Below are 72089 nucleotides of genomic sequence, written 5' to 3'. Positions count from 1 at the left end.
CCTACACTCATCATGCATTCTGTCGCATCCATTTCCCCACGCGACACTGCTGCACGCGCTCATTATGCTGCGCGCGTTTCGCTTCCCTTCACCAAATTTTAGGATCTTGCGCTGCCATACCTTCCTTTTATTCTACTCTGTCCCTGCCCCTTACCACTTCAGAGCAATGGGAGGCTACGGTGCTCAGCTCCGACCCACAAGTGCAAGGGTGTGTGATCCGGCTGGCCGAAGTCACCGACAGGGCCCACGGGCTCCGAGCCGTCGACTACGGGGCTGCAGTGCCTCGGTTCTCCCAGCCGCCTCTACTTTTTATTCATCATCATCAACAGTCTATTTAGGTCCACTGCCGGACAAAGGCACCTTCCGTTGACCTCCACCCGCTCCTGCTCTGCGCTGCCCGAGCCCATTCTTCATCTCCTAATGTTCTCATTTTAGTCTCTCTATCGAGTTAATGGCCTCCCTTTTCTTCTAGTCCCGTCTCTCTGTATATTTCTGTTACCCTCGCTCAGGTCTCTCCTCAAATCCACACAATAATCTTTCGCCTTTTCCCTCGGGGCCCACCTGTTAGGTCGTCCCACAACATGAAAATCCTAAGTCCACATCTTCTTCTTAATTTGAACTACTATATCTTGCACTCGAGTTTGCTCCCTGATCAAGGGTGCTCGTTTTCTGTCCCTGCTAGTTATACCCGTCAAAATTCGTTCCATGGCTGATTGCGCCGACCTTTCAAAGGCGCCAAGTTCCTGCTCCGTAGATCATCACCGGTAGAATGCATTAATTGAATACTTTTATTTTTAGGGGTAGCTTACTTTTCATTATTTGTAAGTGCTTGCTGAGTGCGCGCCAACCAATTTCTATTCTGCACCGGATTTCTTCCTTGGGCTTTTGACCACCACCACCAGTACCACTACCCGTATCAGGACACGGCGTGGTGTACTCCAGTATCCAGGCTACTGCTGCTGGTACTTCCGAAACGAGGATGTCTGGAGGCAGTGTCTGGCTCGTCACCGAATTGGTGTTTGTGGAACGGTGTTGCTGAGTGGTCTGAAACATTTTTTTTAAATCCTCTTCAAAAGTGTGTCGGTAAAGTATGCAACGATAACCATTAGTTCAAGATGTAGAAGTCAAGGAGGCTTCCTTTACTAATAAAGATGCAGGACCGGGTACTACAGAAAAAAACGAAAAGAAAGCAGCAAGAAAAGATGGATTGACGAAAAAATTTTGCAAGTAGAAAAAACCTAGGGAGTCAGGAGAACATAAACGTGGCCATTTATGATCAAAATATTTTTAGAAATCGCTATGAACATCGACAGAACTCAGAAGCACCCCGTCCAATCTGGTGAGAACCACACGCGGAGCACACCGTATTGCTGATACAAAGGAGGAAATGATTTGTATGTCAATACATTTAAAACGATTGTCCGGTATGTACAGTGCTGCAAAAATTCGATGTTGGCGTTCTGGTTTGTTTGAGAGCTGCCTTATGTCAACAAACTCTCCCACAATTATTCCGACAACCATCGCAACTGGCACAGTGGAGCATGTAAAAAAGCGGTCGCATATCTACTCCTTTCATTGCAAATGTCGACGAAAAGCGACAGCTGACTGTTGTCTTTGCAAAGTAAATACTTCCCTTCCCTTTCCCCTCACCTATCATGCTGTTCCGCTTCCGTCTCGTTTCTCCGAAGATAAAACGCGAGAGGTATGTTGAAGTCAATATGAAATGACTGCGTTACACTGCTCCAAGTCGGGTGTCTCCATGGCAGCGCTGTCGTACGGTGGAGACCAGAGTGGATTGAGGCCCCCACTACAGAGTTTATAGAACCACGTTGCCCTACTCCACGAGCGTTCTAAACGGACCATGGATCCCATCTAATAGAACTTTTGGTTGCGATTGCCGTTTGATTCCTTAAATGCCGCCAGTAGGTGGCGCGGGCAACAGTAGGCGCTGGATTTCTGACGTTGAAGTAGTATTTCATTTGCTATGGCAAAAACCAAGCATCCATGAACTTATTAATAAAGTAACACTGCAAATGTCACTTATGTATTGATTTGCTACGTTTTATTGGCGTAATGTCTTGTTATTGTTGAACAATCTTGACAAGTATGAACATTAACACCGGACTAGACGTTTAGATTAGGCTGAGAGCATATAAGACTATTGAGCAGTTTCTTTTTCACTTTGGCCGGGTGGCTGAATCGAGTCGCAGGTAGACAGACAGGCAGACAGACAGAGACATTCAGACAGAACGATTGATAGATTCAAAACTTTATTGGAGGAAAGGGGAGGCCTGCAGGCTGTGCATTAGAGAAGGGGAAGTGAAGGGAGGGGGGATAGCAAAGGTCTTCGTCGCAAAATTGAATGTCCCATCTTTGAGCACTCATTTGGGGTCCGTGATGTAAATAAGGCTCTTCTTAGGATGGTAGTCAGTCACCCCCAGGTACACTGATCTCGCAAGCCCACTCTGTATAAGATAATTGCCTAGTGCTTGCAGAAATCGATGTCTGATTTGGAGGGTGTAGAGTGTCCATGTCTAGAGGGACGTGACGGAACAAGTTCTATCTTTGGAGCACGAAATGGTGCACACCCACGTGATGTGGTGAAGGTCAGGCGATACGTTTGTTGGCAATAAGGGCAATGCAGGGGTGGGTGCCCACTCAGATGGCACCATTTCCACGTTATAGACGGCGTCTAGGCACTGTTGGCGATGCTTTTTTTAGTGAATATCTCGGCCACCCTAGGTATTTGATGGCTGTGTGGAAGATGTTATTTTGGAGTTTGACGTAATAGGGTAATCTTGTGTTGAACACACTTAGCATACAGTTCCAGGTGTGGGTTCATGCAAGGCACGACGGCAGAAGGGGAGGGAGGTAACGAAGCGTTATCCCTGGCAGCATCGTGGGCTACTTGGTTCCCCGACCGGAAATCCGTGTGACTTGGTGTCCACGCCAGGCATATAGTTATCCCATTTCGCGAAAGGTGTTGAAGGGAGAGCGTAATGATGTTGGTTGTAGGGTGGTCCGCATACGGTTTTCGGAGTTCTTGCATGAAGTCATGGGAATCGGTCAATATGCGTGTCATTTGAGGTGTATTCGCAGAGTACGTTAAATGGTCCAGTACGGCCACTACGCCTCGTAGTTCCGCTTCCCGGATGAGCAGGGGTTCATCTCGAGCACTGCCGAGCCATCCAGGTGTGGTGTCATGATTAAGGGGGCAATCCCCCCGTAGGAATAAAGATGACGTGTCATAGCGGAACTAAAGGCCGACGAAGATGAAGACGAAGAAAGAGAATGCAATTTTCCCGCGAAGTGGGCGGACGAATGACGAGGTGACGCGATGGAGGCACGTGGAGTAATAACTAATGTGGTGGTGACCCGTGCGGCGGACACGGGCACAGCGAATGCAAGAGTGCCGCGACGGCCGGGCAAAGGCTATTTAATCCCGGGGCACAGGCCGGGAGAGGGGGAGATCAGAAGAACGCCACAGCAGGAAGGTCAGGTGGCACGAGTCCGGGGAACGAGCCGGGAGTACGAGGCCACGCCATCGACCAGAGACACGTCAACCTGGGCCGGAGTGGACCGACGTGACATCGGCTCCTACTTCCGCGTCGTACCACCAACCTGTGCTTTGGTGACCCCAGCGGCGGCGGTCGGGCGCCTGCGTACGGCGAGCACGGACCGTCAACTAACGCCTTGGCGGTCCCCATGCGGCTACGTTCCCGGAGCTCCCCGGTGCTACCTGCTTCCACGGCGACGGCCCCGATGCCAGGGGTTGCTTCCTGCTACGAGGGCAAACCACGAGGGGTAGCTGAAAACGGGTCCACTGGGTGACTACCACGCACAACTACGTCGGTACCACCAGCACCGGCACCGCGGCAGTGGACAACTACAACTACCAGCGTGTCACGGCCACGCTACGGGTACGACACGTCAGCGCCGGAGACAGCGGTAGGCCCGTCCGCTAGGGAATTGGTATTATATGACCATGGTTGTTAAGATCGTTAACATGGACGTGGTATAGACTGAAACTAGGACGGGTTGCGTTATTAGGGACTTCATTGCAGTGACTTTTGGTTTGGTTTGGTGGCTTTTCTGGGTTGTTGTTAGGGATTAGTATTTAGGAATTTCTTTGGTTGAGTTCTCTGTTTGCTTTGTGTTTATTTTGCTTAGGGGTTGTATTTGTGGATAATAAATGTGTGCTGTGGTAAAAGTGCTAACGATTCTCCCGTGTCCATTCTTCTGAGCTGGTCGACACGTGCCACAAAACGTGACATGTGGTGCCTTTGGCAATCTCCATACTACACCGATGCGTCCGTCTTTAATACTGGCGTCAGTGTCGATGTCAATTTCCCCAGAGCGTTTGCTCATCTGGAGTCGTCATTGAGCGTGTTGTCAGGCTTGGGGGTGCCTTCTGGGTATGTTGGTCTTCCGATGCATTACGACCTGAGTCGTGCGTTCCCAGGGCGGTGGGGGTACCTCGGGCAACGTGGCAGTATCGAGTTATGAGGAAGGCCTTGTGCTGTGAGTTCGCGTCTCGCAGCGTTCTGGGCGATGGTTGCTTCGATTAGTGCGGCCAGTGTTGGCAGAGCCGCGCAATCTTCTAGCGCCGCTATACGGGTGTGTCGAGGCAGGCCAGTTACTGTGCGGTGAACCTCTCGATACACAATGTTGAGATGTTTCATTTTGGTGGAGGTGAGATCGTACACCGGAGCCTCATAGCATATTCGGCCCACTGACACTGCCCATGCCAGCGTATGTGTTGCCAATTCAGATGCAACCCCTATTTATTCGACATACGCGACACTAAGCGTAGCATCGGTTTCCTGCTTGACAGCAGGTGATTTATCCATTGTTTGGCGAAGTCGCTGATAGCTAGCCGCAATCCAAGAAGCCTGATCCTACCGGTTTCCGATGCAATAGGATTGTACGACATGTATATCAGCAGGTGGAACTGGGGAGGTGACCTCTTGCTAACATGGACAATGAGAAATTGTTTTGTGTGGCGCTAAGGCGAGCCCCAGAGAGGGCAAAGTGTCCCTAAGGCTGTGGACAGCCTTACGGACAATGAAATAGGCCTGAAGTTGACGAGCTTGGATAAGTCTTTATTGGGCTTTGGTATGGGGGTTACTAGAGTGCGTTTGAGATCCGAAGGGACGTCTCCTCGTTCCCATTGTGCATTGGCGAGTTCTGAAACACAATCTTGGGCCACCTCATCTAGGTTGCGCAGATTTTTCCACGTGATGCCATCGTCTCCTAGAGCCGCTTAGACCAGCCCCGACAAAGAGCAGCCTGCAATTCTCGCAATGTAAACGGGGCGTCCAGTTCCTGGCGCATCCTCGGCACTAAGATAGATGACAGTGCGGATAGGGGCGTACGTGAAGCAAAAGGGAAGAACGTCTTTGTGATGTCTTTCTCTACCCGATCCGGTGGGTCTGTGAGAATAAGGGTATCGAAGAGCCGGTTGTTGCTTTTGAGTTTTCCCGAAAAGTTGGGGTGAATTCCCCATAGTTTGGCTGGGCCGCGCTCCTGGCTAAGCTGAGAGCAGAAGCTGTGCCACTGCTCATTAAAAAGAGTCTGTTCATAGGCCCGTATAATTTTGTAGTGTTGTCGTACCTTAACAAAATCTCTCTGCCTTTTTACGTTGCGAATGTGGCGTTTTGTAACACTGGCCGCCTTTCGCCATAGTTTGGCTGAATGTTTTCCCGGGGCAGGTGAGCTGTCGTTACATTCGACTTCTTCCCTGGCTGCAGTGCTGCCTCTTGCAATGTAGAAACGAATTCCTCCATTGTAGTGGTGCGGCTGACTTGTACGCTCTGCCGGAAACACTTCCAGTCTTTATTTTGCGTGTTCGTTAATTTCGAATAAAGCTTTCCTGTCAGTTGTATTTGAATGGGAAAATTGTCGCTGCCCCAAGTAGTATCGTACACGTTCCAACAGCGGACAACCCCACATAAAGCATAAGTGAGGTCCGGGGTGGAGTCATTTTAGGAGCTATGTAAGTCCAGACATGCACGAACTGCAATATTTTCGCGAGTGATGCATTGGGTTGGTTATGCTTTGATTGTGGCGACCGGCTACGCCGGGTTGTGTTATCTGTGTTATCCGTGAGCCAAGTGAAATCCCATGTTCCATTCGTTATTTTTATGCCGCACGTTTTGTCTCTTTTGATAGAGAAAGCGCTTCGAACTGACGTTAACAGCCTAGAATAAGCTTCTTTGTTCTACAGTGTTCTGGATAAAATTTAGGGTTCGAGAAACACTCGCTCTCAAAGATAAATGCCCGCAGAGTATACGCCGCGGCATTCGACTCGCCGACGTTCGCCTACGCATGTTACTTTGTTGACTGCTGCTTCCCACCAGTGTACTTTTTGAGTTGTTGGGGGAGCACAAGCTCGCTCCAATAAACTTGACTTTCCTTCAAGACGACTGTGTCGTTATTGGCCTCGTGCCAATGTCAACGACCAAACACTGATTTATTGCGCGGCGCCTAAATTCGAAATTCGAGAGCACGTCAAATTTTAGCAAAAATGACTAACCGAATCAAGCGCGCGGGGCCCGGGGCACGCGTTTATGTCTACGTCTTCGTGCTAGCCGGCTGACCAGGAAACACGGCACGTATCCATCACTTGGAGATTGTACCAAGTGCAATAACCGGTACACACCTTAAACGACGGTTTGCCCAGCTTAACACACAACCCACGCGACATTACAAAATCGCAGCGTAATCAGACGCTGCAACGCAGGGGCTAGTGGGTGGCCAAGGTTGCTGGTGTTTACCCCGAACGGCATGCACCTCAGGAGCTCTAGCACGGCCGCTTTGGTAAAGCGGCACAGCGATAGGAGATCGCCTCGCTGACGCGGTCGAAGGGATTCAGCCGGTCCCTCATGCGTTGACATTTCACGTTCATGTGGTCGGGAAAACCCTCTATACCTTCATGAAATGCCTCGTGCACGCTGAAAACATGCTCCGCAAATCATGCACAAGGGGCGAGTGAACAGAGCGAACTCTAACCATGAGGAGCGTAGAAAGCGATGTTCAAAGTAGTCCTGGAGAGCTGTTTCAAGGTTGCACAGACGATGCCTTGGAGTGGCTCTTCCAAACCGTCGAGGGGCTCCTCCGTTCAAGTAGACCGCAGAGTGGAGGTTAGTTTACGAAATTGAAGTTAGTTTAGGAAGCCAAAAAGCGCTTTAAAGTGTGTGCTCGACGGTAGGCTCGAGTGGAGGAGGTTTTCAGTGTAGGGGGGTAAGTGTTGCGTTAGCAATGACATTTTTGCTTCTCTTGCTATCTTGTGTCGAGAGTTGTTGTCATCAAATCGAAACAACTTTTTTTATTACCTGTTTATCAGCGGTTCCTTTACCGAACACGCACAAGTTCACTCGCAACGCCACCATCTTTATTTTTACTTTTTTCTACCACACTGTCATTTCAATTTAAGTAGAGGACAAAGGAGTACCGCGAACTGAACTTTCCACGCCTTTTCTCAGAGGAAGCTACAACGTCACGTGGACTCCACAAAAATACCTACCCCCGTCCCACCCACGTCCAACTGATCTTCCCAACCCAACAAACTTCCCTCTGGGTTTACTGTCCCCAGCGTATACCCCATAGTTTAGTAAACCCATCCTTTTAGTAGCGGAGCGCTTCCCTGGCAAGCCCACGCCCTTATAACCAGCTGAGCCTGATGACCCGAGCAAGAACAGCCAGACAAAGTGAAGAAATCCCGGACAAGGGGTGTCTTTCACGGAGCAAGGTACTTAACATCAGCCTCTGCTTGACGAATGAGACATTTTTTTTCTCCCTCCCTCGTCACAGCAGTCATTAGCATTATAATGTAAAAAAAGGCAGAATGTGCACACAAGAACTACAAAGTAAGCCGCTCACTTCGCTCGCTTCTTGTATAGCCGAGGCACGCTGAACGCGTCACCATACCGGCCCCGCGTTCGCGCATAAATTGTCGAGCGCGGGCGGAGAAATACAAGTAGATTTTTTTCTTCAAAAGAAGGAATGAAAAACAAACTTATTTCGCGACACCATTCCAAGACCGGCGAAAAATGTTGCGACTACCTCGATAATGCACAAATAAAGGGAAGTCGGAAAAACGGGGGGAAGGCATTCCCATTATAACATCCGCGGAGCTTTTTTGTTCCAGGTGAGGCCATTTTTAGGAACGACATAATTGTATTAGGACGATGTTTCTGCTGTATCGGGTTCGGAGGGAGGTCTTTCCTCTGATCAAAGCTTAGCGAAAATACAGCACTGCTTTTTGATTACTTGAAAGTGTTGATTGACGCGTTTGCATCTGCGAAACAATTTGCCAGAGTTTGAATTTTTAAGGAACTGGTGCTGACTGGCTGCTAAGTGCTTTATTACGGCAAGCAAGGCAGGATTTATGTGAATAAATGTCTAAATAGTGCGTATTTCGGTGTGAGTGTAAAAGGGCATATAAACAAATTACACCATCTTCCCCTGGGGAACCCTGATGAGGATGCGAAGCAACAGGGTGGTTCCGTGTGGTTCCATTGTGTTGCCGTTATGTTGAGTTATCAGGTGTTTAGTAGCGCCAGAGGGAATTCCGCGTCCGGTTCCACACCGGTGGCAAAGGCAAGCAAGTACTGTTGTGTGACGGTGGATAGGCGGTGGTTCTAGAGGCGCCCAGAACCACCGCCTCACCGAGAAGCATGTTCTTGTGGATATTGTCGTCTCTGTGGTAGAATCGGTTGTCTCCGTAAGCGTTGGTGAGGTAAACGTTGTTGACGTTGGTGCACCGACTGAAAGCAACGCACACGCCCTCCTCTTCGCAGCTTTGTCGTCTTCTCCTTGTTTTTATTCAGCGATTCCTCTACGGGAAGATGACGACGGTGGTTGAACGCGAAGCTATGTCGTGGTGGAACAGCAACGTACACGCCCTCCTCTTGGCAGCTTTGTCTTCTTCTCCTTCTTTTTCTTCAGCGGTTTTCCTACAAGATGACGACGGTGGTTGAATGCGAAGCTATGTCGTGATGAATTAGCAACGGACACGCCCTCCTCTTCGCAGCTTTGTCTTCTTCTCCTTCTTCTTCAGCGATTCCCCAACGGGAAGATGACGACGGTAGTTGAACGCGAAGCTATGTCGTGATGAATTATTGTTTTTGTTGTTGCGCCTTTAGATATGACACATTCCCAATCAGGGGATTGGCCAATCAACACAGGATAGTTAAAATGAATGGAATTCTTATCTAATCACGAGACGCTTAGGAAAGATAATTGAAACTGGTTGGAAACAGTTTGTAAAGAAAAACCTTAAAAATCAAAGCGAGGGTAACCAATCGCAATCATAAAGAGAATCGTTTTGAATGATCAATGTAGCGCAGGAAGCAACGTACACGCCCTCCTCTTGACAGCTTTGTCTTCGCCTCTTTGTTCTTCACCAGCGATTCCCCTAAGGAAAGATGACGACGCTGGTTGAACGCTAGGCTATGTCGTGATGAATTAACAACGTGCACGCCCTCCCCTTCGCAGTTTTGTGTTCTTCTCCTTCTTCTTCTGCAGCGATTCCCCCACGGGAAGATGACGACGGCGGTTGAACGCGAAGCTACGTCTTGACGGATTAGCAACGTACACGCCCTTCTCTACACAGCTTTGTTTTCTTCTCTTTCTTCTTCTTCAGCGATTCCCCTAAGGGACGAGGACGATGCTGGTTGAACGCTAGGCTATGTCGTGATGGATTAGCAACATACACGCCCTCCGCTTCGCAGATTTGTCTTCTTCTCCTCCATCTTCTTCAGCAATTCCTCTACGGGGAGATAACGACGGTGGTTGAACGCGAAGCTATGTCGTGATGAATTAGCAACGTACACGCCCTCCTCTTCGCAGCTTTGTCTTCTCCTCCTTCTTCTTCAGCGGTTCTTCTACGGGAAGATGACGACGATGGTTGAACGCGAAGCTGGGGATTTTTTGGTTGGCCAGTCCCTAGGGGCATACTGCCACAATCGTCATCAGAGGCGCTGCGGACGGGGCACAGACAAGTGACCTCCCCCCGAGCAAGAGATGCTCTGCATCTAAAACTATGTGGCACGGGGAACTTTCTTGTAGTTGGTAGGCAGATACACTGAAGCCATGCGATGACGCAGTAGAAGAGAAATAACAGAAGAAAGCCGCCGTAATATCATTATTGTGCGGGTGTTTACGCCACGTGTGGGCAGAGGTCTTGGCTAGGTCAGTATCGAAAAATGGTAAGTGGCTAAAAAATACCACAACAATAGCAACATCAAGAACCACAACCATACATTTGGGTCGAAACCACAGATTCCGTAATTCTCATGCAGTGCGTATCATGTTGAATCGTTTTTCTCGTGCTTTCCGGATGCCTGGGTGATTATGACCGGGTCTGTGCGGTGTAATCAACAGAACGCAGTTGTTGGCGTTTTCGATTAGCGCGTCTTTGTGGTCTGTGTTTGTCTTGTTTGGCGTAGTTGGCTACAGTACAAGGCAGAATCTCTTCCTTCAATTTATTCCTGGCCTCTTTTCAATCGCTTTTTTTAACGCATTACTCGAGACTTTTTATTTGTTTTGATATTGTTTTATTTTGCGACGCTGGAAATAGCGCGAGGAAGAGTCTTCCTTATCATTTATTTGCGTTCCGCGTTTACGCAATCTCCACTGTTTTCCAACCCGGGTTTTCTTTACCTTAAAAACAAATTCGGACGTTATTATGTCAATAGAAGTACGCGCTAAGTCTTGCTTCTGCACTTACGTTGGAATTTCAGTATGTCCAACAGCCTGTGCTCTCAGCAATGTATGTGTAGCTGTATGAAATGGTTGCCCAGGGGAAGTATAGGAATTGCCTGTAGATCTTTTGCCTTCGGGTTAACTATCACGGAGGGAACATGCCGGGTGCTGGTGGTTTCCCGGATTCCAAAAAGCCTTACAGAACCAGAAGCGCTTGTGAATATATTTGGTACAAACCCCCAAGCAAAAACAGCAATGAAGGCGACAACAACAAAAACAGCGACGTTAAATTTATCACGGAAACACAGAGAAACAGCGAAAACACAGTAAGCAATCACCCAGAACACTAACCCTTATATGCACATGGGAAGAATTTCTCAACATTGCATGAAGTGTTATCAGTTTCCTTTGTGATGGGTTATAAACATGGCACTGGCCTACTCGTTTCCTCTTTTGTAGCTGTGAAGCATCTGGCAAGTTTTACGGCTCCAAATGCATACGCGTACTATTTTTATGGTTACAAACTAATGAAAGCGAAAGAAGCGCTCCCATGTTCGTCAAATAAGCGGTTACCAGTTTACTAAAGCACATCCTTAAAAATAAAAATGACTTCTCTCGTATGTGTTCTACACATCTTAAGAGGTGTGAAGAGGCGATGTAACTTTGGATATACACAGCGACACAAGGGGAGGGGGTCGCAGGCAAATAAAAATATCCGAAAAAGCGTTTAGATAACAAGAAAACAGTATTCAATACGGTTTTTTACTGTCGTGACGTAAAAGGTATCCGTTGGCAAGAGCAGAATAAAAGTGTGAGATTCGCTATGAAAACATTTAAATTGCCTTAGAAGATGTACCGCGAGTTACTTGGTCTAAGATGGGCCATAGTTAGCTACCAGCTCTGACAGCCTCTTCAAGGGACCCTGCAATACTTTCGATAAACGATTGCCCTCTTTCGTATGCGTCAGGAAAAACTGTGAAATCTATAGTTATTGCCAGCACGCAGTGACACTGCATGATTTGCTCGTCGTGGCAGATGCCCTTTCTATTTCTGCTTTGCTTTTGCGGCTTCCTTTTTAAAGTGGCTATCGAATGCGTTCAATGCTGCAACTGAAGGAAAGCTGGCCTATAGCCGCTACATTGCTGTAATCCCGTAATTAGAGCGGTAAAATAACGCAAAGAATACGACAGAGAGAAAATATTTTGAGCAAGTTGCTTAGTCATCAGATGGGCATAGAATCGTGACTATTGGCTTAGGTAGTTTGCGACACCCTAATCTAAGTACTTTATGTGTTTATTCAACACGTTCCATTCAATATATAGAGACAGTCAAGACATGTGTGGCAGAGGCCCTTTAGAGCTGACGCGAAGGCGTGAAAAACCGGAGATCGTTCTTTAAAAGCTATTTATCATGCCTTTTCTCTAGCTCGACGTTAAAACACCTGCTATTATCAGCAAGAAAAGTTCAGCATGCTGATGAGAATACAAGCCAGACACTTGTTTGGAGTTTGTATGCGCTTAAGGCCGCGCCGCGCAGCAGTATCGTGAACAAATTTCGTAGACAACAAGTCCTTGGAATCCGGCTGGCTGCGTCTGATTTCTAGGCCATTAAAGTAATAAATTCACCTCGCTTCGAGTGCAGGGGATTTCCCTATTTACAGGAGAATACAGAGCACGCGCCAGAAATGTGTAAACAATTGCCAGGTCACACATAATCAGAGTGGGCCCGTATTAAATTTGTTGCACAGTGATTGAGTTTAGGACAAACAGCTTCAGAAAATTGGGCAATTTTCCCACAGTAATGAAGTATACGCAGCTCAAAGATCACGGACTAACCTGAAGTCCTTCGAAAAGAAGTTAAGATATTATTATTGCGTAATTTGTTGCCCCGATAATAGCCGCGCTTTAGATATGTGCCTCGTTATTGGTTTATGCCTTTATACTCATAAACACAGCCTCATTGTGCGATTATCTCTTCAGGGCACGCACTAAAAGTACCCGTGGCGCTTGTACAGTGGGTTTTTTTGATGATGCCGTGTGTCTTATTCGTCGCTGTGCCGTGCCTCCTATCCACAGAACAGCCGAGTGCGATCGACGAAAACCTCCCTCACGCAAGCCGAGGTTTACCGCGGTTAAACTGCTCGTTTTAGCCACATACATGTGAACTTTTGGGCCGTCGCAGCCCCGATGACTTCCCACTTGGAACTTTTCGCAGCCCAGCAAGAAGAAAATAAATGCAGGAGCTTCTGGAGGTTAAGTGGCACTACGGCGCAAAATCGAAGACCGTTGATTCCTTCGACGATAAAGCCGCACCCTGACACCCCTAGTTAACCCGACGAGTTAAGCCGACGACGGCCACACGGCACAACGCGTACTTGGCGTGACCAAGACTAACATAAAGAGGCGACGACAACAACGCGGAGCGACCACCTATCAGAAGGCACAGGTCGTGATGCAACGCCCCGGGGCACACGAAGTTCGAAGAAGGTTACGTTCGACGCAGAGCAGCCCGTCGACGGAGTTTAGTTAGTCGCACTTATGCGGGCTCCATGGGCGCCGCCATATTCTGAGGCGGGCGCGCGCAGCGATGTCTGGCGTCTGCTTGGTGGGATATTCCATCTTGGAGTGCTTCAAGGTCTCCCCGAACGTGTTTTGCCTGTATGTACGTGCCTAGCTTGCCCATTCTATTGCGCTATTCCGGCTGCAGAAGCATTCGTTATGAAGTCGATGGTTGGACGGCATACCGTCTGCTCAGGTAGCATTCTACAAAACAAGAAACACAGGTCACTGACCAAGTCAAAAACAGATTGACGTTTCGGGAGCGCTACGGCTGCCTTGTTCACAATGAAAACGGCCACTGGAAGAAGCCGAATTATATAGCCCCCAGTAATCTTTTAAGAGATTTGGCGTAGTCAGCATTCATGCAGCCGTCCATCCTGTTGATTGTGTGCGGAGTTGTCTCAATAATCAAGGACTCCAGATTCAGGTGTGCAGATATGTTGCGTTCCGTCGTCAGTATCTTGGAATGTTCCCAGTTTATCGCATGTTGAGTATTCGCCACGTGTTCCGCAATGGCGTTGGAGACCACGTTTTTCTTTCGCACGTCGTGCTGGTGTTGCTTTATGCGCTTGCAAAAATTACCGGATTCGCCTGTGTATACTGCTGGGCATTCGGCGGCAGCGATCCGATAAACAACACCAGGAAATTTGCAACGCGGAAGCCTAGCTGTCTTTCACATTCACCAGCTCATTGCGCAGCTTGCTTGTTGGTGCGTTCGCCAGTTGCAAATTGTGCTTTCGGAAAACACGTGCCAGGGCCTCACTGATCCCAGCTACATATGGCACCACAGCGCGTTTTGGCTTCTCTGTGTTCTGGCTTGTTACATTTTCCTCGAGTAGAGGGCGCTCTGGAACCATTCTTCTCAGCTCCGCGCTGGTGAATGTGAAAGACAGGCTTCCGCGTTGCAAATTTTCTGGTGTTGTTTATCGGATCGCTTGCGCCGAATGCCCAGCAGTGTACATAGGCGAATCCGGTAATTTTTGCAAACGCATAAAGCAACATCCGTGTGACGTGCGAAAGAAAAACGTGATCTTCAATGCCATTGCGAGTCCCGTGGCGAATACTACATTACAAGATACTGAAGACGGAACGCCACATGTCTGCACGCCTGAATCTGGAGTCCTTGATTATTCAGACAACTCCGCACACAATCAATAGGACGGATGGCTGCATGAATCCTGACTACGCCAAATCTCTTAAAAGATTACTGGGGGCTATAGAATTCGGCTTCTTCCAGTGGCCGTTTTCATTGTGAACAAGGGAGCCGTAGCGCTCCCGAAACGTCAATTTGTTTTTGACTTGGTCAGTGACCTGTGTTTCTTGTTTTGAAGCATCCGTTATATACGGTTTTTGGTCCAGTGTATGTGCAGTTTTTCTAAGTATTTTGATCTGACATTATACCTGCGTTACAAGGCGCAATTTTGCGATCGACGATCACGAGAGGCGGATGTCGTCGAACGACGCAGGCGGCTGCACGCCGTCGGCTTCAACAGCCGCTGCACTCATCGAACCGGTCGACCTTGGAGGTAAATCAAACCATTCTAATACCTAAAACATTTCGATTTTATTCGCCGCATACTAAGCTGTACGTGAAACAATCGCCTATCGCGATGATTTTGAAACAGTCGTGCTTGTTTACGTTTACCTTCGAACTTATGCGACCCAAGGGCTCTTGCGTGTTTCATCGCAACCGGTAAGCGCCCACGTTCAGTGATGATGCTTGCCGTTTGCTTTTTGCTCGACGTGTAGGCGTTGCATTTCTTGGACGATACCGTAATGTGTCTAAGCGTCTTTGTTACCGTAATTTTGGGCATATGCGGGGTGCTGATTCTGCTGGCGAACATGAGCGCGGCCGACAAGGGCTTGCTCGAGCATATCGCAGACGAGTTCAGGCACCCGCGCGGGCGCTGCATGTGACAAATAGTTGGTGACGAACTGATTGAACGCACGTTTTTGTCGATGAGAGCATTGCATGGTATCGGTGGAACGACTTCGAGCAAGCAATCGTCGCCAAATCCACCCCGGCCACGCCCGCGTCACAATTAACAGTGGTATCAACAACCGTGATTCTAGCTACTGAGTGAGCGGGAGCGGTTTTTTCGGTTGGGTGAAAATCAAGACGGACTGCACCCAACGTGCGTTGTGATGCGGGTTGGGCTGTCGGGGGTGGTGGTGGAGCTTACTAGACCTGGCCCGACTTCGCAGTGTGTCGGCGGCAGTAGTCACGACTAGCGAGTGGATTTTTGTTATCGTGTGGTGGTCACTGTCGCTGCTATTTTTTCGTTATCAGTCAACGTGAAATCAATCGACGATCAATCAATTCCTAATAAACTACATGCAAATTGGTAGCGATCGATTGCTAACTGCAGACATTCAATATCTATGCATTTCACCGAATCTGTGCTACACTAATGCAGCCGGACTGTCTTTTTTTAAAGGGGGGGGGTTGCAGCTATTATTTGTAAACGACCCAACTTCTACTGTAATACTGAGTTTTCACTTACCCACTCAGCATTTCCTAGACTAAGCTGTGTCGTAGACAGCATATGCAATGTCTTTCTTTGTGTTTTTTAAACATGGCCTGAAGAACATTCTTTCTTGCTTCTGTCCTCTAGACAACCAAGTGTACATGCATCCTGATGAGATTGCCTCATTGACGAACGACATCCGTCAATGGCCGTGCGTGCAAGCACCAGACGTGCTCTACTATCTAACCCAGTCCAAGGGCCATGACCTGCAAGCAATGAAGAATTAAAAATCTTCGGACGCATACAATTATGTACAAAGGAGCTGGGTGGGCAAGTTGCTGCTGCACAAGATTTCTGAAGATTTTAGTTACGTCAAAGGAACCGTGTGCCCATCGCAGGCTGTCAGCTCTGCAGCCAGAAACGCCTGGGTGTGCGTAAAGTGGCGAGGTGGTCACTGCTGGCTGCACCTGCATGGCAGGAAAGGGCAGGTCATGCAGCCAAGTGGGAGCCATCCTTTGGAAGGTGGAGATGGCTGTTCGGCTGGGTGTAACAGCAGCGAGTTGCACAGACACGGCCGCGCAGTGTAATAGAGGCACGCGACGGAATGTGGCGCCAGCCCCGCTGGAAGACATTAGTTTCAGGCTCCAGAACATCACTGTAGATGACCCTCTAGCGAAACGCAGAAGAGTAGCGTTTACAGTAATGACCGCGGAGTAGCTAAAAAAAATGCACGAAGGATCGCACTTCCCTGGTCTCTTCAAGATTTCAGGTATGTTCAACATGTTTTAGCATGCCGTTACGTGAGCTAACTAGCATTTTTTGCTCATATGGACATTCTCATACCAAAGGTGGGCGAAGATACTCAAAATAGTGTTACAGAATAGAAACGTAGCGATACATTTGCTTTAAACGTAAAATGCGGATTCTGGGGTGCATACTTTTTTCACTTAACAACTATTTCAGAGATACTTCTGTAAATTCACGAAAAAGGGACCTCAGATTCAGGTAGAAAAATATAGGGATTGAAATAATTTATATATTGTGGGCACGAAGATTCACCAGAACGAAATTAATAAATACTGTGATGTAGTCAACACGGTGTGCATCGCAAAGCATAATTTTATCTTAACAAGAAGAAATTTTAAATGAACATGCGCACTAATCTTCTATAAGCAATATTTTCGAGTCATAAAGGAACAGCAACACACCACCGTTTTAAGTTTTTTTTCCTGGCAGTGTCAGCTTGGTGTGAGCACAACTTGCGAGGCATATGATTGGGAGGTGGTTCTACCGCCCTTGGTGATCAGATTTTCTTGTTGTAATGAACAAATGCCGCATTCACGGTTTTGTGGTCCTGAATCATGAAAATATGTTGTATCGAGTTATTTAGAGACATCAAGCCGTGAATGACATCAACTAGCATAAAAGAGGAATGGGAAAGTTGGAAGACTTCCACCGCGAATGACCCACTCGAGTGGACATAGTGTCCGCATGGTAGAAACATGTCGGCTCATTTCAAACAATTCATGTAATAAGATACTTGTCAGGCTGAGTATCGTGATGCAATCGATACATCGCAAAGGTGTTTCTTTACAGAGGTGTGCATGCATTAGTTAAATGAATGCTGGGGCGGAAATTAAGATACCCAAAATATCTCTAAAGTAATATTATGATAACGCCCAGCCTAGCCTAAATCATATTGCTCTTGCGACTTAAAAAGAGTTTTTTCTTAGTCATATAGTAATACAATGTTAAATGCATATATTTTGTCTTGCCGTTTGGCAGCTAGAGTGGTAATTAATCACTAAGAAGCTAGTTTCTCATTTTAATGCTGCGTTCTGCACCAGAGATAAAGTGCTATTCGTGTAGTTGCGATAAACTACATGGTTACAGAATTTCGTAGCAAATGTCATAGTAATAGCAAATGCACGATTTGCATGGTTTCTTCAGGCTAGAATTTCTTGTTTATAATGGCATGTCCAATTTTTTATGTTACAGCTGTATTTCTGGTTGAGGGAAAACCAATACTAGGGTTTTCTGCTTTCTTTGAGTAGGTCAGAAGTCAGTGTACTCAAAATAATCCAGGCTGCATTACAGTGCATGTCATAGTCAGGTGTTGCTTTTATGGTGAACTCTGGAAACTAATGTAACTTCTGCATTCATTACACGCAGGCAGTCAGCTCTTCCAAACGCTGAACGCACCAGATCGGCACTGTGACCTTCGACCATCTTCTGGTCAACAAACTGTACACAACAACGGAGGTGACAACTGTTCTCAGTGCGAAGCTTTTTATTACAGTTATGTCATGCTGTCATCAGCAGGTGCCACTACACTTCAGCACGAGACGTGAAGCCAGTCGACAGCGCTGTGGCTCTTTTCAAGAAGACTGCGCTTGACGGCATCTAACGTCAGTAAGGTGCTAAAAAAGGAAGCAACGGCTTGCGACAAAGCAGCGGAAAGGATGATTTCCCCCATTTTTTTCTGGGAACGCGTCCACACGGCATGGCAAACAGATGGAGCCAGTCGCGGGAGCCTAGTTTATTGCGAAGACTGAGCTTGTTGTCAGCGAAACTGGCAACGTTGTGCACCCTGAAATGCCATGGCTTTCTGCCACTCCCGATGGGGTGATTGAGAGTCAGAATGCGATTCTTGAGATGAAGTGCCCAAATGTCACGGACTGCTTACCTCTAAAAGATAGTGGGAATATAATGTCAGACGAGACAAAGATGGGCTTTTAATTCTGGCACAAAATGGTCCCATTGGCTATTACAGCCAAGTTCCGTTTCAGATGTTCTGCACGAAGAGTAGCCGGTGCTATTTATGTGTGGAGTGCACAGGGTGATGTTACTGTCCTGGTTCCTTTCAGTGCTCACTTTGTTGAAAGTAACTTGGCACGGCTACAAAAGTTTTATTTTTCTGAAATGCTTCCCCGACTCACAACTATGTACTGCAGCGGAAAGCTGGAAATTCTGTACCGTTTCGTCCAAATCTGCCGAATGTAGATGTGCACTCAGTAGCTTCCTGTACAGCCTGCATCGTGTAATGAATAGGTAAAAAGGAGCAAGAAGAGGCAATTGTTGAGGTAGTTTTTACATTACAACAGTCTATGGCTAAGGTTCTGGGGATTTTTTGTGTCCGCCAACATATTTGTGGGTGCAAAAACTCAGTTCCTGAATGTGATGCAAAAGTGTGAGACTTTCATCTGTGCGCTCTTGTTTGTCTTCAAAGTTTCAAGTCGTGTTTGCATGTTGTTTGTTTGTGCCCTTTCAAGGCTTTATTTGGCTTCGAACTTGCATTAGCTCGATAAGTTTCACTCCTTCGTTTTGAATTTCGCTTCTCTTTTTCCATCGCAATGGGAGGGTGCATTTACTCCAGACATGCGGACTTCGAAAAGTTCCAAGTTTGCGGGACGTGAAGACTGCTTAAATGTGCCGTATACGCCCATCTCCCAAATTCCTGATTATCTACTTAAATTATTTCTGTTTATTTCTGCTCACACCTGTGCTTGCCGTGCGTATTTCACCGTTTGTAGTTATCGTTTCGTGAAACATTGGGTTGACTCGTCAAACCTTCGTTATCTATTGGATGATGCACAAGAGCCGTCAAGATGTTAATCAAACCTGTCGATCACATTTCATGCCTGAGGTGTGATGTTTGTGGTGCAAATGAACTTTCATCTGTGCCTTATTGTGTGATTTTCACAACATTCTTGCACCCCATCACTTTGCCAGTCATCTGTGCGTTTTTTTGCCTTAAGACACCTTCTGTGTGCACCTTACACAAAGCCCATGTTCTTTCTAGAGACCCACTGTTTCTGTCAATGTCTGAAGTGTAATTATTGTGCATTTCTTTTTCTGGTGTGTACCATGTGACCTCATGTGGCAGTGAAGGTTGGATTTTTACGTTAGAACAACTTTGGACTTCCTCAACAGCACCTCCCTTTGTATTGTGTACATACTGTACATAATGTGTGCAGTTTTTCTTTCAAGCAGTCTGGTGAACTGAAATACAGCGGCTTCAATTTATTATTTTTCGCAGACTGAAACGGTTGCTTTTTCTGGTGAACACTTGCGGAGAACATCGACCTTTCAAGTGCAGTGTGTATTCTTGACTTGCTTGCTCCCTGGTTCCTTCCTGCTGTTTAACGTTCCTGATGCCTACAATTCTGTGCAATTCTAGCATTTTGTTAGCTGTTTTTATTCACCTTTATTTGTGTACACAATTGCCCATTCTTCTGCGACGCACAGCATGCCTGTTGCATAAAATATGGAAAGTAACTGTTTTTTACCCTGAAAATTGACTTGTCCACAAAAATGTATTTTGGCTTTTAGCCCCATTTGTTTATTTCATTTTGGTTGTAAACCTTCCATAGCTGGAGCAGATATTGCTCACCACTTCTTCATCTTCTTTTATGGGGGAAGGGGTGAACACAGAATTTGTAAAAGGTACGACTCCACAAACAAGGAGGGCCTTGTAAATGGATTGCTGTAAAAAGATTATGCACTAAATTTTAAAGCAGATGTAGTGTGGCAAGCTTACAATCCATTCAACTTGCATTTGATTTCAGTCGGCCTCGGCTGATCACATAAGTGGACCATACCGCAGCCCTATTGTCTTTTCATTAAATGGCTAATGTTGGTGAAGTTTGCAATAAATGCAGCGTTATTTCGAATCAATCTTTTGAAAGAACCGAAATTGTTTGTCTGTGTAGCCCCTTTAAGTCAAGTTTATAAAAATCTCAGTTCAGGGCTCTGCATTGGGTTGTAAAAGCGACAAATAAATACTCGCATTGCAGTAGCGTTCAGCTACTTAGCAGCAATAGGCCAGAAAAATGTGCAGAATTTGGCATGTTTTCGACGGGTCATCAAGTTTGACAGCATCCTTCAAAAATCCTCCCTTTTAACACTAAGACGTGTTGTCACTGTAACAAAGAAAATCGTTAGCTGCAACGTGTATGCAAATGTGAAGCGAAAAATGACATTTTGCTCTGTCCAACTCTTACTAGAAATCTGGCCAGCTATGCGTGGAATGCATGGCATGGGTATAATGGTTCTGTGATTGTAGCCTTATGCCTGCATGATTGTAACAATGGCAGTGCCTAGACTGCACCAGATTTATTTTGAAACCTTAGAGAAAATGTTCAGCCATTACATCCTGTGAAGATGGTTTACTAGCAAAAGTTTCATGAAAAGGGGCAGCCACGGTGCATGTTAAGGTTTGTTACACTGATATTATTAAAGTGTTTCTGAACTGTCTCACGCAATTGCGTATCACTTCGTGGACCCCTTTTTGCCTAGCAACAAAAACACAGACATATTCGGCATTGGTTTATCACAATGTGTATTTAAATGCTGCCCATGCAACTTCATAAAAGCACCATCAATGGACAGGCTGCTGGGTTAGTCCGACAAAGACAAAACACAACTTTGTTCAGTTTGAAAAAACTAGCCTGTGGTATCTTGTTCAGCTACCTTCCAGCAATGAAATATATTTTGTTAACTGAAAAAAAAAATGCCAGTAATATTGAAGCACTTTCACATTTCACGCTACAGTAGCGTCTCAAGGGCCAGAGTGAAACCATATGGGCCAGCAGTAAAAACGCAGGTGCCAGTGTGTTCACTGCGCGTTAGCATTCAAGTGATTTTATTTATTTACACTCTTAGCCCTGGTTGGGTTATTACAGGGTGGGTTTGCTAAAAAACATAATACGCACGCAGACTAGGATTCTTAATATCCTCGTGCTGCATAAAACGAGAAAGTTGCATAGTAAGCACAAATACATTTTTAAATGCAGTGGCCTAAAAAAGCACAGACAAGTAGCAATTATTCAACAAGGGTGTGCGCAAAAACTAGTGTACAATGTATGTTGCAGCACAACGAGGGTGCTTTGATGCTTTTCTGGTCATGAAACTCTGGTCGATGGTTGATATAGGGACCAAAGCTGCTTCTAGGGGAACTGCTGTGCACAAGAGGGCAACAAGCAGTCGTGAGAGTTGGGATTTCACGCAGGCCGTTCTAAAGAGAGAGAGAGAGAAAGCTCTTTATTAGAGGAGAAAGCGGAGAGTTTTGCCGGAATCGTACCACCGACATGCTACTCGGCGGGGGAATGGGTAGGGGAGAGTAGAAAGGCCCTATAAATACAGGGCAGAAGAGAAGAGAAGAAGTAAAAAAAAACGGGCATCATGTAGTTTGTGTGAACAGTTCGACGAATGTCATGTTCTCAGTAGTTTAAATCAGTTCAGTGACGCCGATCTCGTCCAGGTATTCAAACAACGGCATTAGTGCTTTGCGTTGTGCTGAAGGAGTGTGCCAGGGGCGAAGGAGCACTTGTAGGCTGATTGGTCCTGGGCGTAGGTGTTCGATCTTCTGCTCCAAACGGCACCTTGCGAGCATGTAAGCGGGGCACTCTAACAGTACGTGTTCCACGGTTTCTGGCGATCCGCAGTTATCGCAGTAAGGATTCGAGGTGGCGCCAAGTCGAATGATAGATGCGGTAGTTTTTAAACGAAAGAGATCCCCAACATGTGATTCAGATATCACTATGAATGGAAACTGATATAAATGTACGAGTTCACGAAAGTCTGCAAGTATGGAACGCAGCCCACGGGCGTTCCATTGAAAGATGGTACAGCCTCTGAGGTGGGCGTTTAGAGACACTTTTGGAGACGTCGATGATTGCTGAGTCATCATTGTTGCGATCGGCCGGCACGTTGTTGCACCCTGAAAGTAGATGCTATGAGGGGTTCAAAGGCTAGAACAGCCTCGACTTCAGGGAAGCGCTGAGAGCAGGAGTTGGCACGTAGCAATGCCTTGATCGCCGCAAAGAGCATCGGAACAAGCATATTCACAATTGCTGATTTGCTGATTTGCTGGTCTGATTTGCTGGTTCATCATGGTCCTTATGAGAGCGCCGTTTCGAGGGGGAAGATGCGTCCTTAGAACCAGCATCAGAAGGGACTTTTGAATTTTTGGTGGACGATTGTTCTAGGACGATTCCCGCATAAGACTTGTTCGGAGGCGCGCTACTCTGAGCAGGTGATTCATGCGATGATTGCAACGCAGTTGTAAAGACGAGGTCTGGGTTATGCGAAGGTTTGCGCCGACTAGGAACTTTGCCCTGAATTTGCTCCACATTGTGAGCAAGAGTTGCGGCCTTTTTCTTCGGGCAATCTCCAAACGACGCTGGATGTGGGCCATTGCAATTTGCGCATCGTGGTTGGGCGCGTGAGGTGCATTTTTTGTATGAGTGAGGCCCAGAGCAAACTTTACATCGTATTGGCCCTCTGCAATTTTTAGCGATATGGCCATGCCTCTGGCATTTGTAACACTGCGTGGCTGCACCCTTGTATTCTGTAACGGGAAAGCTACAGAAGCCACGAAATACTCGCGCAGGAAGTGGTGTGCCCTTCTTGAATTCAAGAATGACTGATCCCGTCGGGTTTGAGCAACGACACTGTCCTCGTTGCGCGAGTAGGAGACTTGCCTGCGGGCAGAAAGGACGCCTTGGTCACGTAGGTAGCTCCCAAGTTCCTCATCCGTGTATTTGAGAGGGACCGCTTGAATCCTTAAATCCTTCCGCCATGTAGGATTGTGGAACCCGAGCTTCGACCGCAATCCCAGCAAGGGTTGACACCTGTAGGAGACAATTGGCCGCAGAGAGAGAAGGCACGCTGACAACTAGGCTGCCAGCCTTGTTCAAGCGATGAGTAAGAACTTTTTCTTGTGCCGCGACCACAACCTCCGCTGCGACGACGTTGGGGTTGGCTCTCCAGAGACTGCATCCTTCTACTGTCGGTTGAAACACTACAGGGATTCCCGTGGTTCGCTTCTTCTTGTACGATACAAGAGTGTATGTCTGATCCATTTCTTCCACGTTGGCATCAGGAGCGTCAGCATCACCTGGAGTTCGGTTGATCGCACGCTTTTTAGTGGCTGGTGGGCTCTCTGTGGTTGATGTCGAGGCAGGTGTGTCGCACGACACAACTGAAGGTGGCTCGTTCGGTGCGGACGGTGCGACCATGATGTGGCCTAGAGAGCCCATCACGGCAGCATAGAGCGCAGGCAACGGTGGCACCCTGCCGAGCAGCAGGGTGCGCTCGCTGGTCTCAGCAAGCCGTTTTACACGGGGTTTTCGCCGCCGGGGTGTCTCCGAGCGATAAGGAGGAGGCAGCGCGAAGGAGAACAGGTGTTGAAGACGTGGAGACACGAAGAGCGAAGAAATTGCAGGGCAGCTAGAGCAACCAGCAAGCCGAACCGACTTCTTCTTCTATCACCGTTCTAAAGTTTGACAATTATGTGCGTGCTGCTCGTACTCCTATTTTATTAACTGTCATAGATTATCAGTCATAGCTTACTTACTAGTGCCGGCGTACGGCCAACTTGCCTGTTTGGGAATACCTTATGCAAGGAAGATCACTACCTTAAAAATTCTACGTGTTGTGGTAACTTTCTCTATTATTAGGTACCTTGCAACTGGATTACCTGCACACGCAATTCTTCGAAACGATAGCTGAGCCGCATTGGAGAAGCACAATCCTTGACTCACAGATGCAAATTGCTATGCCAACCAGCTCAAGTTTTCTTTTTTACAGCGAAGCTATTAGCCTCTCTTTGGTCGGAACATTTCGTGTCGTAAACAAAAAAACCAGACAAGACACATCAGTTCCCGCTCAAGACGTCAAGCGCATGCGTCAGGGTAATCTGGTGTACCGCATAGAGCTCAGTATTCGTGTAAAGAAAAAACCAGAAAACAAGCATCGAAACCGCACTATGGATAATAGGGCGCGAGTGAACAATAGGCACCATTCCCCCCTCTCCTCATGTATTCTGGCAACGCCGCCTCTATAAACATTGCCTATCGCGTCGCACGCTCTTCAATGGGAAGGGTAAGGATGCTTAGTTCAGGCACTCATACGCTATGGGGCGCGCGCCGGCAGACATCTCGCCTTGCGTCACTGCTTGCGGTTTGCGAACGCTGCACTCACTTCTACGACGGGTCTGTCAGCTTTCCTGCTGGGTTTCAAGAGCCGTTTCGCTCACATCTTAGTCGCGACGGGGCGGTAGTTCTGAGGCGCGCTGGGGGTATCGCTCACTTCAGACTTGCTGAATTTTTCCAAAGATAAGTGGTGGAGGCGGAACTTAAACAGTGTAAGAACATTTTAATTGTTGGATAGCTAAATAGCTAACAGAAAAACGATATTTTCTGATGGTGCACCCAATATTTTACTGATTTTTTTTCTCTGGACAATTAAGGGAAGAAAAAATTGCGTGCACATTTTTTGTTCAGGCCCTAATTACTTCTACCATTAGTTTTCCAGAATTATCACGTGCTTGTAACTTTCAGAAGATTATAGAAAACAAAAAGATAAGCAGCTGAGGATCCCGCCACGCCGTCCGGGTGCTTCTACAGTACAGTCCTCGATTTTAAAAGTGCATACCGATGCGGGCTGTTAACAGCGGAGACAAAACAACACCGAAATTCGGAGGGGACAGAGGTAGGATGCCCCACTCAGAAAGTTTCTGGGCCCGTGATGCCAGTAGATAAGCGCGCAAAGCCGTCATCAGCCTGCGGCAGCAGAAGGTATTTTGCTCCGAGGCAAAGGTGGTTTTATCAGCGATAGACCAAGACAGGCAGGCATGGTGAAAAAGAAGAAGGCGTAGGAGCGCCGCCTGGGAAATGCTAAACAAACTTTCAACTATTTTGCATAGTTTCCGAGAAGCGGCGCTAGCGGACGGACATGAAAGCACGCTGGAAGGCTACAGAGTGAAAAAGGGTAGGAGAGAGCAACAGGAGAGTGGCTGTTTGGCCATTTTTTGCTCACGTGTTAGGCAATGATTATATAGGCGGCGTTGATTCTGGTAAAGATTAGGTTTGCAACTGCGTTCGAAAAAAGAGTGTTGACGTTATGCGAGGGCTAGCGCATGCGTCAGGCTACGCGGGACCCAGCAGTTCTCGCCCAAGACGCCGAGCGCATGTGTCAAGACCCAGCATTTGCTGCCAGAAAAGTCGAGTGCGGGCGATAGGCCCGCCGAGGCACAAGGAACACTACATACCTTTCATGCACGAGTACTGGTTCACAACAGCTGCGCTGAACATATTCACTTTCGCAGGGCATGATGACGTCCATTTTTTCCCCGTGACTCCTTGGTAAACAGTTTCACGGAAGGATTGGTGAGCTGTCTATCCTTGCCGTAAGACAAATGAAGAACGGACATGACCGCTATGAAATACAAATGGCGAGGACAAGGGCAGTTGCTTTCTTTGATGTCAAACTCTTCTCTCGCGCACAGCAACTCCACTATTGCAATGTATTCAACTGAATGATAGTTAAATTTCGCCTCTCCATCTTCTTGGCGAACTGATGGAGACGAAATAGTGATGTTCTTTTGATGCGCGAGCCGAGAGGACGATCTCGACTCGCTCCGATGACCGACGACCGATGCTTGGAGCGGGTGAGGGATGAGGACTGCCTTGCTTGCTGGATATTAGGTTTATTTACATTATTTACAAAACTCCAACTTTACATCAGGTCAGAGTGACGGTTACATTGTCACTCTGACAGCAGCAGCCTGTTCGGCCGAGATCTATACTAAACTAGATCCCCTCTCGACCGACCCTCGACAAAACCCAACACTCCGGTTTTGATAGCAAAAACCCCGCCTCCAAAAAGGGGGCGTTCAAGAAAGAGAGAAAAACCTTTCAAAACAATTATTACAAACCATTGATTGGCCACAGTAACCAGCCAATCACACACATGTCCTCACCTGCGGTCACGTGACCTAACCCTCTCTCTTATGCACTCAAAGTGCGTTTCCTACGCACGCTGTTACACCCGGCCAGAAAATACAGGACATCTGCGGCCTTAAGTGAACCATCCATTACGTTAAGCGGGCGGCATCTGCACAAACAACAGCCAAGCCGAGGGCCCGGAGCGGTCCTCGCGCGGCTGACCTCCCTCCACGCGGCGCCTCCCGCACGCCCGCGTTGCGGGGCAATGAGGGTTGCTAATTCCCTCCCAGACGAAGGGCGCCGCCGCCTGCCGCCAGTGCCACCGGAAGACGCGCTTCAGGCCCACTCGGTGGTCTCCGAGGCGATTGACCCTTCAACGACCAACGCCGCCGCCGGAGTCGAAGATTTTCCAAACTTACACCGCGCGCGCTTTCAACACTAAGAGATCCGATAATCTGGCTTCCCGTCAGCTTGTTATGCCGAATGACCCAGCCACCTTCGACGCGACAGACGTACTTAGGCCAAGCGCCCCCGTCTTTTGACACACAATAGGACGGGCAGAAAACACGCTCTCCGCGGCTCCGAACTTGGCGTCCGTGCGGCTACATGAAAGGGACACGGAATAGCCGCAACCAGCGTACGCGACGCCGAACATGAGCCACCGGCGGCTTTCCTTATTTAAATGAGCTGCCCGAACATAACAATGATCGAGTAAGAAGGTTTTTTTTCTTTTTTAACTTTTTATTGACGCTGTGGCGCTCATTGCTACCTCAGCATAGGGCTTGACACGCAGGTTGTGTAGTCACGGGAGCCAGGCGGTTTTTTGTCAGCGGCCTCGATTAGTAGGCTGCCTCAAATGAACACGACATTCATGTGTTTGACAACCTGCTCAACCACTTGTTTGCCAGTGTACATACAGTTTTGAGTATCCACAATAACAGGTTTACAAACCAGCACATTATTTTAATTTTATCTAGTAGCTCTTTTGTGACGCAGCTTCTAGGGAACAGACGTCTCGTTGGTCGAATGGCTGTGGATAGTTGTTTACCCATTGTTTTGGCCTATTGGGGGATCGCAAAAATATATCCCCCCCTTTTTTTAAGTGGGGGGAGGGAGGGTGGGTTATGGTGTAGTTCAAGCATGCAAGAATCTGAAATTTTCCAGGCTAGTGGTACGTCGTTTCGGACAAATGTGCATCGAGGCGAAATTCATATCAGGTGGATGACACGACTTATTTGCAATATATGTCTTGCTCTCTTGCGTTGTTGCGACAATAAGTGCCTGTTTGTGATGGTTATAATTCCCCGTAGTGTATGTAGCATGGAAATGCCCCTCAGAAACATGCTATCTCTTCGAGTCAAAGCTGAAACCGCCAGCTCTAATTACGACTTCTCCCTATTTCAACGCCAGCCAGGGGACAATATAGTGACACTTTTTCATTTATGCTTCTGCACCTGAAGCGACAGCTTGTTACACAACACCATTTAAGGCATTGTTGGGCTCATGTTGCGTGTTGGCTACTTCATACGTGAGGCACAAGCACATGAACCTAGTGCGACAAGGACTGCGCAAGTTTTCTGGCGGGCAGTGCCAGTCGAGTAGCGTCTGAATCATGCTTTCGTTGCCGTAATGGCTGTGCCGGCAGCCCCCCTCTGACACCCCGCTCTGCGTCGCGGCCACTTTTGGCAGCAAATGAAGCTCCCATAACGTGATGGAGAAGTTTCTTGACCAGAAAAGCATTGAACTCTGGTAGCGCAGAAAAAAAAATCAGTAGCAAAGCATGATCAACAAGAAAGCATGGACAAGCAGCAAGTATTCCACCAAGATGTGCGCAGAAAATACTGCGTATAACGTCTTACAGTGCAACGTCTTGATAACACAGACAAAAGAAAATGCAAAGGAGACGGCAAAACACTATACTCAAGGAAAGAAAATATGGGCGTAGCTTATGACCACTTCATAGCGAAACGATATTGGAGCAAGGCTGATTCAAACTCACGAATACTGTCTGACATAACTACAGCCTGTGGTAATAAATTACAGTTTTCTATTCTAAAAAAAAACATTTCAAAGTGTCTACCCTGATACAATAAATGGAATTAGAGGCCCCACTACACATGTCCAGACATGTTTCTTGGTGGTGGCTTTTGGTTGGTGGCCACGAATAGCCCCAATATAAACCTGTGGCGTCATAGAAAAGTCGCAAAAAGTGGCTGTGAAGTCGTTACTGCTTCGTCTGTTTACTCAATATCTCCACTATTCCTCTGAAGTTTGCAATAAAATTGGTATCAGTGTTATCGGGACAAAGCAGTCATAACAAACCAAGCTTGCATTTTGTCTTTGTGGCCCCTTATAACACTGGTGGCATGGCAATAGTGGACGGACTCTTGCCGCTTTCGTGTCACTGTTATTCGTTCCTCCTCCCCTTGCTCCCTCACATTCACCGCGTTGGGAAGATGCAGACCTCCCTTTTCCCATTGGTTTCTCAAACTTTGCATGTGTGTTTTCCACGCTGGCTGTGCAAGAGTGTACGTATGTTACCAACATGTTGCTCCAAGGCGGAAGAGCCAGACATTCTCTCTCCGCTTACTCCTAACTCCTCTCTAACTTTTTTTTTCTCACATGTGCACTGGTTCCTGCAGAGGACCCTCTTGGATACGGACAGATGTTTTGCCTAGACCGTCGTTCTTCAACCACTTATTCGCGAATAAGCTCACTTTTCAGGTTGCAGAGACCTGCACAAACAAAAATCATCCTACTGATATTCTTCTTAGACTTAATTGGCAATGCTTGCTTGAATATCCGGTACGTTTTGATCCGGTGAATGGCCCTTTCCACATGAATGCGGACAGAAGCAATCCGCCTGGTCTCCGTCACCTCCTTTTCTGTGAGCTGCTTCTTTCCTGCAAAATAAATGCGGAAACATTTTTATCCGCCATGCATTGCAAGTAAGGTCACGTACCTTTCGTGAAGGCTGGGGTATTCAGTTTACTCCCTGCAGCTGCAGCTCGTCGTCCAGGATAAAGCCTCGGTCGGCCATGATTTCATACCCTGGGACAAGGTAGTCGCCTACACTGCTGTCCCTAGTGATGAATTTATCTGAGGGACGGCCCCTATAGGCCTTTGAGACAAACAATATGTAGCCACTTGGCGCAATGGCTACACAAAATTTGACGGTGTTGTGGGCTTTGCAGTTGCTATACGTCTGCGCCCTGGCCATTTGCTTTTTGGCACGCTGTAGCATGACCTCTGTGCAATCGAGAATGCACGGGGTGCCTTCATAGCCATTCTCAATAAAAGACGCCGGCATGCTGTTGGTAATTGTGCTCCTTGGCAGCCAGACCACCACATACTTCATAACTTCGGAAAGTATGCCAAGCATGTAGTTTACCTGGTTGCCAGCACTGGACACCTATAGCCCAAAAATGCGAGCCAGATGCCCATAAAGGAGCCCAAGGCGAAGCCTCATGAGGCACATCATTAGTTGGTCAGCTCGGGACAGTTTGCACGACTTTTTTGCAAGTGCCCCCACTGCCTCGACGAGCTTTCTCAACACAGCTTCTGAAAGTCCAGTGTAGAAACAAATGTCATCTCCAGATAGCCCTTCAACAAGACTGCTTCTGAAACCCAAGTGGTGGGCTTTGACCATATGTGTGATCTTGATGACAGGGATTCTCCCACTGTGTTGCAGTGTCACAGAATGAGGTCTGTAAAGAATGCAAGACAAGAGCTTAAACATGAGAAATTTCTTCAAAATTTCAGGTACCGCCATTATGACACTCCAACTGAATCTGCAGTTAGCTTTACGTGAATTATTATTTAGCTCAACACACCAAAGGTCCACAAAGTCAGAAGAAATTCCATGCATATTGTTGCGTCCCCAGTGACGCTTGCATTTCATGCTCTCATCTACTGCACCGTGGCATTGATGTAAAGGCTGGTGACTTCCAGCACTTCGGTGTTCCCCATGTGTATGCATGCATCTCAGGGAAAAAAATGATTGCGAAATGACTGAAAAGGCTGCACCAAATTAGAATCTGTGAGGCCTGTGTGCAAGGTAGCTGTGACCAGTCATCCATAGTCATTACCGTCACACATGAGTGGGCAAAGCCAACTGATTAAGCCAAAATGCACTAGAAAAATAGTTCGAACAATGGCGCATAGGCGTAAGCAAAAATGACAACATATTCATTTAAAGCTTTTGAAAGCTTACTATGCCCGCACATAACTGGTTACACTACAACGCTATTGTGTATTAGCTACAAAAAGAACGTGGCAAGCTATTTTAAAGGGATCCTGCAACACTTATTATCGACTACTCGGAATGTATTTGGGGGTAAAGTCTATTGTCCCAGCAACCTCGTCCCGCAAGAATTATGAAAATTCGTTTACTACCACCGAAACTACGCGCGATGAAAAATCGCGCATAAATGTTCCCTCTCAACTCAACCGCGGACAACGCGACGAAAGCTGCGCGCTCTCTCCCGGAGAGGGGGGCGGCGCGCGGCGTTCTTTTCGGCGGCCTTCGATATGTCACAGGCCGGGGGGTTTCGTCCTTTTCCCCGCAACGTAGACGGGTCTATTTTCGGTCTGGTGCCACAAAAAAGCAGCCATGGTGGCCTGCTCGCAAGCAAGCGCTCAGGCTGGTAGGGCGTTTCTGTAGCAATAAACGGTTGTTGCCGAGTGGGCTTGTTGAAAGTAGAATATTTAGTTCGTCACTCAAACTCCGTGCGCACTCAAAACAAAAGAAACACCAAAAGCATGCGGACAGGTTCAGACATAGAAGAGGTTCATACACAGCGCCGACGACGGCTGATCGTCACAGGAAATGCCAGAATTTAGCCGCGAAGTTGACCGGCGACAGCCAATATGACAGGCAGGACAGCCAGGGCACAATTGACGTCGCAGAGGCCATGCCAAGGGTGCATAATGAGGAGAATTGAAGAGAGAGCGGTTGGTTTTTCCGCGACTTTCACGGCGATTTGCTCGCTTACCGCTTCACGTGTACGTGTAATATTTGGCTCGGGTGTTTCTGGAAGTCCAATCTAAACGTTGCGCAGGTTTACTTGCACTGCACGAAGAGTGTCGCAGGGTCCCTTCAAGTAGCCTAGAGCTACGCCCTTGTGAGAGAAGGTGCTGTAAGGTATACAAAACCCATTGTCAGAGTGAGTGCGTTGACTGCTGCTGTGCAGAATTGATGAAATAAGCTCAACCCACTAGTTGGGTGTGAACTTTACAATGGTGGGTTTCAGCACTCCCCACTTGTCTTCTTCTACAGCAATGCATAGGTGCTTTGACGAGAGCTTTTAGTATCGAGACCCCTTTATTAAACAAAATGCCAAATTATCACCAGTCAAATGCATTGTATTAAAACAAATGAGAGGTTTTCTGTCCTGTAGTAGTAGCGTTTCAAAGGAGAGCTTTCTACCCTTAGCAACCAACGGTTCTTTCTTAACGTATGGGACAAGCAACTCCCAACGCGTCGGGAGGGGAGGGGGGCAGGGGTCGCTTTTCACTCATGGAGCACAGTGTAGATGGTGCGGCGATAGGGCGCTATTACCCAGCGTTCCCCCTGCTCACCCCAGAGGCCGCATCGGCAGGGCCCTTCTGTCGGCTTTGTCGTCTGGTTTAGCGACGGTGTTGGGCCTGTTCTGGGGCTGCGTCACGTCCGTTTTGCGCTTACTACGCACTGCTTGATTAACTTGTTCGACAGCACCTTCAGGGTAATCTGCACCCGACTAAATTATACCCGTGCCACACGTACACGAAAAATGACATTTAGTGCTTAGTGCCTTAAAGGGACCCCGAAAAGCTTTGTGAAGGTGGCAATCAAATGCATTCAGGTGGTAGAACACATAACGGGGGATTTTTGAGCCAAGTGTGAGCCCCATACGTTGTACAGATAATTTGTAAACAATTTTTGAAGATCGCCTTTCTCAACCGATGAGCGCGACGCCGCAGCGAGCCGACCGCGGGTGACGCAACGGCGACCGCGGGTGACGCAACGGCGATCGCTGCTGACGCAACGGCGAAGGCGCCCCCTGATTCGCCCAATCGCCGGCAAGGTCGGCCGCCGGCGGCGTCACTGCCATTGGCTTCCGGCTGCTCTTCCTCCTTCCTGCGCGATCCCGAGGCAAAGGCAGGTCCGCAGTGATTGACGCGAGCCTAGGCGGAGGAATGTAGCTAGCTGCTTTGAAGGAGGCAGAGAGGGAGGAGGAGTCGATAGGCAAGTGGGGAGAGGTGCATTTAATTGCTTCTGGCGCAGCTAATACTGAATGTAGATCAATAATTCCAACGGCATTGCATCGCTATATTGGTGCTACGTGACAATACAGGCCTTTTGTAACTTTTACAGAAGGCTTTTCTGGGTCCCTTTAAGTTTAACCCTTTCAGTCACCGTGTCTCCCTATGGAGACGCAACTTTCTTCGTCGTTTTCTTCGTAAAAACGAAAAGAGTTCATGCTGAAGAGCGGTGCGTCTGATGTTTGAAACCTACGGAAGTGAAAGGTAGCAGCATGTTATGTGGAATGGCGGAACCGCACTCAGAAACATCGTTTCAAAATAGACGCCACCAAGTTTTGTGGGGGCTCCGGTGTGTTTCCGTCCCAAGTTCTCTTTTACGGCGGTACAAATCATTTATAAAGGCTAAAACACATCTTTCATGTGCAGAAATTTTTATTTCACCTCCTTGTTTGTAAACTGCCTCAGAATATTTAATATTTTTTATAGGGAAAAGCAGGATTGAGTAATAATGTCTCCGTATGAGGACGCCGTACCATTTGCGTGATGAGTATTCTAGAGAGACTGAACTTTTTTTCTTCCCTCTAGACACTTGACACTGCTAAACCTCGAGGTATGGAATTTTTCTGCAGGGAATTCGTAACTGAAAAAATAAATTGCAATAATTCGCTGCTACACGCAAAAATCTTATGTCATTTGCTCTAATCTAATTTTTGGTTTAAGGAGTTCCGCACAACTCATTCTCCTTCACGAATGCCTTAAATCTGCTTACTCTCAAACGCGAGGAGCACGAAATGAAACCAACGAAACTCAGCACCAGAGGGTTGACACGGAAACGCAGCTGAACTTTGAAACAAGACGATTTTCTCTGCTCTCTTAGTGGCGAAGTTCTGAACAAGATGAAGTTCACTAAAACAGCAGCAAAAAGGCAAAACACCTCGTTGCTCATCGTTCCAAATTTTACGGATTTGGCTACCGCTGGCAGGTGATGGCAGCTACTGAAGCCACTTTTAGAAACAGCTCACACTGTTTCTTAGAAAACACTATTTCGCATAATGTTTCCTTTCACAAAAAAACATTTTTAACTCTTGTCAGACGTCTTTCTCGGCATTAAAAGCTACTAAAATATGAGTGCATTTTTCTTTTTGGTCAGTATCACCATTATGCCAAACAAATTTAATAGCTTTGCGTGTTCGTGTGTAGCACGGCCGCCCAAATAATGTCATTCGGTATCTCAAGGCCTAATACAATTAATGTCATTTTTCGTGTATATGTGGCACGGGTATGAATTGGTCATACGGCAAAAATATGTCAAGGAATAATTAGCACGGCGGGAAAACAAAACGTAGAGACCACTTACAGACATCTTGCCGCTACAGAATCGCCACCTTTTGCGCATTGCTTGTCACGAATGGGACTCCAAAATTGCTGAATACCAATTCGGTTGTGTTTTAATCCGTATTACAAAAGACGAAAGGAGCTACTGGTTCTGATAAATAGCGATTATAAAATTCCTGTCAGCTTTGTCACAATGACCAAGCTTACTAAACTCACTAGTTTAAATCTGTATAAATGGGAATCACCAAGCTCACATGCCGGATTGTTTCAGTGACTGCGCTTGTGTCGCGCGGTGGTGTAGCCCCGAGCTAGCACATCAGGATGGCTATGTCCCTCTGTCTCAGCCTTCAAAGCACGCTCCTCTCCATTTTGTTTCTGCTGACGCACGGCCGGGCTACAGCGGCAGTGTCTGCCGCTTGAGCCTGGCCGTGACCCCCGCTGCTTCGTTGAGGACGGCAGCCCCACCAATCCCAGGGAACGGCTGGCAGAATCTCCGATTTTACTCTTTCTAGAGCTACATGTGTGAATTCAAGTGACAACGCACGTGGAATTGTTGTGAAGGTCGTTCACAGTTTTGCTTTCAAACAACCTTCACAGCGTGGATTGGTGCCAGCTTTTTTCAAACTGAGGCCTGCATACAATGATTGTGAGGGTGCTTCACTCTACTTACTTTTGGTATGTGCTGCTCCTGTGGGCTAGTCTTGTTGGCGGAGGCTGGAGTGGCCAAAGTCTGTGTTGTCTGGAATAGGAAAGTTTGTGATTGCTCTAACTGTCGTGTATTTCGGGAAGGTGTGCAGAAGAAGCCTGGTATAAATATTATTCAATTTACAGCATCTGTAAATAAGGGCTTGGTCCTTGTGCCAGCAGTAGTGTCCGGTTTAGTCGACGTTTGTGTTGCCTGAAATAAAACGGGTTCACAGTAGTGTAGTTAACGGAAACAATGAGACATGTCTGCACCACAGTGAATGGAATGCTTGATCTACTTACAGCATCCGTGCACTGTGGAGAGGTTGCTGGACTGCAACCATCAAAGGTGGCCAGCGTGTGCGCTGTCTGCAGTAAAACGGGAAGGGAAAATTACCGGCATGTTAAAAAAAGCCTCTAGCATGCACTACTTTAGAAAGCGCTGTCGACTAGAGTAGAAGGGTAGTCAAGAGTGTAGCATGCACTAACGCATTACCTGCTTGGCTACTTGCACAGCTTCTCTTCTTTCCAAGTTCCCCACAGGCCAAGAGTCATCCAAATGACAAGAAATTTCTTCATCCTCCTTTCTAGCATGCAAGCATGCTTGTTCAGTTCACATGCTCAAATTGTCATTTCGACAACTAACCAACTTTATGGGCTTCTTCGTTAAAAATAGCAGGTTTTTCTCGCGCAGCAATGGGAGTTTGCCTCGATGTGGAGCTTTGCAGTACCAAGTGCAGGCCTAACTAAAACATACCGCACTTTTAAAAAAATGGCCATTTCATTGCATTTTATTGTCACCAGATAGTCTAGGTTAGCTAAACAGTGGCTGCAATAAACACCCCAATTTAAACATTAAATAAAGGGCATTCTTCTTTGAGCTAAAACTTGGAGGAGTCAGGTTTGCAATCACGTCACTAATGGCTTAATAACGTTAACGGTGAAGTTCTTTCTCAGAAAAGAGTGAGGCATCTCCTACTTTAACAGCACTCTTGTTTGTAGCACCTTAATGTCCCATTTTTGTGCACTGTTGCCTGCACAGCTGTTTTTTTCGGGGGGGGGGGGTTCCGCTTTATCATGCAGACTGCTAAGTGATGAAATAATCGAGGGTTGCACAAAAGCTCGCCTGGTCGTGGTGGGTCATCGTAAAATGAGAAGAACACCAACCAATAAATTTTAGTCAAATAAACTTTTCAGCACCCACATGGGATCATTGTTTATAATGCACGACAAGGTCCTGAACTTTCTAAGCAGTGTTCTGGCGTTCGAAAATATGGCCAAAGATGAGCTGCCTTCCACATGTTTAATTAAGGCTTGGGTTTGGGCTAGTTTGTTAAAATAATGTTCCAGATGTTTGCCTAGAACACATGACTTTTTAATTGGCCATTTCTCACTTCTTAATGCTCTCTTCGACAACTGTGTAGGTGTCCACTTGCACATTCAGCTAACATTGACCAGTGCATGTGGTATTACATTAACTACACTACTTGTACATACTTTATTGGCGATGTCTGGTTCAGGCCCATCAGGTGCCTCTGCAGGAACATCTACGGCAGTTTCTTCTGGGGTCTGAAACTGTCAGCACAAAGAGCAGACTAGTTTTAAACACCATTTTCAAAAACCTAGGCTTTATGCAAGGAGCCCGTGTTGCGCTTCTTACAAGGCTGGTAAACCGTTACACCGGAGGACCAGGAATGGCACGTACCGGAAAAGAAAAAAAGGTACTGACTACAGTGACGGGGCCCGTCGCTTTAAAATCTGCACTACAGTGACGGGGCCCCATGGGCTCCCTCAATGTAACAATCTGTTCATGCACTACACGTGTTTTGCCAGTCAGTCGTTCGCACGAGCTGCCTGGCGCACGAGCTACCTGGCTCTTGTTTATGGAAAGGCTGTGTCTAGCGTTCCGTCCAGCGGAAACGCAACTCGCGTTGAGAGCAGTCTCTCTTAATTTTTACCCAACCGGCCAAACCGCTTCCGCTCACTGACTATCCAGAGTCGCTGTTAATTATTAATCACTGGTAAAAAACAGGAGATCGGGTGTAACTGGCGATGGCTACGTCGGCTTTGGCTCCAGTGAGCGGGAGTGGTTCGGCCGCTTGAGTAAAAAACCAAGACCGACTGCTCTCACCGCGTGAATTGTTTTGCTGTTACAAAACGCTAACCACACTCACACACACGCACACACGCACACACGCACGCACGCACGCACACGCACGCACACACGCGCGCGCGCACACACACACACACATACACACACACGCACACACGCACGCACGCACGCAGACGCACACGCCCACGCACGCACACGCACGCGCACGCGCGCGCGCGCACACGCACACGCACACACACACACACACACACACACACACACACACACACACACACACACACACACACACACACACACACACACACGCACACGCACAGGCACACGCGCACGCGCACGCACAAACAAACAAACACACACACACACACACGCACACGCACACGCACACGCACACGCACACACACACACGCACAAAAGAAACACGGTGCGAGAATCTAACTACGGACTACAACGTCCATAGTCAGCGGCAGAACCACTACACCAAATCCACCAACGAGAAACGGCGGCCAATCGGCTGATTTTGATTTTGTTATATTAGGGGGCCCCGTCTCTGTAGTGAGTCTTTTAGAGTGACGGGGCCCCGTAACGGTAGTGCAGATTTTAAAGCGACGGGCCCCGTCACTGTAGTCAGTGCCAAGAAAAAAAAAGAAGCCGGAGTCAACGCTTCCCTTTCCTTTCACGTGACGTAATCGTAGGGTATCGCTACGTTCTAAACAAGATGCGGGATCAAATACCTTGCTGAGAGATGCTGCAGCTGCACACAGTGCCTCAAAGCCCATGTTACACCTTGAAGCCTGGATGTGCGCGAGAAAAGTGCCAGTGGTTATTGTGAAAGCTCCATCTTCTAGATGAAAGTCTCCGTCTCACCATCTGTTTTGGTGCGGATGTCGAGGCCCCTTCTGTGTCTGATCCCCCAGTGTGCAAGAGGACGCTTTCGGAGTTTGTTGCTTCCGGCGTATTCTCATCTCTCCTCTGCAAAACAGTCACCGATAAGCATGGTCGCATTTTACGGCACTTGTGAAGTGAACAACGTACCTTTTTTGTCGCCGTTTGGTAATCGTGCTTCACTAGGCATCGCCTTCCCACTACCACCTACTATCCAGTATTCCGTAAATTTCCAGTTTTTAGTAACAGGAAAATTATTCCCGATCAACACACTGGTTGCCTTTCTTTCGTGCCGAGACGGAGCATCGGCACTGGGTTTTGTTCGCTCCGCTTGCCGTCCACGAAGTGCTCGGAGCACAGACGCGACGATTCCGTCGACGTAAAACGTTTACGGTTGACCGCGCTTAACCATCGCTGTCTTAAATCCTGGTCGGCGGGAAAACCATGCAACAAAAACATGTTGCAGCCGCACTGTTCATGGGCGACACCGTGAGTGCCGCAGGTCTGCTTCCGCAAGACATTTCGTTTCTTCTGGTTGTTGGTACAACCGCATGCAGCGCAGTGCTGTCCGGTTGAGAAAGCATTGCTGTACGGCACAAATGCCTTCGAAAAACGCAAAACCGCATCGAATAGCTCGGAAACGCGTGCAGAGATGCACGGAGCACGCCACAAACAACAGTCCGGAGGCAGCGAGCAACACTGGGGCCACCAGTACACTCCAACCGGATCGCTAATGGCGCGGTGCTTCCCGGCGGTTTGAGGTTTCCGCTGGAAAGGTCTATAGACAAGGAGAAGCGGCGACTAATCAGTCATGAGTGGACCATTCATGTCTGAAGCGAGGAAAGTTACAAGTTGGAACCATCTGAACATATTCATAGCAGGAGGCCATCTCTTCACGCTATGTGCAATATGTACTTCGCATTTCACTATAAATTGCATCACTCTTTCTGTATTCCTTACCAATTTATGCACTGTACTAATTGCACACTTCCTAATAAACTTCAATTTCAAGTCCAACTTCCACGTACTCTACATTGTTCTTCATACTCCATGACTTCTACAAGACCGAATTCTTAAAATGGAGATTTCTGTCAATTATAGGAATAGTATTTTGGCCGAAAGCAGAGCTATTTATATTTTGCACGTGAAGTTCATAGGTTTCTACGTCAGTCCTGACCTGACGCCAAATCCAAGCCGCTCGCAAGCTTGATCACCGCCATTTACAGTAAAAGTGTCGCTCCTGACACCGACGCTATCTTTTAGAGCGACCAGAGTTTGTTTCTGTAGCGTGGTGTCTTGGGCCTAAGGGGCTTTTTGTGGCTGAAGCAGCGAAAATCGATAGTGTTAGTTACGAATTTTACGGCTATCGGCATGTAAATGAAGCCGAACTTATAAAATGTTTCGATACTATTGAGGAAGAAAGTGGTGTGATCACTGCAGGCGAATGTCAAAAAAGTTCCCGGCAATGCCAGAAAGCATTGGTTACTTAGTTCAAATCTAGATGTCCCTACCGCAAGATGAACACCAGAAGATGAGGGCTTTGCTGCACCCATACCGCGAAAATGTTTCGTCGACGTCCAGCGACAGACGCCCCTGGCAAACACCGAATTTTTATCGCGGACGGAGCTGGCCTCCACGTAATCATTTTACCTGGTGTCCTCCGATGAGCCCTAAGCTGTCGGGGCATGAGTTGGCGGCGACTTTGAACAACCATCGCTGAAACACTGGGTGGCCACAGTTTAGCTTGTGAAGAATTTCCTGGAATGCACCTTGTGTATTTCCTGGAATGCAGCCGACTGAACAAAATCACTAAAAGGGCGTGTATCCGCTACCACAAATCGACGACGCCGTCGACACCCTGTGACCCGCCAAGCACTTCTCTTGGATGGATCTGAAATTCTGGTACTGGCAAATTAAAGTGTAAGAAAGAGTCCAAGACAAGACTGTGTTTATTGACAAGGAATGACTGTATGAGTTCAAGGTGATGCCATTTGGTCCGTGCTCGGCTGCAGCAACGTTTCGTAGAGCCAGGTACGCTGTGCTACCCGGCCTAAAGTGGGTTACGTACCTCGCTCGCCTTAGGAATAACACTGTACTCGAATCCATCGTACGTTGCGGTTAACGCTCTAGCCTAAGAAGTGCCGCTTCACATAGGAGGAACTGAATTTTTAGACCCCGTTGTGAACGCCGAGTCATGCCTGACCCGGCAAAACGGTCTGCCGTAGCAACCTTCCCGAGACTGAAAGAAAGGAAAGACGTGCGAATATTCCTCCGACTGTGTGCGACCTACATGCTCTTCGCAATCGCCTACAGCGTCTGGGTGTGCTTGCCTGTTTGGGCTAGTATGCTGATGCACGAATGCACACCGATTCAAGGGAAGTAGGCGTGGGCACCGTCCTCTTTCAAAAGCACAATAGTTCCGAAGAAAGAAGCGCTTACGCCAGCCCCGTTCTGTCGTAAGAATGAAAAAACTATCCACCCTCTGAAAAGAGCTGCCTGGAGATACTGTGGGCAGTTTTGAAATTTTGCCACAACGTCTCTACCAGGCCATTTCGAATGGTAACAGACTACCGTGAATTCTGTTGTCTGAAAAATATTAAAAAACTTATGGCCGTCTGGGAAATAGACCCGGCGCCCCCTAAAATATGATGTTACCATCGTGCACAAATTTTCCGAGAATCGAGCGATCGCCAACTGCCTAACACAAGCCGCTGCAGAGCCACCGAGACAGAACGCTAATGACGATGGTGCGTTTTGTCGCATCCTGACGGGCGCTCGAGCTAGATGTCTAGCGTTGTGCTGACCCGAAGTTGCGTGTCGTGAAAGACAACCGCGAAGGACGCAGTGTAGCCGTGCCAATAGATTTGAAGCGAAATCTCACTGCAATCTGCCTTAAAACTAGAGGTGGTGGTGGTGGTGATTTATTAACAAAGGAGGGAAGAGAAAAGGCCTGGGGATATTGTTGAACTCAACGGGGAGTTCACCCTTAAACGGCCCAGTCCAGGGAAGGGGATTGGGGCTTCAAAAGATAGGAAGAGAGAAGGGGGAAGAGAAGAGTGGTAGGAAAGTGGGATATAGTCTATATCGCGTTCGTTTAGTCCATGACTCGATGGCTCCAAACGCAGCGCTAGTCCTGTTGTAACCAGGAAGTTGACTAGGTGCTGGAAGACCTTCCGTGGGATGGCGTCCGGTCCCGTGGGGAACAGGAAGTCTTCTAGCTTGTGGCTTGGGGCACCGAGTCGCTGGAGTGCGGCCCGGAGTTGTGCCCTTGCGGTGTCGAGCTGCGGTTGTCACCACATTGCCGGGGGTCCGTAGTAAGAGGTCGACTCCACCCCTGGCCGTCCACCAAGAGGTGGCTGCCCTGCTACAGGGTGACGCAGCCGGACATCTGCAAGTGTACACGGATGGATCTGTGCAACAGTCGATGGGCAGAGCCGGAGCCGCCTGCACGGCTCCAGAACTCGGCACCAGCCAGGTGTGCAGCCTGCCCTTCCCTGCCTCATCTACCCACGCAGAGCTGGCTGAACTCCACTTGGCTGCAGATCTTCTTCTCAAGCAGGGCACCCGGGCCCGGGGGGCCATCATCCTGACTGACTCACGGTCTGCCCTCCTCCGTCTGCGTGCCGCCGACCAGCCAGCCAGCTCTAGCGGCTACGTTGAGCGGTCGCTGGCGGCCAAGCTTCATGCGGTGGAAGCGCAGGCGTGTCCACTGCGACTTCACTGGCTGCCATCGCACGTGAACATCACGGGCAACGAGGTTGCAGACGCCTTGGCCAAAGGTGCTGCTCGCCAGGCAGGGTTTCCAGCCTCCCGGGATGTGGTGTCATTTGACGCTGCAAGGACTATCCTGGCACGAGTGGTGGAGGCCATGCATCCAGATGCCCGAGTAGTAAGTGACCAGGCCCCACGGGTCTTGCCCGGACGCATTAGCAGAGACGCCCGGTCGCTCCATCTTCGCCTGCGGCTCAATTGCTGCAACGTGGGAGCGCGCTTGCACCACCAAGGCCGCCGAGCATCCCTTACCTGCGCCGACTGCCCAGAGCCCGAGACGCTAGAGCACTTGCTGTGCCTTAAAACTAGATTAGCAACGTACACGCTCTCCCTTTCGCAGCTTTGTCTTCTCCTTTTCTTCAGCGGTCCCCTACGGAAAGTTGACGACGCTGGTTGAACGCGAAGCTATGTCGTTATGGATTAGCAACGTACACGCTCTCATCTTCGCAGCTTTGTCTTCTTCTCCTTCCTCTTCGTAAGCGGTTCCCCTATTAGAAGATGACGATGGTCGTTGAACGCGAAGCTATGTTGTGATGGATTAGCAATGTACACACCCTCCTCTTTGCACCTTTGTCTTCTTCTCCTTCTTCTTCTTCAGCGATTCCCCTACGGGAAGATGAAGACGGTGGTTGAACGCGAAGCTATGTGGTAATAGATTAGCAACGTACACGCCCTCCTCTTCGCTGCTTTGTCTTCGTCTCCTTCTTCTTCTGCAGCGATTCCCCTACGGGAAGATGACGAGGGTGGTTGAACGGGAAGATATGTCGTGATGGATTAGCAACGTACACGCCCTGCTCTTCGCAGCTTTGTCTTCTTCTCCTCCTTCTTCTTCAGCGGATCCCCTACGAGTAGATGACGGTAGTGGTTGAACGCGAAGCTATGTCGTGATGGATTATCAACGTACACGCCCTCCTCTTTGCAGCTTTGTCTTCTTCTCCTTCTTCAGCTGTTCCCCTACGGGAAGGTGATGACGGTGGTTGAATGCGAAGCTATCTCGTAATGATTTCTTTGTTTGGCCAATCCCTAGGGGCATCCTGGCTCAATCATCATCAAAGGCGCTGCGGACGGGGCACGGACATTTGACATGCCTCCGAGCAAAACAGATGCTTCGCATCTAAGCGTTGGTGAGGTAAGGTTGTTGACGTTGGTGCACCGGCTGAGAGCAACGTACACGCCCTCCTCTTCGCGGCTTTGTCTTCTTCTCCTTCTTCTTCTTCAGCGGATCCTCTACGGGAAGATGACGACGGTAATTGCACGCGATGCTATCTCGTGATGGATTTTTGTTTGGCCAATGCCTTGGGGCATCCTGCAACAATCATCACCAGAGGCGCGGCGGACGGGGCACGGACAAGTGACATCCCCCCGAGCAAGAGATGCTCCGCATCTAAAATTAGGACTAAATACCCTTGGCCCCTCCTTACAACTGACGTCACCTATTACGTTCTTAGCTTCTGTGAGTGTGATCAACAAAAACTCGGCCGAGAAGAACCGCCGGACACCTACAGCCCATAGCGGAACTATTGAGGTCCTTTCAGTAGATTAGAAGGGCCCTTCTGGACCCGCTCCCTTCGTCATGAGCCCAAAAGGAATTTATTGTCGTTACCACAGGCTATAGAAGCGCCTCGAGAGAAACTCCGCACTCTCCTATTTTTCGTGCATGAAATCGTGCTATGATATGAATCCCTTGACGTATCAACAACAGAGCGCGAAATTCCCTTCACTGAGGAGTTCATGAATGGAGCATTACGGTAGAGAAATACGCAACACCGAAGAACACGGGCTGAGCGGATGCCTGAAGAAGACAATCACAGATAAGCTTTGTGTGTCAAATTTTATCATAAGTCGCGGAACGAAAGTTTCCCCGATGTCACAATGTTGTCTCCCTGATGTCTCCCTGATGAGCGCACACAACAGCTATCAACGAAACTACGTATATTTCCGAAGAAAGCCGACTGCGTAGCTCGAAGCTATCCTGCCGTGGGTAGACGACGATGACCGCACCTCTAACGTCAACCGGTACGTGAGACGTGAGGAGGATCCCCGCCACCATGCTCCTGTCGTACGGCGGGCCAGCAGCTCATGGATGCTGGACGTAGAACCTCCGCCGGCGTGGCACCGCATTTAGGTCATGTCATCTTGTGTGTTTTGACCCCAATCTGATGATGCGGCTTCAACGAGAATCTTCTAAGACACTATTTTGGAACGTAATGAATTCAAAGCCGTGTTGGCCACCTTGCCTGCAAGGTTGTTCGCGCTGGTGGCAACGGGACGTCATGACTACGTATGCGGTCCGAGCTCGTCGACGTGGTTCGCCTAAATCCTTGCTGCCCCTGATAAGAGACTTTTCATTTCTAAAGCAAAGCTTTATACCTCTACCAGCCAACGATTCTTTCGTGGTGTGCGGGACAAGAAACTCTCTACGCGGCTTCGGAGGGAAGCCCGCTTTTCTCTCATGGAGCACTGCAGATGGCGTGGCAAATTTACCGAGCGTTCCCCACACGTTCACGCCGGCGGGCGCAGCGGCGTTACCCGGCTTTGTCGCCTGCTATAGCGACGGTTGTTTTGGGTTGTTTAGGCGCAGCTTCCCGTCCACTGCGCTCATGCTTTGCACGGATGGATTAAATTGTTCGACAGCACCTCCTGGGTAACCCTGACACAATTGAATTGAGTGGTCTTACGGTAAAGATACGTTTAAGATTCGTTTGTTGGGCACGAAAAAAAATGTGGAGAGCACATGCAGGCATCTGGTCGGTAAACAAACGCTACCGTTTGCGTACTGCTTGCCACGAATAAGACTCCGTTTTCTAAATTGGCGAATACGAATTCGATTGTGTTTTAACAGGTATGACAAAGGACGAAAGGAACAACTAGTTCTGATAAATAGTGATTATAAGAGTTCCCAGCTTTATAGCAAATCCCAAACCTACTATCTATACAAGTTTAAATGGGTATAAATGAGAAGCACTAAGCTCACATGCTGAATTGTTTCGGAGTCCGCAGTTGTGTCGCGCGGTGATGTAGCCCCGAGCGAGCACATCGGGATGAATAGGTTCCGTTGTCTCACCCTTCGAATGCTCCTCGCCGTTTTCTTTCTGCGGACGCACGCGCGGGCTACAGGGGCGGCGTCCGCCGCTCTATAGCCCGGCCGTGGCCCACTTTTCTGCGTTCGGGGCGCCACCCCTGCGAATTCTAGGTAACGGCTGGCAGAATCTCTGGTTTCACTCTTTGTTGAGCCAGGTGTGTGAATTCAAGCGAGTCGCATGGGCAATTATTGAGGGTGTCATTTACAGCTTTGCTTTCCAACCACCTTTAAAGGGGCCCTGAAAGGCATTTTGAGCACACTAAATGAACTAGCGCCACCGTTAGATTGGGTCGTCAACGTCCTCTGTGCCAAGTATTACTCTTTTACGCGCAGTGGAAAGCTCACACTTTTGTTGCAAAGTTTGTCGTTTTTTTGTCGCTAGACATCCTGCTATTGGGCGGCTTTTTCACGCACTTCCGGCCAAGAGATGAGTCGTCTGCTCAGCGTCGGCTCGCCGGCTGATCTGCCAGCGGAGTGCCGGAGTTCTTTGGCATTTTACGACAAACAAAACAAGTGTAAAACAAACGCCTAACCGTTTGTATTGAATGCAACACGGCCATAACACGACATGGATATTCTGTTACCTGAGTACGTTCCATAAAGAAAGCGTTGAAGCCCCGTGGCACTTTTTTCGTGCAATCGCAGAGAACGCCCTGAGCCGAATTCCCGGGTTTGACGCATACATTTTATTCAACTTCAAAACAATCCAGAAATGCGTTTTTAACGAACACAACGTCACAACATGCGTTGAAAGTCTGAACCACGATTGACAGAGGATGACGGTTGCCTCCTGCCCGTCGTAAATTCGGTACTCACCTCGCGCGCGCTTTGCGGGGACGAACAGCAAGTCTATTAACTGTGGCGCCCAAGCCGATGGCTTTTAGCCACGCACACTGCACATACCCCATGCGAGGTTGAGTCGTACGTCGCTCGAGAAAGATAATCCAGATCATGGGAAGCACTATCCACCCGCAGAAGCACAACGTCGCATTTCATCGCGAAACAAAGGCTTCCACAACACACACACCATCGCCTCCTGTAATGCCAAACGCATCTCGCACTTCCCAATGGGAGTGAGTGGTACGCCTGCAGTGCCCACATGTCGCGAAGTGGGGCCCCAAGCTGAACCCGGATCACGCAACTGTAACTGCATCTGGAGCGGTTTGTGCCTTGTTGCCAAGGCAACCGATATTTGAGATTGTCAAAGAAATGGCGCTCGCTCCAGCGCTAGAAAGCTCAGAGCCGCGGCGGAGCGTGTTTTGCCAACGTTGCCGCTCTCCACCACGCGTCGCCCCAAGCTGAACTGGTCACATAATTGAAGCGTTTTGTGCACGGGTTTAATATGACTTTTTCACATCACATACCACCGGCAGGAATTACCACCGCCGCAAAATAAGACCCGGCACCAGCGGGGCCACATCTGATACGGCGCTTTTTGAATAAACAGTGCGCGGTGCATCAAGGGAACGAGCGCACGACCCTCCCCGTGCGGCTGTGAGTTCGCTGCCGATAAAAAGTCATGTGCCGCAAGCAACGTACACCGCGAAAGGGCAAGGCCAGGCCGCCGCATACATGCGGCCAGATTTTTCGTTCACTTTTCCAGCCTTGAGCGGAGTGCGGAATTCATGGTGTCAACAAAGCTTGCCCGTAGCAGACGACAGTCTGAGCAGTGCAATAGCGGAAGTACGTCACCGCTGCGGAGCGCAGGATCATGGGAGGCAAGGCTCGCGCGCCGTCAACACGGGAGAGTAAGTCGAAAGGAGGTGGAAACGCGGAGCGACGATAATGCGCGGTTTTTGATTTACGATTTCTCAGCTAATACTCATCGCTTTAACAAAATTCTAGCGGGAGGAGATTGCAAATATATTGCTTTATTTGGGTACATGTACATTCATGCATCGGCGGAAGGTATTTCAGAACCCCTTTAAGCGTGGATTGGTGCGAATGTTTTTTATCGGTTTCTTTTAGCGTCCGGGCGATGCTTTCTTAAAAAGGCATAGTAACATGGGCATGTCGGGTTTTAGTTTTGTTATTAGCGTTGGCCACGCGCAGCTATATATCATTTTCGAGCTCGGCACATTTCCATTTTAGTGATGCGCCGCTGCGATCAATCTTGTGTTACAGGGAAAGTGTTCCATCCTGTCGTTACTGGACTTGACTGTTTATCCACTGGACTTGACTGTTTGTCCTCATTTATCCACAGTGCTCTCGGTCTTATTCGATGATTATGGAAAGAAGTATGGAGAGCGAGATGTAATCACTAACCAAAAGAATGGCATTGGTTTCGTCGACAATAAACTGTGTGTGTCGCTTTTTGCCCACATTGCGGTCATCTCATATTTATTCAAGATTTTGCTGGACACAAGATCATTCCAATAAGTTTTGTTTACTGAAATATCCGCGTATTGTTCCTCGCTACGTGATAATATTCAATTCTGTATGAAAGAAGACACCGGAATTCACGTATACTGCGTATATGCAGCAGTAAGTCAGGCGCTATCCAGGCAATGGTTATAAAAGAAAACACAATTTTACGACTGTCGAAGAGAAAAAGACTTCGTGTGTTGAGGTTTCGCGAATAAGCTTTTTTTAATTGTAGTCCCCTGTTTATTTCTTTGAAGCATATTCAAGTGGGTGTAGTTGCTACTTGGCCAGCAATTTTAGCCATTTTTGTATTGGATATGCCGCGAATTCTGAAATGCGCAAGAGTACACTTTTCGCTGTGGGAGTTTTAACGAGGTGATAAGGGCTGCTGTTAAGATGAACATCAATGTGCGCTCATGTAGGAATGTGTCCATATTTTTTATGTATTCTTATATTTTCAGTGTACATGTAGAGGAGCGGAGGTGCACTTCTCACAGTATTTTTCATCCGCTCGAAAAATACGAGTTCCAAAATGTTGAGAGAAGTTTTAATTACGGTGCAGCTTTGGATTTTTGTCACTCAAGGTAAGCGAAAATGGCTGATAACAGACTATAAAATCGTTATCAGTAGCTACCTATTTCAAGGCTTAGTTGAGCCGGCATGAGAACGTGCCAATTTAAAAATATCGACTTCGCTATGATTGCGCCCTCTTGTGAAATACTCCCCACCAGCTCTTTCAGCATATCGCCAAATAATCTGTACGTATTCTTAGAATGCATGTTGTTTTCGGCGGATTGTGAATTGTTCTGCAAGCAGCAAATATCCCAGAACATCGTTTTAAGCTTTCGAATTGTCATGAATGTAAATAAGTGGGAGGCCTCGCGCCATTGCATAATATAGCAAGGCGTCCCACAACGCACGCAATCTGCATAGGGCTGTAAAAGATGTTTTCATGCAAGCCCTAGACAGGGGCCTACGATGTCTACCAAAGATCCAGAACTTCCTGGCTTACCGTACAGTCGGCCGAAGTACGCCGAAGCACCCCAGTACAACTATACGAATAAACGGAGCTCATAACGAAAACAAAACAGATAGGAGTGCGGTAAATGTATTTACAAGCGGACGCCGGATCGGACACGACCATAATGCAGCTCTAGACAAAGCCCACACAACTTCATGCGTCTCTCCCCAACCGTATTGGTGTACGGGAAGGGGACATGGACGCAGTCCAGTAGTTGTGAGCAGGAATTGTCTCTGGCATTACCTACAGCCTACCACATCAACACCTCACTATCACGGGCAAAGAACAAGGGAATGCCATTGTAGGAACGCCAGCGAAAGAATCTTGTATTCTCTCTCCATTCACCTCAAACGAGAACCGTACCAACTAGTTTTCACGAGTGCCGTGAAAGAAATCCGGACCGCCATTTTGCAGTCGTGGGCAACTCTGAAAACATCATCATCATCATCATCAGCATCATCATCATCATCATCATCATCATCATCATCATCATCACCAGCCTGTCTACGCCCACTGCAGGGCAAAGGCCTCTCCCATTATTCTCCAATTACCTAGGTCCTGTGCCAACTGTGACCAATTTATCTCCCCAAACTACTTACATACATTATACCCGGCCAATACGGTTCTTGTTCGGGTACCGCAGACGCGAACAGCGCGAGACGGACCTCAACCCATAACTCAGAACGAACATCAAAGGACTGCCACGGCTCCACAAACGAGCACCGTCTCCTACCCAAGCAAACAATACAGGCGAGATGGAATATTTCCGTAGGAAGTTTGGCTCTTACGGCCCTCTGGTGCAGGCTGAGATGGCCAAGTACAACGGCGAAACCTTGGAGCTCATAAACAGACAAAGACGGAGGCCTCCTCGACTGCTCACGATGCAACAGGCCACTACGAAGCGCCTGACTGCCGCCCTCGTCCTAGCCATTCGTTACCAGCAAAGGAATGGACGCGCACTGAATGCCATAATGGCTTCACATAACGCTGTGAGAATGCTCTTGTAAGGACGAATATAGGTAGCCTTATCCAGGATTCTCTCTGACACCATTCCGAAGGCACGCATCAGTTAAACCTCGGGACAGGAGGGACTCCCGGGGGATGAGGCGATGAACAAGTGCGTGTGTGTTTGACCACTCACCAACCTGCTTGACGAATAAACAAGACACCCTAGCACCACCACCACGTACGGTGAATACCTGCTAAACACCAGAAAAAACTGCTGCATTTGGAATTCCACATCGCGAACTTGGCAAGCGTAGCTCCTACCAACTCTACAAACAAACTCCTTCATCCTTAAATCTCCCCGAGCAAACATCTTTGGCAAACGACGCCTCGCGTGCACAGAAAAATGCTGCTTATGTGGAAATACCGCTGCCCTCCTCAACGCCTGGTGGGACATGCTGGAACCTCCGGCCACGGGCCGCACTTTACGAAAAATCCCGTACGCCGCTTACATCACAACAATGACGAGACGCCTCCGTTGAGAGACACTTGCCAGCGGTGGCAAGCAGCAGACGGCCCATTCAAGAGACGGGCCACAAATGACCTACCGTTCACTGTAGGTCACCGCTTCGACAGCCGCACTTGTCACCTTCAACGGACCAGTTGCACCTTAGCTCACGCTACGTATATTCTGGCATAGCCGAGCTAAGCCACTGCTTTTTTTCTTAGCATTCCTGGTTGTATAGAATTAGCTTAATTATCATGCTTACTGCTGCTTCAATGACACTCACACGGTATACGCATTATGTGACACATGTATATTTATCAAGCGGCTCAGGTACAGCGTCACCAATCGCCCCAGAGCTACGCTGCTTCCACAGGCGCACGCCGGTGTTGCTGCACTACAGGAGCCATCGGTTCAACACCCGCCCACCGCCACCCCCCCCCCTCGGATGATGAAGTGAGCCGGCCCAACTCGGAAATGGGAGCGCTGCTCACTATCTTCGAGGAGGGGATCGAGATGCCGAAGCGCCCCTGCCTGGAGCCGCCACCACCAGACGACGGGAAGGCTCTGCAGATCACCACGACCCTCCGCGGGGTCCGCAACAAGCGGACCACACCACCCCAGGCCATCCGCCACAAGGCGGCCGCCCTGCTGCAGGACGAGACGAGCAGCTACCTCCATCTCTTCACGGCCCACTCAGTCAAGCACAGCACGTGTGAAGGGGCGGCTGCGTGCGTGGTGCCTGAGCTGGGAGCCAGCCGGAGCTGCCACCTGCCTTTCGCCCCTTCATCCCCACGGGCGGAGCTCACAGCGCTGCACCTGGCAGCCGACGTACTCCTCGAGAGGGGGCCCCAGAGCCATCCGGGGCGGTCATCCTCACTGGCTCCAGGTGTGCCCTGCTGCGGCGGCACGTGGCCGACCAGCCCACCAACAGCAGCGGCTACCCGGAACACTCCTTTGCAGCCAAGCTACACACTGTGGCCTCCCGAGGCTGCGACCTGCGGCTCCACTGGCTGGTGGGCCACAGTGACATCCGGGGCAACGAGGGCGCCGACGCCTGAGCCAGGGAGGCCCACCAGGAGGGCACCACAGTTTCCCAAGACGTGACCGCCTTCGACGAGGCCCACACCCGCCTTGGCCCGCATGGTGCAGGCGATGCACCCCGACCCTCGCGTTATTAGTGACCTGGTGCCACAGCCGCTACCTGCACGCATCAGCAGGTATGCCCGCTGCCCACTTCTCCGCACTTGGCTCGACTGCTGCAATGTGGCGGAGCGCCTGCACCGGCACGGGCACAAGGACGCCTCCACATGTGTGGACTAGCCGGAACCAGATACGCTGGACCACCTACTCTGCTTCTGCCCCCACCACGCTGGCCCGAGAGCAGACCTCCACCGAGTGCTCCAGCATTTAGGGCCTTCCCTGCGCCGGCATGGATGACCTTCAGTACCCGAATAGGCCTGCGGCAACCCAACAGGAAGTCTTCCCTATCTGCTCCATTACCTGGAGACGACCGGCCTCACACAGTGGCTGTGGCCCGGAGTGCCGTGCCTAAACGGATGTGCCCGGACTGACAACTTTCTAGGACTGACTCTTTCTAGGATAGACTGACTGACTCTAGGACTATTTGTACCTTTATCTCTCTCTCTCCTTCTGTCTCTCTCCACTGTATTCGGTCACTCCCCCTCTACTTCTCATCTCCTGCACTGGGTGGTATGCATGTGAGCTCCCTGCCTAGCTTAAAATAACCCCAGTGCCTTTCCTTTCCTTTTCTTCTCCCGCCAACCACAAACAACAACATAATCAAGTGGAAGAGCTTGGTGTTGGGCCTGTGCTTACATACTTTGAAGAACGGTGAATCCCAGCCTTAAAGACGCGAACACGAGAGAGAGCAGACAACAGATACGCTAGGTATGTGTGTGTTGTCTGCTCTCTCGTGTTCGCGCCTTTAAGGTTGGGTTTCACTGTCCTCCAAAGTAATCAAGTAGACCGGGAGGCCGCGTGCGGAACGGAGGTCGTTGAAGACAATGAGCAAGTTGGGTGTGTGAGAGACGTCGGACAGGGCGCAACAATCTGTGCGCCGTGTGACGTCACTGTTCCTCGCGTATGCCTAGCACGACTCTCCAGGAGCCACGCCAAACTGCTCAACCTCAGTCAGTGTAGCTCACGCTACAAAAACAACCGCGGATGATGCATACAATAGTTTCTTGGAAATTGTTTTGCGTCTTCATGAGCAATGTTCCTCTTAAAACTTTAAAACGTTAAAAAAGTGAGAAGACCCCTGGGAAATTAGAACAATTGAAGATGATTAATAATAACAAAACTCTTTATCATTCCTTTATACGTACGCAATATAATATAACCTAAATAAATTCAAGAAAGCCCGACGTAAATAAAAAAATGAGGCTCGCCAAAGCTACGTACTATTAAAACTTGTTTGCTGAGGCCAGTCACAAACACCCAGGTTCTGCTTGGACGTTATCAATAAAATTTTATGGCGAAATTGCCCATCCTCATAGCCCAGATCAATAACTCACGACTCTGTAGAATTGACGGCTAATCCCTGGCGGACCACTTTAACGATTATTTTGTAAATATTGTAAGGCCTACTAGAAGTACGTATATATTAGGAATAAACAATTCGAACCGGTTCAGAGTATTTTCTTGACATCAACTGACGAAACGGAAATATATAGTACGTTTATCAGCATCAGAACAGTACAACTACTAATGTTGACCACCTGCAAATATAGCAAAATAAATATATGCTATTTCCGATTTCCCGGATACTGGCTCACATCTTTATTTAGTTCTCGAAACAGGATTTTTTCCAGGTATTATGAGAAAAGCCAAGGTTTCTGTGTTTTACAAAAGTGGGGACAAAAATGTTGCTGCAACTACCGGCCAATACCGATACTTCGTGTCTTTTCCAAAGGACTCGAAAAGATTATTTCCATTCGCATAACTATGTTTTTGGAGAAAAATAATAACTTCACAAATTTTCAATTTCGATTTCCAAAACGTAAACGTACAGAAGCGCGCATTTGCCATAAAGGAGGATGTCCTGCAAAATTTACGAAATAATCTTTGTACTGTAGGTTTATTCATTGATCTGAGCAAAGCTTTTGACTGCAGCAATTACGATATTAACAAGCTTTCGAATATAGAAATTTGTAGCTCAGCATTATTAATATTTGATAGTTACCCACGGGCAACGCCGCCGGTAACGTCACCTGCAACACCAGCGTCAACGCCAGTGTCAACGCCACGGGCAGCACCGCGAAGAAGATGGCACAACAAGAAGAACAAGAAGAAGGAGCAGCACCTTGTCCTGCCGTGATCGTCCACCCGGAACACGACGACGCCGACCTCATCCCTAGCCAAGACTTGGTGCGCCTGATCAAACGCGCGATTCCATGCGCGGCCGTGCGCAAACGCCAGGACATCATGGACCGGGACGAATACTACAACTTGATGAGGATGACAAACGCGGAACAACATAACCTACTGCGGGAGCTCATCAATCGGCAGACGACGCCGTCAGCACCTCCGTTACGGGTCTTCTTCACCGGACCGGCCGGTTGCGGCAATGCGTTCGTCGTCCAGCTTGCCATGGACCTCTACAACCGGTACAGGAACACCAGCAACAACACCGCCTACAACGCCTTCGTCACCTGCGCAAGCATCGGAAAGGCGGCTGTGGCAGTGGGAGGAACCACGGTGCATGCGGTTTCAAGCTCTCTCGGAAGACTACCGGCCCCAATAAGGACGGGGGCCTCTGCGCCAGCGAGTTGAGCGCCTTCCGCGTGACCTTCCGCAACGTGAAATGCGTGATCATAGACGAGGTGAGCATGATGTCTGCGGACAACCTAAACGCTGTCGACTTGAGTCGACCACATGGCAGCTTCGCATACTACTCAGGGTTCCCCTGAGTAATAGATGGTGGAAATTTGTTTTATTTACAAACAGAACACGTGGCGATTTTTTCTATTTTGTCATGGAATGTATTTTGTCTTGTTTCTGTGTAACATGCACACCGATCGCATACCTTCTCTGTTGCACCGGTTCCTCGGCCTTTGTCAAGCTGGAAAAGTGGCCTTTACTCGAGGAACCATTCATTCGTGGAAAATAAACTTATTTCATATGATTTGAAAACAGATTAGAAAGGATTTCATCAACCGGGCAAATACAAGAGATCAAAGCCATGGAGCCTTGTGCCAAGGTTTCTGCATGACTCTCTAATGTTTACATAGTATTTTCATCAACATCCCCTAAAAAAATCATTCATTCAGTCGGTCAGTGCATCCTCGCTGGGGCATCGCCAAGCGATGAGGACATTTAATGGCAATACACATTGGGCTGACAGAATTGCAACTTGCGTAATTAGTAGAGTGATAATATTTATGCAGTCTTGAATTCGTGTCGATAATATGTCGCTTAACATTACTAAGTGGAAGGCTACAACGCATTCCCGAGATCTAACTTTAGTTAGCCAAATTCAACCAGCGGGGGGGTGTAGGGCATGTTTATGATTCTTGTGTATGATACTTGTCTATGATTCGCGAAGTTCCGGGTTTGATTGCAATCGAGACACAAATTTACATTTTTCTGTACAACGCACTTACCTACACAGTAATATTGCTTACTTTGCGTGCATGGCATTTTGTCTGTGGTCTTTTGCTTATGCGGAATTTTGATTCGATGGGTCCGCTAATCTAGTTTTCATGGAGCGCCAGAGACGTACAACCGACACGTTCGGCGTTTAGTCTGAATTTTAGGGTAGGGGGCAGCGCAACAAACGACACGAAGCGTAGACGAGAAAAACACAAGCGCTTAGTAACAACACCTCATTTATTGCTTCCGGGAGCCAGCCTAATACATGCTGGTGGACCACAAATACAACGAGGAAAAAAGGAGAAGCAGGTGTAGGGCACAAGAGACAAGGAAAAACCACCGCGAATTCAATCCCAAAAACGCTACGCAATAATGACGGGGCGTGCATGCTAAGTTTTCAGACAGCGAATCGCTTTCTCGATGAGCCAGATACTCCGTGTACTAACACAATCTTCGCCGTATTGGACAATGCAAAACGCCTAAAACATCTCGCGTGCCGTCTGTTCCCGATGTCGGCCCAAGATGCAGCATTTTTCAAAAAAAAGGGAGCGCAGCCACAGCTTTTGCAATGTGCAGAAAGTGACCCACAACAGACCGATTGAGAGAATTGGCATGTTTGTGCAAACGCTTCTTGATGCGACGGCCACTCTGGCCAATGCAACGTTTTTGGCCAAGTAACTACCCTATGTTACGTACCACCGCCTCAAGCCTCAACTCTTCTGATGTTTAGTCAGCGTCTATGCTTCAGCTCCCCTCCCCCGGCTGGCACCGTCATAATTCCTTCATTGGGCCAGCCGAGGCACCGGCTGCGCGCCGTCGGCCTATAGGTTTGCCTTGCGTCTCAGCAGTAAACACACAGCACATCTCCCCCTCCAAGTCGTCTCTTCTACAGGTGATGGACAGGCTTGAGTACGCGTCCACTCAGTGTCTGGTAGCCTTGTTGGGCGCATGAGCTGGCCTGGGATTGATGTTTTTATGACGGCTTTAGGTCATCTTGATCCGGCCCTTACCCTACTTCACCTCTCCTTGCGTATTGCAAGGCTTGAAAATTCTCTAGGGCGTTCATTCGTGCAACGAGTGTTGATCTTTGACTTCAGAAACTGGGTTTAGAGGATTCTGTTTCTTCTCAGTTGCTCTCGGGCTTTCTTCACAATATAAGACCCCGTCGATGAAAGTACTTTCCAGGCTTGTTTTGGTTTCTTATCCACAACTTTTCCCCTGGCTCTACATCTATCCAAGCCCTGTGACGTCTGTCATAATTTCTGTTTTCCTTATCTGGTCGGCGCCGTTCCCATGCCTGGAATGCTTGCATGTCGGGATTAGCAAACTAGACACTGCCTGTAAAGACGTGCTTAGACTCAGTACCATTAACAATTCCGCGGTGCTAACGGCATTTGCAAGTGGCGTGGGTCTGTATGCCTGGAGAGCAACATAATTGTGACCCGTTTTCTGTAGGCTCTTCTTTAAGATCCGCAAGGCTGCCTCAACGAAACCCTTGCTTTGCGGAAACCTGGAGCTTGATGTTACGGTTCCGAAGCCCAATGTTTCAGCGAACTGCTGGAAAGCAAAGCCATTAAGGTTTTTGAACTTAAGTCCATTATCGCTGAAACTATTTCAGGCGTACCATGCCTTGCGAAAATAAACCACGTTGTTGGCAGATTCTTGCGCTGTCATACCCCTAAGCAGGGCGATATCGGGGTACTTTGAAATATAATCGGTCACAAGCAACTACTTTTTTCCTTCACAGTGAAACAGGTTCATGGCAGCTTTCTGCCATGGTTGATCAGGAAATTCAGACGGCATCAACGTGTTATACTTGTGTCCCTGTTCTAGAACGCCCCCTGTACGTCGGCGGACGAGCTCTTGGATTTCTTTATATACACCCGGTCACCATACTGAGTCTGGGGCTCTTGATCGAAACTTTAGAATTCCGTGATGCCCCTTGTGTGTTGTCGCGAGTATCGCTCTACGCAAGGGTCCAGAAATTATGATGCGTGAACCTTTCATGAGAAGGCCGCCTTGTACCACTCGCACCGATGTGTGCTGCCTGTAATCTTCACATTAGAAAGGAAGCTCTTTGCGGTCTGGCCTTCCATTATTAAAGTAGCAGTTCAGCTTGCTGAAAATTGGATCTTCCGCTTACTTTTGTCGCACTTCCGCAAATCTGTTGTCAGTTGGCGGAATATTGACAATTACTTGTAACGTAGCACGCAACCTCTTTATGCTCAGTGTTACCTCTGTGAGATAGCGGTTGCGAAACAGAGCGTTAGCAGCAACAACGTCCTTGCCCGGAACATGTGTAATTTTACAAGAAAAACGCTTTAGGCGAATTTCAGGCCTTTGTAGCCTGGGCGTAATATATGACAGACGTTTCGGCATCAGAAATTAAACTAATAGCTTGTGGTCACTTTCAATGGTAAACTATAAGCCATGGACATGCTCCTTAAATTTCTCACAAGTCCAGGTCGCAGCGAGACTTTTTTTCAATCTGAGCGTAACCACTTTCTGTCTCTCACAGGCTGCGTTGGGTGAGCCTTTATTTCTGCCGCTGTCGCAGAACTGCCCCTAACCCGAGACATCAGCTGAAACTACTCTCATGTTATTTCGGTAAAATAATTATAGAACTCGGCTTTTAGACAGCTTTTTCTTCAACGGTTTGAATCTTCTGTCGGGCTAAAGTCCATACCCACTCGTTTTCCTGTTTAGAAAAGCGTTCATGGGGGGAAATTTTGACATGTTCGGGACAAACTTCATCGGGTATTTTGCCACTCCCAAAAATCTCCTCAGCTACTGAGCGTTAAACGGGGTGTCATGACATTGATAGCCTGCACTTCTGAAGTGTCAGCATTGATACCTAGGTTGCCAACGATGCGTTCCAAGCACGGTACCTTTTGTACATTTAACTCTCATTTTTGAAGGTTCAACTAGAATCCATCTTTCGGTAGCCATTCTACATCCGCTCTAAGACAGCCGCTATGCTCTACCTGCGTCCCGCCGTAGAGCAGGATATCATCCACGTTACATACAGGGCCTTCCAGCTTATCCAGAATCTGCGACACCTTACTTTGAAAGAATTCAGAGCCTGACTGATTCCGAACTGTACCCTCATGAACCTGCATAGAGGCGTGGGTTGGAATCCTACTTGTGCCACCATGTAGTGCTCGCGTACGCGACAGACGTACACCCGGCATGTTTGGCGTTCAGTCTGAAAGTGCCTTAATTTTCCGTGTTTCCCTTTTCGGGTCACACCCTCATAATTCCTCCACCGGTTGGGCCGAGGCGACAGCTTCTCGCCATCAGCTCGGGTTTACGGCGTTTACTGATGAAGCGCAAGGGAAACCTGAGCCGACGGCGAGCAGCCTTCGGCTCAGGTTTGCTTTGTGTGTCAGCAGTAAACACACAGCAGAGCTAATGCTCTCACATCTGAATATAAAATTTGCAAGTTGCGCAGGCCTTAAATTTATGGGAACCACCAGCTTGTAGGATACCATCTCCATCGGCAAGGTGAAGTTCATAAGTGCGATAATTCAAGTTTTGACTGTTTCTTCTCTGCCTAAGTTGAAATCATGGTGTTGTCAAAAGCGATGAAAAGTTTATTATCAAGGTGCGGGAGCAGGACCATCGCATGTCCTACACAAACGTATGAGCTACTTGCTTCATTTGTGACCGCTAAATTTGGCTTATTGATTTTTAAGTACCTTATCTATGAAATCTTTCCTGAAGGAAATCTGGTTCTGGCCCGAGTAAAAAAGAAAATACACCGAGTAACTACTGCAAAACCACCGAATGGCCGGTGTACATAGCAACCTTTGAAACACAAGCTTACACCTCACTGATCTTGGCAGAGCCTTTCTCCGTTAGACAAATTATAATAAAACAGGACGCAGAACATAAGAAAGGAATTTATTGGCCTTCGTGCTTAAACCTCTGTCATTTTGATAAGAGACAGAAATGGCTGATATATTGTCCACGGCTAGCATTTTGGGGTTCGTCAACACGGCACTCGTCATGCCGACGAAATTCTCGCTAAGAATGGGGAGTCCCGTGTTAGCGAAACCCAAAATGCTAGCCACAGACAGTATATCAGTTATTTCTGTCTCTTATCAAATCTCAGAGGTTTACGCACGAAGGCCAACAATTTTTTTTCTAATTAACTGGCTTCCTGTTCCGATATTGTTTGCCTAACGGAGAGCTGGCTCTGGCAAGATCTGTGTGACTCCCAGTACTTCACAGATCGCTATACTCTTTTTCGTCGTGACCGCATTTACGAAGCCACAAGACAGATGTTTGGAGGAGGTGCCCTTATAGCCATCGCTGGTGCGGTAAGATCTACTAGAAGTTATGACCTTAATATTAGGAGCGCTGACTAGGGGGTAAGTTGGTATGGTGACTTGCGTAGTTCCTGTGTATTTCCTTTCTTTGTCGTGTGTTTACTGCGTGTGTAGTCACTATATGACCTTGATACGCACTATGAGTGTGTTTGAGTCGAGATACAGGCTTAGCAGTGCCGTTATCTTATAGGCAATTGTTATTTACCACCCAAATTTGACAGCTCATCTTTTGTTAAACATTTTAACACACTATCTGATAAAGCTGATTTAGGTAGCATCCTGCGCAACAGTATGGTGGTTGCAACCTTTACTGGTCGACTGGTTTCTTGGTAGTACAGGTTGCGCCGACAGTACCGCCATCTAATGACTACAAACCACAACAAGCGACGTAGATTCAAGCGGAACTACCACCACGATTACCACAGCAACAAGAACGGCGAGCACGCGCCAATGTCTGAGCAACACTTGGCGATATCTCTGAGGCTTGCCGCGAAGAGCCCCTGGAAGAAAAAGCCACCAACCGCCAGCATCGACGCAACGCTCGAGGAAAACCAAGCAATGCTATAGGAGGAGTCACAGCGCTCGCCGCAACTGCCACGACAGCCGACGCTCTTCGAGCCCCTCAGACAGTCCAACGTCGAAAAAAACAAAAAAAAAACGTGCCGAGACTTCTTGACGCATTCGGCTCAAGAAGATAAATCTACCATTTCAAGTGACGAAGACGGCTAGGAAACGTACGTGGCAATAGATCACGCCGAGTTCTGCGGCCATAAGGTTAAAGCGCCTCACCCAACCATCGCAGCTACTAGTGCACATCCCCATACCACTGTGCTTACCACTGCATCACCGGCGGACTGGTCTGCAACCGATTTTAAGGTTTGCGACGGTGACGGTGTTGACACCGAAGGAGCCTACTAGGTTCAACAACGACGCAAGTGTAAACTAATTCCCAGTTCACAACCTCCCGTGGAAACGTATGTTCTCGTCACACGCCCGCGCGCCGACGAGAATCTCAGCACTATACCAACTAAGGACCTCCACATCACCCTCATCTACGCAGCACCCGCAAAGAAAATGACAAAACTCATGACGTACAGAGTTCATATGGCGTCGAACACAATCACGGTGTTGGGGCATCACAAAAAAACAAGCCGATGCCTTACTCAAACATACGAACCACGAAATTCGGGGTAATCAGATTGCTGTGCAAATCTACCAGGCTCCCGGGCGAGATATGTGCCGTGGAGTGATCTATAACATCGACTGCCGAGAAAGCAAGGCTGAACTCAAGGCGGCGTTGTCCTGCAACCGCCAGAGAATACTTGGCGCTCACCCAATGGGCAGCCGTGGAGCATGCCTGTTGATATTTCAGGGGTGACGCCCACATAGATCTGTGATATACTACGGCCATGATTCCTGAGTCACGCTCTACGAACCAAATCGGTCGTCTGCAGTCGCTGCTACCATTTCGGTCACAAGAAAGACGTGTGCCCGCACCAGGCAGTACGCGAACTATGAGGCAAGAATCATGGAAACGATACGGATGCCGCAACTAAATGTAAGGCAGCAAATATATTGACCTGCCGCAACTGCAAGAAGCAGGGACATATGGCTACCGACCCAAAATGTCCTCAAAAAAATAAACGCAGATGCGAAACTCGCCGCAAAACGCCGACCGCAATCACATATCCGAGAGAACAGATACGGTCCTCTTTGATCCCCGAGCTGCAGCAGAACACCCGGGATATGTGGAGTTAGCAGATCACGCCTCGCAAGGACGTACTCCTATAGTGCTGCCATCATCAGCAAATGGCACAGTGCACGGACAGCAGCGACGTTCGAGCTACTCGAGGGTGGTACATGTTGAGCGAATACGGCGTGCCTCGTATGCCGCGGTGGCCAAAACACCCAGCCAGCTCCAAGAGAGTTCAAAAACGTCAAGTAGTGCTTCAAAGGAACAGCATCCACTGAAGGGCATCCTGCAAGACAAAGGCACTATTCAAGCCGAGTTGGAAAAGCTCGCGCTAAAAGCAGACGACCTTCGACCGCGACTCGAAGAAATGGAAGGGCGGCATACCACCCTCCCCAAACGACTTAGCGCTGCACGGCGGGATAGCCACCAACCAGTCGACCACCTGCAAAAAAGGATTCAGCTGCGGCAACCATACAACCAACTGGCCTGTCAAAGCTGGTTATTCAACAGTTTCAACCACTGCATCAAGCACAAGAAAAACACTAGCAAGCACAAGAGCAACATTTCCGGCGTCAACATGAGCCCCTTCTGCGGTTTGTCGAGTCCCGCGCTTAGCTGCACGGCCTTGAACATGCCACCCGGAACTCATCCCCACCTGGTGTTCGTGAGACTATAAGGAACTGGGTACGTGGCCATCGATCAATCTCCGAACTCAAAAATGATGTTAACTGGACATGGCTCCACCACTTATAGTGCAATGGAACTGTCATGGATTCCGCCGTAACATCTCCGCTTTTAGGATTTACCTTTAATCTCTCCAAAACCCTTCCATCAATAATACTCCTTCAGGAAAGCTAAGGTGTATACAACATTGCAGGGTATGATTCATTCATTCAGCCCAGTATACCCACTCGCCGCGATCCCAATCCTCAACAGGTAGATATTCCCGCACACAAATCTATCATGTCGGAATCGGTCCCTAATATCACTCAATTTCCTGAATGCTGTGCCCCACTAGTCATGAATTTGTACTGGCTTCCTAAGGCGAGGCCTGTTTTGGGGTGGTTAGGTAAGCGCCTCCATTCCTACCGCGATCATGCTGTTATTTGGGCTAGAGATTTTAGCGCTCCTTATCCCGATTGGCCTACATAATACACCTCACCATCAGGTCAACTCCTAAGGCGGGTCACTCAGCAACTCCGATTTTCCCTGCTTAATTATCTAACCAGTCCTACAGGCCAAGGCAATAGTTGCAAAATAGATACGATTCCTGATCTCACTTGTGTTATCATCTCATAGCTACGATACGATTCCTGATAGATACGATTCCTGTTCTCACTTACCTTCGGCTATACGGGAAGTCCAAGAGAATTCTCTAGGCAGTGAGGATCATATTATTCACACAACTGTACCCTTGGAGGGTGCTTCAATTCCGTCGCCGCGAAGTGCTCGCCTCACTAATTGGAGTGGTTTCCGGTACGGCTGCCAATCGATACGACTGCCATATCTCAGTTAAGTACCTGGAATTCTGCAATTCGTGACGCATATAGACACCACACCAAACTTATGGCTCTCTCTGACACACGTGCGGCTGTTGATAGACATCTTTTACGCCTTTGGGACCAGCGTCATGCGCTTATGCGCCGATGGAAACGGAATAAGCACAGTCGCTCCCTCAAAGCACGCATCGATGCTGTCACAATCGAGGCATTAGAATATGCGCGGACTCTTGCAACATCCAACTGGCTGTCCTTCTGTGACATTCTGAGTGGAACACTGCATAGAACTCGACTTTGTCAACTTATCCGTTCCAATGTCCGGACAGGCATGGCGATTCACGCACATCACATCGTTGCGGCTGCAGACAGGTGGCTCATTTGGCTGGCAAACACACAGATTCCTTCTCTAATTTTCCTTCCTTGCTTCCTCCCGCACCTCCTGTCACTTGTACCACTCAAGAACCTATTGACGCAGAATTTACTTTTCCTGAACTGCGCGCAGCACTCACCATTTGCAAACGACACACAACGCCAGGAGCGGGCATGATTACATACTCCCACTTAAGGGACCTTCCGGGCTCCGCTCTAGAAATTTTTCTGCAATTCATCAATGAAGCAAGTTGAACAGGCTGTATAACCCGTGAGTGGAAGACTGCTATCATCTGTCCTATCCGAAAACCAGGCAAATCACTTGCTTTGAACAGTCTATGCCCAATTTCACTTATGTCCTGTGTTGGAAAACTGAAGGAGCGTATAGTCCTGCATCGTCTCACTTGTCTTCTTCAACATAGCCAATTCTTTGACTGGACTATGACTGGGTTCGACGCTCACAGGTCAACACAGGATACAATGCTGCGAAATCAACAAGAGGTGTACGCATATCCGAGCGCAGCCAAACTTACAGCAATCGTGAGTCTAGACTTTCAAAAGGCGTTTGAGGCAGTTTCGATCTCTGCCATTCTTGAGCAGATCCGGATACTTACTCCTAGCTCGCGACTGTAAACTATATTCATAGTTCTCTGACCACACGACTACACTCTGTGGTGCTAGAGTACTACCGCCAAACCCCTGGACTCCTACCAGAGGAGTTCCTCAAGGATCTCTGCTTTCCCCTACTTTTTTCAATTTAGCACTTCGCCCCCTGCCTGGTCTGCTACATTCCATTCATAATCTCTCGTTTGGACTGTACTGCGGCGACATAACCCTTTGGTGTTCTACCGGCAGCCCAGCTGCCCTGTCCGGCTCACTTCAGTCTGGCATTGATGCGGCCCACTCGTTCGGGTCAAGCGTAGGTCTCACACTATATCCGCAGAAGTCTGAGTACATCGTGGTAGGTGACGAGCGTTTGCGGGCTAAACCTAGCGACCAACGTTCTCAAATAGATGTCGTGATTGATGCCATTCCTCTTCCACGTAAGGCCTGGCTGCGCGTCCTCGGCTTGGACCTGCAGGATGATGGGAAGGCCCCAAAATGGCTCAATCGATGTAAGGCTCAAATTACCAAACTAACTCACATAATCGGCAGGCTGACCCGACGTCGCCAAGGCCTACGAGAACACGATATTGCCAGACTTGTAAACTCTCTAATATATACTCGCGTTCATTACGGACTGCCATACGTATAATTGACGTCATCGCAGCGATCCCGGCTTAAGCGGCTCCTTCGGCCTGCCACCCGTCTGGCTCTAGGGGTACCTGGATATATCCCACTCGCTAAGTTAGAGGCTGCTCAGCCGTTCGCGTAATTGTCAGATAAAGTTGATCTTCATTCGGCGGCACAACACACTCGTCTCCATCTTGCGTTGCATGGCCGTCTTCTCCTATCCTCACTTCATTACCAAGTATCTTCCTTACCCGACATTACAGCGACATACCCCCCTTGCTATCTACTCCCTCGCATAAGAGTTCCTACCATTCCAATCAATGTGTCTGCAACCTCACATCCAGGACGTCGTCGAGCTCGAATATGCACTCTTCGCTACCCCAATGGTGATCTAGCAACTGTGACGTACACAGATGCCTTTTTCTCACCCAAAGACGCACGTGGGGTCACAGTAGTTGTTCCTCCTACCCACCCACCCTTGCAGAAAAGGTACTCGGCCGTTCTTTCCGCCCTGTCTCTAGGCTGAAGCAATAACTGACGCAATCTTATTGTTAGCCACTGCTGGTAACCACGTGATCATCAGTGACAGTCAGGATGCTTTGCGCTTGTTCCAGGAGCAGACGTTTCCCATCAATTTGATCCGTGCACTCCACCCTCATCTGGCGAAACACACGTACTCGCTATGTGTTGGACTGAGTTCCTGGTCGCGCAGGCGTTCCGGGCAATGAGCTGGCGCATCCCCTCTCTCGTGCTCCATCCCAACCCGGAGACTCGGAGACGCCCTGGCCAATCCCTTTCCACCCACCCACGGAAGCGCGACAAGCCTGTCTTCATCGACGCCAGACTGTGCAACAGTTAGTCAGGGATAGCCAGACACTTCCGTGTCCCTCTCACCTGTTAGCGCGGGCAGATGCTTGTCTTATCCGGCAAGCGCAAACGGACAGCCTTCCAACTCCACACATGCTACATCGACTAGAAGGGCATCTCAGTCCTGCACGGTGCTATGAGTGTTCTGGCTTTCCCAATAGGCCACATGTTCTTTGGAACTGTCCTGCTTCAAACCATCACTCGCAATTATTTTTAAATCCCTTTCACTTCCTCCCTCTTCCCTCCAAAACTGGCTCGCGCCGCCGGAGGGAAGAGACCGAGTGGCCTGGCGGTGAGCTTTGGTGGCTCACGTTCTTCAGGTTCTCCCGTCTTTATAGATAATTTTTTTCCTTCGAGAACCCCAGATTTTCGGGGTATTTTTCTTTGTTTTGTGTCAATAAAGTTTACCAACAACAACAACAGATGATAGTGATTGCATGACGGCTAGCAAGACGTCCTGGCTCTTGCCTTTTATCAATTCAGTAGTCTGATTCAATACAAGATTAAAAATGGGGCAGAACCTTATGCTATTCTTATTTATATATCGAAAGTTTCAATACTGCAAAGGACTTTTTTTTGAACATCGACACCTTCGACGCACCTATCGTAGTCATCTTTAACGCCACATTCTATAAGCGAATATTAGCCTCCAAGCTAGTCAACTGTTCTTCAAAATGCAGTTTTTTAAATGTTTACAAGCCCATTGAGTCGTACAGTTCGTCTGAAGCATATGGCAAAAACGACGAAGACAAAGAATGAAAGAACGACTTTATTTAGAAATAGGCCTGAGGCCCTGGGCGGTTATTGGAAGGTGAGGGAAGGGGAGTCGAAAGCCTCAATGAAAATCTCATGTACGCTGTTAAAAATTAATTGTCCCTTTGCAGGCCCTACTAGGGCTGTCAGACCGCTCTACACTGCTTTGTAAAGACCACTGGCAAGTGAATAAATTCCCACGCGTTCGAGAAGACTATCATCGGAACGCAGGCGCTCCAGGTGCTCCGCATTCTTACGTGGTGGTGGGCTATTGGCTACCACCTGTTCTCGGTCGCTTTCGAATGTCGGACAAGACCATATTAGGTGAAACAAGTGTCGGAGGATATTAGCGGCACCGCAGAAATTGCACGTAGGTGCGGATGAAAGGGATGTGCTGCCGTGGTACTATTTGCGAACAATGTCCGGAGTGCAGGCGGCGTCCGCGCATGCCTTGTTAATAAAGATTACGTCCTGCCGATAGAGGGATATCGAAGCAGAGAGAAAGCCTGGGGGGTAGCTTCTTGGAGCCGCCGTTGACTTTATTGCCGCAGTTGTTGTCTTTTTTGATACCAGGCTAAAGATGTAGGTGAAGTTTCTTCAGCGGGCGTGGTAGCCAGGGGAGGAGTCGAAAGAAGGCACTCCCTAGCAGCGTCGTGTACTTGCTGGTTTGCAATCGCTCCAGTTGTGTGACCAGGTGTCGAAGCCAGAGGAATATTAATGCCTTGTCCCCGCAAGGATTGAATTCTGCTTGTAATTTTGTTGGCGGTGAGATTATGGGTATAAGCCTTGTTAAATGCCTGGAGGGCATCGTGTGAATCGGTAATGATGCGGTAATGGTGATATTCGGGTTGCTGGGAGGTCTGAATTTGTTGGAGTGCTCCAAGAATGGCGAATAGTTCGACATCGTCAGTAAGGCCGTACGTGTTGCTAATCTGCCGAGATGCATTCAGGGTTGGGTCTTCGCGGCACGTCCAGGCTATTGCTGCGCTCATGCCGCTAATAGCCGCATCTGTAAAGAAGTCTAACTCCTCGGGGCCTTTGTCGTGGGCCAACTGGGCAATGTACTGCTGCCGTACAGTTCTTCGGCGTCACTCTATGGGGCGGCGATGAAGTAGGCCGAGTGCCGGGCGTTTTTATGGCGGAAGAGCAGGCGGCATATTTGAGATATCTGTGTGGCTGATTAGGTGGTCATATTGTTGGAAAGCTTTCCCTTGAGGGGTAAGGTCAAGGCGTTGTTGGTGATGCAATTTTGTCTCTTCCACGAGGATAGGGAGGGGTGGCAGCGGTGCAGCCTTCTCAAGGAGGTCGCCTCTGATGTGCCGCGGGAGGCCCGTAATGACACGTATAGTGGCACGATGCAATGCACCGAGGTCTTTCATATGTCTATCTCGTAGGTTGCATGTGAAAAAGCCATATGCCATCCGGCCTATTGCAACGGCTCGTGCCAGGGCGAGGCAGGAGCGCTGTTGGGTTCCACCATACTTGTTAGATATTCTGGTAATTAAATGCAAAGTTTGCCGCTAGGTCGTTTTTAGTTTACGGATCCATGTATTGGGGCTGTTGGATGGAAGAGCCGGATGGTGTCATTCTGGGACATAAGGGTAGTGTTGCCCATCTCAAGTCCTAACTGGTAAACCTCATTTGTGGCGTGTCGACCATCGACTCTGAGAACTTTTGTCTGGGTTGGGGACAATTGCAAGTTCAGGGCTGTGAGGGATCTATCAAGGCAGGACACAGCTGCTTGAAGTTCCGTTTGCATGTACTGAGCGTCTTGATAGTCCACTGCTTCCGTCCACACCATGACGTCATCGGCATAGATAGCAAAGCGAGCGGACGTGTGTTGTTCGAGGGATCTGGCCACTCTGTTCATAGCCAGGTTGAAAAGCATTGGCCCTACTATGGAACCCTGCGGTACCCCTCTGTCGAGAAAGAATGTGCGTGGTGTTCATCTATCATCTTTGCTCGAGAGCCGATTTGGGCGGTGTTCAAGAAAGTTGCGTATCCAGGTTTGCGCTCGTTGACGGCGGAAGGCCAGCGCGAGCTCCTTGAGTATGCCTTCTTGTCTAACGTTATCAAACGCTTTCTGCATATCTACTGCCAGGAGGTAATCTGGTGTGAGCTTTCGTGAGGTCCGATTTATAACTCTTCGTAACAACGACAGGTAGTCTTCAGTTCCGAGATTGGGCCGGAAGCCAGTTTGTACCGGGTGAAACGACGCTCTTTGTTCGAGGTGATATTGCATTAGGTTGTTGAATAAGCGCTCTGTGACTATACATATAGTCGGTGTTAGTGCGATCGGTCTCAAATTTTCCGGTCGGCGGGACTTTTTACCTGGTTTGGGAATGGGGTGAATGATCGCAAGCTTCAGGTGATCGTCTTCTTCGCCTTGCTCCCAGGAAGCGTTTATCAGTTTCAGAAGCGCCTCATGTCCCACAGCAGGAAGATTACGGAGGTACAGCCACGTAACCCCGTCATCGCTAGGGACCAAGCGAGGTTTGCATTGCCCCAGAGCCACCTGGAGCTCGCCCATTGTGAAGGGTTCGTCAAGCGACCCCTGTGGGTTGGGGACTGAGAGGCAGGGTAGACGGGACAGTTGTGCCTTATCGCACGTGGCGTGGGGGAAGAACGTGTGGATAATCTTCTTCTCGACATCGTAGGGATCTGCCTGTAACCTCAACTCGTCAACAATAGGAAGTTTTGATTTTGTCTTGCCCGTCAAGCTTCGAAAAATGCTCCACAGATGGGCAAGACCTTTCTCGTTACCCAAGCGGTGACAGAGATTGTGCCATTTCTCTGTTTGAAGCATTCTTTGGCAAGCATTAACTACTTTATAAAGTTTCTTCAGACGTATCAGATCCCGGTGCCGTTTTCCGCCCGTGCGGTACCGCTCAGTAGGGCGCTCAGCGTTCCGAAGGAGGCGGGTCTTGTGAGCGTCGGGGACCTCTACATCGACTGTGCTTGTAACAGTTTCAAAAGCCATAGTCCTCGCATCCGTGACATTGTGTACAAAGTCCAGTAGAGCGGGGTCCTCTTCCACGCGAAGGTTATCTCGGAAAGGGTTCCAATTCAAGGTTTTAGCGTGGTCCGTTGGCGCATCTTCTTAATGTTGATATGAAGAAAAATGGGGTAATGATCACTGCCCCATGTCATGTTCAGTGGTTGCCACCGCTTGATATATCCTGGGGTTGAAAAAGTAAGGTCTGGCGTGGTATCAGTTTGATTGCGGTGTAGGCCTACCCGTGTCGGGTGAAATGGCTCATTGCGAAGGATAAGGTGGCTAAATTCGAGGGCATTCTCATGGTTCTTCCCTGTAATGTCAGTGTAGGAGTAACCCCAAAGTGTGCTGCGTGCAATGAAGTCCCCTCCAATCACAATGGGGCCTCCGAACCGGAGAGACGTGATGTGCGAAATCCAGTCGTAGGTATCTCTGTAACCATTGCTGCACTGCAGGCGATAATACACTGAAACTAGAAGCAGGCGCCGGTTACCAGGTGGTTCGATGCATACTATTATAACCTCCCTATTAGCATTGCTGGCCTGGTCCGATCTATGTTGAACGGCACGGCAGTCCTTGCGAACTAAAATAGCTGCTTGTCCTTCAATGACTGGAGAATGCTTCCCTGCATACTCAATGGCTGCATCCATACAGGTAGTATAATTTTGGAGTTTATATGATCCCCGTGTTTCCTGTAACAGGGTGGCTATGGGATTGTGGGTACTGGTCTGGTGCTTTAGAAGGGGCTCGTTATGTGAAAAACTACGGCAGTTCCATTCTACAATGACCCTATTGGCATCGTGTCGTAGGCGGGAAGTCAGTGCTAGGAATGCTTTCTCTAACGCTTTTTCTCCTCGGGGGTGACGGTTTCAATAAATGAGTGGAGCTGATCGGCTACTTGTTGAATGTCGGCCTTTAGCGTGTGTACGTGCCCTTCTAACTCATGAATCCCTTTGAATGCTTCTTGTAGTTCCTTGGAGGCTTCGAACTTCAAATGCGCGTCTCGTTGTGCCAGCATGTGTTTCGTAACCCATTTTTGCGTGTTGTCCGAATGCTGCTGCGGCAAAATTTTTTCTTCACTCGAGACCGGCTTCGAAAGTTAAAATGCCATGGGTTCTATCCCGGGTTCTGCAAATCAATGCTAAGTTTGTTATCAAAACTCCAAAATGCTTATCGTAGACATGATGCAGACTGTCGTATACTGCCATACCCTTCGTTCCAACATCGGGAGTGCCACAAGTTTGGTATCGGGCCCACTGTTGTTTCTTTTTTTTTTCAACGAAGTTAACTGTGTAAAACTCGGAAATCTTTTTTTATTCTCAGATGATACGAAAATATTTTCCAAAATTCAATACACAGATGACTGTCAAGATCTTCAGGGGGGTGTTTTTACTATCTTCCAGTTGTGTGCGAAAAATTGTTGGTCGCTAAACGCGTTAAAACTAAAGTCATTACTCTGTCAAGGCAGAAGACTCCCGTTGCATTTCTGTACAAGTTGGGTAACAAAGCAACGTCTGGTATAAACTTTATTAGGGGCTTGGGTGTTCTTATTGATAGTGACGTGAATTTCAAACCGCATGTTGCCTACCTTCATAACACCTGTTTTAAACTACTGCATGTAATATCGCGGCTTGCGCGCATTTTTAAAATTCCTGGTACAATCATACACCTGTTCCGCTCATTGTTAAGGTCACGTTTAGAATTTTGTTCCGCCGCTTGGAACCAGCTCCCAAAAACGTTCTCCAACTTAATCGATTCGGTCTACAAACGCCTCGGTCAAATGATCTACGACAGATATTTAGAACAAAAAGTTTATTATGAATACTACTCTATTTTACATTGAATAGCAATTAACAACCTAAATAGTCGCCGCTGTGGTCGATGTGTTACCAATGCTGAGCTTGATGTACCTGACTTATTGCACAGAGTTGATCTACATGTGCCTGAGTTATTTACACACCACGTACTTTATTTTACATCCGCACGTTCCATTGCGCCTAAACGTCAGTACGCCTACAAGTTCTGTGTAATATCATATCCACAGAGATAGATTTTGTTATGCCAGCAAGAGCTTTTTCACGGGGCTTCTTGAGTATGTTTCGAATGCTATGGCTTGCGGTTCTGCCATGCATGCACGATTATCTCCTTGTACAAAGTGTGCTCACGATTAAGACATGTGCTTGTATTGTTATTAGCGACATTTTACCATTACAAGTACTGTTACCTTTAATTGTCATGAAATGTGCACCAATGTTAAAGCCCTTGTTGTGTATTGGACACACAATAAACATAAATGAATGAATGACTAGATGAACGAACGAATGAACCGCACGAACGAATAAACGAACGAACGAATGAATGAATGAACGAATAAACGAACGAACGAATGAGTGAATGAATGAATTGTAGATTTCCAAAATAAGAAAAACACAACAATAGAGGGCTCAGGCGCCTCCAGTAGCAAGACTAAAGGTAAAAGACATGATGATAAATGAAATGTTTGAACACGTAATGACTTTTCTCTCATTTTATGTAAGCACTGTACACAACAACTTTAAATGAGGATTCTTCTGTAACAATAAAGCTTTCGAGATTTCCGAAAACGCGAATTTCTGAGCAAATCAGAATAACATTTAGGGGCAGTTATCAGTTACACTGATTGGCGGTTGGTCATATTCACGAGGTTCCATAAAGTTGTTGTTACAAGAAAAGGTCTTAGCAATGTGAATATATACGCTGCTCAACATTTTTTAAGATGAGTAGGCTTAACCAGGCTTATTTTTTGGTACTTTGTCAGTTGTATCGCTGTTTTAAAAACGAAAAGAGGCAATCGCTATGGGAGTACCAGAAATCCTGAGTTTAAGGTCTTCAAAGAAGAGCTTTTTAGCCACATTAGAGCAACCTAGCGTTTTTTAGATGCACTATCAAATTACGGTCAGCACGTCGAGAATGTGCGAACAGTCCAGCGAGGGAAAATAAATAACCTAGATGTATGTTTATACCGGGAGACTGACAACAACAAATGCAGAAGCTTTTCAACCTATGGCGCTGATTAGTGAAAAATTTGAAGTCTTCATTTGGAATCTTTCTGTATGTCCATATTACAGGAAGAAATAATGTGAAAGTGTAATTTAAAGTGAGCAGAAAAATGTTGTCAGGCTTTCAATTGAACTCGTTAAATATATACGTCTTTCTCAGGTGCTCTAGTCTTTCATACGGGAAAAAATGTCTAACTAGTAATTTGCAGCCTAACTAGTCAATTGCAGTCTGCCATGCATCCTTAGAGTGACTGGTATTAGTGATGTTGCCACACTGACGCCATGTAACAACTCAAAAAACAGTTAATTGCATATACGACTTAATATTTCAAGGAAACTGTGTCTTCTCTCTACGCCCTACAATTCTGGCGTAGCAGAATTCGCTGCAGGCCTTTCTTCAAATATATCTAAAATCTGTAGACATCTAAATCAAAAACTGCGACTAATGATTAAAAAAAATTACCTCGCAATCAACTCTACCCTGCATAATATTCATGTCTGTGTGCAGATAAGTTGTCAGCAAACGTGGTTCGCATGGGGTGAAAAGTGTCTGCATATGCCTTGTAACTAAAAATACAGCCTCTCAAATTTTCTCAAAAATATAGGATCTATTTTTTATGCCGGAACCATCTCAGTATTGTTTGGGTAGTTTTAAAGCTGCGGAGACATGTTGACGTTTCTCAAAACCGGTTTTCACTTTTACAAAGCATTTATGACGACAAATTATAAAAAGGACCCCATTTATTTCTCGTCTGATGTTCTTACTTCTGGTTTTTTAACGTTGCTGTGTGAAAGCGCACAAATTGTGCTGACTTGTGTGGACGTACAAAAACTGTAACAAGGAAACAAAACCATTTCCTGTCATATTTGCCATAACTGTTTAAATTGACACGTTACCAATGCACAAAATGATAATGTGGAGTTTTCTTCTAGCTGATGATGCGTTCTGGGAATCGTATGAAAACCTCTACGTTGACGCAGCCATTGGCCATTTCAACAAAAATATTGAGAAGCAAATACCACCAAGCAAGTCAATTCTGCTGACACATTTTGTGAGAAATAATACAAAGGATGGCAGTCTCATTACAACACCTTTCTTACTTGGAAAGCTCAGTGAGCTTGTATCCATGGAAAGGAAGGAAAGCTGCAAGGTAAAAAAAGGAGGCGCAAGTTACAGAGTGCAATGTAAGGTATCGATGCCTCACTTTATGTGCACTCTGCCTAGACTAAAGCACGACGTTGACTATGTTTTGACCGCAAGCGCTTCGGGGCACCTCCATTTTCGCCTT

The 72089-nt window shown here is 48.1% G+C and overlaps 1 pseudogene; it reads right to left on the bottom strand.

Moving 5' to 3' along the window:
• Positions 1 to 16184: 16184 nt before the first annotated feature.
• LOC144153491 (uncharacterized) lies at positions 16185 to 30112 on the bottom strand (annotated as a pseudogene).
• Between the last annotated feature and the right edge of the window lie 41977 nt (positions 30113 to 72089).

This window comes from Haemaphysalis longicornis, unplaced genomic scaffold (genome assembly GCF_048455015.1).
Source record: "Haemaphysalis longicornis isolate Haplotype H1 unplaced genomic scaffold, Haemaphysalis longicornis Haplotype H1 scaffold_9, whole genome shotgun sequence".
NCBI lineage: Eukaryota > Metazoa > Arthropoda > Arachnida > Ixodida > Ixodidae > Haemaphysalis > Haemaphysalis longicornis.
Note: the sequence above shows the minus strand (reverse complement) of the source record. Positions and strands in the feature narration are given on the sequence as shown.